Source organism: Mandrillus leucophaeus, unplaced genomic scaffold (genome assembly GCF_000951045.1).
Source record: "Mandrillus leucophaeus isolate KB7577 unplaced genomic scaffold, Mleu.le_1.0 Scaffold114, whole genome shotgun sequence".
Lineage (NCBI taxonomy): Eukaryota > Metazoa > Chordata > Mammalia > Primates > Cercopithecidae > Mandrillus > Mandrillus leucophaeus.
In genome coordinates this window covers 1,443,550-1,515,638 of record NW_012099654.1, presented here as the reverse complement: position 1 = coordinate 1,515,638, position 72,089 = coordinate 1,443,550, and the positions used below count along the sequence as shown (strand labels likewise).

Below are 72,089 nucleotides of genomic sequence, written 5' to 3'. Positions count from 1 at the left end.
CCTATTATGTCTTTAGTCTGAGTTCTTACACCCAAACTTAGAATTATAGCAATAACCTTCTAATTTCTCTCCTTGGAGTAGCTTGTCTCTTTCACTTCAATCTAACCCATGCATTAATTTCATACAGATCATCTTACAGCACTGATATCATTATATCTCTTTCTTGGTCACACTCAAATGCTGTCCAGTCAGTGTGGATGGAATTTAATCCCATCATAGCATTCAAAGCCTTTTATCATCCGCCTTTCTTACCAACTTCCTAATTCTCTCTGTGATATCACTTATAAAAACATTTTGCAAATGGGGTAGTAGGCAGAATAATGTTGTCCCTCCAAAAAAAAGTCCACATGCTAATCCCTGCAATCTTAAATATGATACCTTACATGGCAAAAAGAATGTTTCAGATGTAATTAAAGTTAAGAACCTTGGGATGGGGAGAGTCTCTGGAATTATCCTGGTAAGCCTCATGTAATCACACGAGTCCTTGAAAACAGAGAAGCTCTCTGGGTTGTGGAGAGAGGAGATGGAACTCTGAAGGAAAGGTCAGAGAGATGCAACGTTGCTAGCTTTGAAGATGAAGGAAGAGGCCACAAGCAAAGAAATGGAAAAGGCAAGGAAATAAATTGTGCCCTAGAGTCTTCAGAAAGGAACACAGCCCTATCAACACCTTGACTTTAATCCAGTGAGACCCATGTTAGACTTCTAACCTACACAACTGTAAGAGAACACCTTTGTGTTGTTTTAAGCCATTAAATTTGTGGTAATTAGTTACAGCAACAATAGAAAACTAACATATGTGTAAATCACTACATGTGTACATACACAGTGTTTCTATTTGCCAAACAATCCTCCCACCTCTAAGCCAGGTCCAATAGTGGTTCCAGATATGTTCCCAGGCTGGCCTACCACCTGAAATGCCCTCCTCACTCCCTTTCACTTACTTAAATATTCTCTGTCAGTCAAGTCCAGCTGAAAACCTATTTCTTCCAGATTACTCCCATCCCTTCCTTTCAGGGTATTGTCTGCACTCAATCATTATTTTCCTACTTTGTCAATTGTTTAAAGTCTGTATGTCTTTCTTCCATAATTAGATTTCAGGCTATTGGAGGAACAGAGACCACATTTTACATTTTTTTGTGTACTTCTTAATAACCAGAAAATTGCATACACACATATGATCCACCCTAAATAAGTAGTTTAATGCTAGAACATTTTAAAAGTTAAAAATTTAAAAATCAAATTATTGCCATTAGAAAAAAAACATTGAACTCATTGATGAAATTATAATGAAACTCAGTAAGGAAATAATCCTACTGTGAAATAACCTTCCCCAAGAAAACACCACTGCATAAAGTCATTTCTGTGCATATTTTAGTGGGAAGGTAAGCTGTAATAGAAATGAATGAGCTATCTCCAGTTGCAAAAGAGTCATACTTGACTACAGACGAATAGCAATATAACACTTTCTTACCAGCTCGGGAAAGAGATCAGCCTGCTTGCTAAGCAGTATGGATAGGTTTATTGTGAGGGCTTGAAAAGTGGGATAAACCCTGAGAGGTGCTGCACTCACAATGCTTATCTACTCCTTTGTTCACACCTTCATTACATTTAATTTTATTCCTTGGAACTGGAAAATTCAACCTTTGATAAGTTGCTACAACTGACAGCCTACTCAGTATTACACATCAGAAAATGATTTCAGTTCTTATGTTTTGCTGCAAAATAGGTATATATTTAGCACTGGAAAAATGATAAAAAGCATTCTTGAGCCTCTTAATCAAGGAAAGTAAGATGAACAATAATGTAAGCATGGGGTGAGACAAGGATGAGATTATTTGATGTTCTTATAATATTCTTAAGATGCTGATACATTCATCTGCTAATCCCTGTAGCTGCTTATTTGTAAGAGAACATTCATTATCAAGATCCTTTGGACTTTAATGATTTTGGTAATTATTGATCCATTTGCATCCTCTTTTTAACTATGTGATTGTGCTCCAGGACAGAGGGAAATTTGCAACAGGGTCTGAAATTGAGCAGAAAAGGTTTAATCACTATATGAAACCGATAAGCAGGGGAGAGAATGCAGAGTGTGCTGCTAAGTAACAACTGGTCCACTGCTGGATGTCTGCAGTGTAATTTGGTGATGAGATCCATGCCTTGTCCACAGTAATAGCCACTGTCTTTCACTGTCACTGCCTCTATGTCTGTTGGACACCTAAACAGCTCAGCCCATATGGAGTCCACACAAAGAAAAAGTTTCATTTTCTGCTTTCCCAAAATGGGTGCCCAGGCTCTATTTCTCCTAAATTGTCTTCCACACATCTTTTCAGCTTGTCTGCTGGCCTTGCCTGGCTGCTTGCAATACACTGGGAATTCTCCTGGGTATATTTGTTCCAATGAAGAGAAATGTATTTCATCCATCAAATGACAACATGTACATATACTGCCTAAAGAACACACAATACCAGACATCAGCACGAACTCTTGCTTGTTTCAACTTGTTTACACTGAAGACTGTTCAAGAGTCTCAGCATGTAGTTGGTAATTGATACAAGTAGAAGATGGGACTTAGCTCTGGCATCAGAGACCCTTGGCTTGGTTTGGGTGTGGCACTGAAGGCCACCTCCAAGTGCCTCCTAACTGGTGACTGGGTCACCTTCTCATTCTGGTCCTCTGTTTTGTGATTGTCAACATCTTGTCAGGAGTCACTGACTTCTTCCTCCTTCTTCCCATAGCACCTTGTTTGTGCTTTTCCTGTGTCATTTTGCCTTTGGGTTAATTTTGATTGTTTAGACGTGTGCCTCTATGACAACAAAAATTAAGCTCCTTGACAGTAGAGAATTTGTTGCTCATATTTGAATCTCCCTCAGGACATAGCAAAGATCTGTGCACCTACTAAACAGACAATAAATATTTGCTGAGTATTTTTTGAGTGAATAACAGCAACTGAATTGTTAACTTTCAGGTTCCTATAGTGGCAACTCATGGGATCTTCTTTTTTTACATTCGTATGGTTTGGCTGTGTCCCCACCCAAATCTCATCTTGAAGTGCAACTTCCACAATTCCCATGTGTCGTGGGAGGAACCCAATGATAGGTGACTGAATCATGGGGCAGGTAATTGAATCATGGGCAGACCTTTCTCATGCTGTTCTAGCAATACTGAATAAATCTCATGAGATCTGATGGTTTTAAAAAGAGGAGTTCCCCTGCAAAAGCTCTCTCTCTTTGCTTGCTGCCATCCACATAAGATGTGACTTGCCTGTAATCCCAGCACTTTGGGAGGCTGAGGCAGGCAGATCACGAGGTCAAGAGATCGAGACCATCCTGGCCAACATGGTGAAACCCCGTCTGTACTAAGAATACAAAAATTAGCTGGGCGTGGTGGTGCATGCCTATAATCTCAGCTACTTGGGAGGCTGAGGCAGGAGAATCGCTTGAACCTGGGAGGCGGAGGTTGCAGTAAGCCGAGATCATGCCATTGCACTCCAGCCTGGCAACAAAGCATGACTCCATCTCAAAAAAAAAAAAAAGATGTGACTTGCTTCTCCTTGCCTTCCACCATGATTGTGAGGCCTCCCCAGCTATGCGGAACCATAAGTACATTAGATCTCTTTTTCTTCCCGGTCTCGGGATATCTTTATTAGCAGTGTGAAAGCAGACTAATACACACATGCATGACTTCCCAACATCTGTCTTTACAAAGCCAATTGAGGTCTTGTTTCTTGGTTTCTACTATCTTGTTAGCTTGAGGCCACTCATCAAAGGAACGTACACTATCCTAAGTGGTTATAGCAACCCCTAATTTCATCATGATGTGGAAGAGTTACCTGGTACCTGGTGACATAGAATCTGTACTGTATCTTTTTTTTTTTTTTTTTGAGACAGAGTCTCACTCTGTCACCCAGGCTGGAGTACAGTGGCGCGATCTCGGCTCACTGCAAGCTCTGTTTCCGCGGTTCTCGCCATTCTCCTGCCTCAGCCTCCCGAGTAGCTGGGACTACAGGTGCCTGCCACCACGCCGGGCTGATTTTTTGTATTTTTAGTAGAGACGGGGTTTCACCGTGTTAGCCAGAATGGTCTCGATCTCCTGACCTCGTGATCCGCCCGCCTCGGCCTTCCAAAGTGCTGGGATTACAGGCGTGAGCCACCGCGCCCGGCTACTGTATCCTTAATAAAATTATATGGAATATAATTTTTAAAACTCTACTTATTCATCAAATCTACCTAATTCTCTTAATAAGTAATATATAGTGAGAATATATTAGAAACTTTTAAGTGACCAAGCACATTCTAAGACACCTAGTATTTGAGTAGAATTCATCGTCTATAGAAGTTTCTTGGTACCTTCAAACTCCAGGTCCATTGTAAACAAACACTTATGAACCTGCCATCATCACAGTGAATCAGACCAAAAATGAAGGTAAACTTGTAACATAGAAGTTCGTTCATTAGAATGCTCAAAAGTATTAATGAGTTCAGACTAGCCTTTCTTTCCTTTTTTTCTCTTTGAAAATGCTAATCAGTTAACCTGTGTAGCATTTTATATAGATAAACTAAAAACCAATTCTAGAAGCTATACCTGTGGTTGTTGGTTGATGAAACCAAACTCTGCTGGTTTTCATCACTGCAGGCCAAGGTGAAGCTGCAATGTGCCCTTATCCACACTGGACTACCGTCAGTTACAATCAGTGTGCCCTTACCCACACTGGGCCACCATCTTCCTACCTGTTACAGAAAAACCTGCTCTGTAAAGACAGTTAAGAGTAGGAAATGAGAAATATGGCAACCACATGCTGAGGACGCCTCAGTCTCTTCCTGTCCATTAATCCAGTCAGACCACAGTCGCACTAAAATGTATCCCAGGCCTCCTGGATTATTTATGCCTATGATACCAAATTATCAAAAGTCCTATAAGACCATGTCACACTAAACCAAATAAAAGAAATAACCAAGGGTGAAAGTAACTGAGAACATTTGGAAAATGATACGAAGTGGATAACAAAACTGTACAGATTGTATTTATGAATTTAATTTTATAGGCATATAATATGTTAAAGAAAAAGTACTAGATCTCTGACTACTATGTGTTTCTGACATTTTATAGACCTTGAGATCAGATATGAGTACTCAATCGATTCAGCACTGCATATTGCGACTGTAATTAAGACTAAATGAAGTGAAAACGCTTTTTAACAAGTATGTCATAGAAAGTGCTATGATTCATCTACTTACAATGGAATTAGAATTCTGGAAATATGTTGCCAATTTTTTTGCCATTAGAGAGGATTAAATTGTACAAAATAAGTGCATTGTCTGTTATTTATGACTCAGATCTAAAATTTTTCTTGGTAAATGAATAAACTCTTTATATAACCATTAATCTGATCTCTGGTATTTTCAACAATAAAAAGGAAAAAGTGTTGACATTTTACAATTCATTGCTGAAAGAAACCTATAAAATGGACTGCCATCATCTCATCATTCCTTGATACAGACGAGTCACAATTTCTATACTAACTTTTAAGTATGCTGCAGTTTACCTTTCAAGCACTATGGTATAATTGAATTTATTTACATACTTTTCAGATCATATTGGAACCTGGACATATCCCATGACTAATAGGAGTCACTATTTTATTTAAAGATTATAGTGAATAATATAATTTGTGTTGACGGGAGGTAGGCTCTGGGTTAGAATCACACTGTCACTTACCAGCTGAGTGACCTTAGGCAGGTTACTTAACCTCTCTCCAAGCCTCAGTTTCCTCATGGGCAAAATAGTATTGGTCTCAAAGGGTTTTCTTTTAACTTTTTATTCGGAAATAATTGTAGATTCATAAGAAGTTGCAAGAACAGTATAGTAAGGTACCAGGTATCCACCACCCAACTTACCCCAATGGTGACATCTTCCATAACTACAGGTCACTGTCAAAACCAGGAAATTGATTGGCACAATGCAATTAACTAGACTCAGTTCTTACTCAAATTTCACCAGTTTTTGCACACACTCTTCTTTAGGAGAGCAAGGGTAAGGCTTTGCATAATTCTATGGCATTTTATCCCATGTATAGATTCGTGTAACTACTATTACAATCAAGATACAAATATGTGTCTTAAATACAATTAAGCATTTGAAGTACTTAGCACAGTAGGTTGCACATAGAAGAAACTAGTGAAATGTTACCTACTAGTATTAATTAGATTAAATCAGATGATCTTGCTTACTCAATGCTTCCCAATTATATGAGTTACTTTGTTGGTTGACATAGACAGTACTTTAGAAGTTAGAAATAAGGTTTTTTTGTATTAATCATGTTTTAATTATTTTATTTTATGAAGCTTTGATATCTTGGGTCCTTGCTGACCTGAGGAGGAACTGCCCCTCACAGGAGGCAGCTGATTCCTGTAGAGGGCAAGCAACTTGCCTGTGAGAGCATACCTTTGATATGCAAACCAACCAATCCTAGCCCATACCCCACCTACCTCTTTATATCAGGCTTCTGCAGCCTGGGACACTATGCCCTTCTCCTCAGCCACCCCAGACCCAGGTACTGGCCAACGAGAGATCACTCTGTAGTTTAGAGCCTGCTGAGATTCTTCAATGTATCCAGTGCATGCCCAGCCTGTTCAGCTGCTCACCCTGCCTCACCCATTCCTTCCATGGAAACACAACACTAGTTTTTCCCTCCTTCCTTCTGTCTCCTGATCAACTCTGGTGCTTCCCTGTGTGTCTCGCCCCCTATTCTTGGGAGCTGTGAATTTTATTTATTTATTCATTTTTTTTTTAAAAGACAGGGTCTCCCTCTGTGATTCAGGATGGAGTGCAGTGGCACGATAATATTTCACTGTAGTCTTGAATTCTTGGGCTCAAGTGATCCTCCTGCCTCAGCCTTTCTAGTACCTGTAACTGCAGGCACCACTATGTCCAGCTAAATTATTATTATTATTATTATTATTATTATTATTATTTTATGTAGAGATGGTGTCTCACTAGTTGCCCAGACTGGTCTCAAACTCCTAGGCTCAAGTAATCATCCCATCTCAGCCTCTCAAGGAGCTGGGATTACAGGTGTGAGCCACTGCACCCCACCACAAGCTGTATTTTCAATGGCAATAGTCTTCTGATCTATTTACCTCATCCTAACTAAACCAAAGCAAAATCCTTGGTACATTCAAAAATATCCTTCGAGCCCCAATTAACTCTCTATTTTGGAAGGATATCAACTAGAATATTCAAAGTGAGCCAAATCTGTCTAACATGGATGTGTGCCTTCCCTCAGACTGAGAGGTGCCAGTTTAGAGCAAAAAATCCACCAAAGAAATAGGTGAAAGAATTTGGCACATGGTAAGTACCCAGGAAATGCTCAGTTCCTGACTTACCTTCTCCCTCTTTGACCTTAACTCAGAAAGCAAAATTCCACAGCACCAATGTCTACATGAGTAAAAGAGAATCTAATTCTTTTCAGCAAGTGTCCCTCATGAAACAAAAGAGCTTCATGCATGGCCCACTGATGCCTTTGCTTCTGCAAAGAAGACTTCACAGTCAACCTGTTTTACAGGAAACTCATACTGGACCTCTTCCCGTGGCAGTCCTCTGATGCAACAGACTCAAGGTTCCTGGCCTCTGCTACGGGGCACCCTGCAGTCTGACTCAGCTTGCAGCCTGCACCTTCCTGAGCCTCATTCTCATCCTCCTATTAGACTTCCACTGTCTGCTAACCAGTTTGAGACTTCACTACATGGTGTTGCCAGATCTCACTCCTGCTCTTGAGTGATTCCATCTCAGAGCTTGGATCTGTCCTACCTTATCTCCCTTCTGAATGACCTCTCCATTTCAGCTTTGCTTTCTAAGCTCTTAACCATTCCTATTCTGGGTTCATAGATGGGTTTCAGGGGGTCAGTGAAGCAATGGGAAAGGTTGTTGAGCTTTAGAAAATTCGACTTACTATGCAAATATGTAGAATGATCATTTTATCCTGCTTTTTTGTGTGTCTCCAAATATGTTCTTTACACTGGTTGCCCATTGGAATTGCCTGGGCAGCTTTTGAAATGTACTGGGCCCTATCCCCAAAGTCCTGCTTCAGTAGGTCTAAGGTGAAACTAAACATTGGTCATTTTAAAAGATTCTCAAGTGATTCCTGTAAGCATCTAAGGTGGAGCTTCATTTTCTTGGCCTTTGGCCCTTTGGCCACCCCCCGGGTCCTCAAATTATATGATCAAACCTGAGATATGCCCATTCAAGTGAGAATATTTGACTTCCTATAAATTGGTAGAGGCTTGTGTGCAGATTCAGTTTAGAATTCTGGGGCAGGACAAATTCACAGGTATTGTTATGGGCCTCTATCAAGAGACACATAATATCTGGTTTGCAGATATTGATGACAGATATTTAGGTCCATTAATATATTAGGGGCTATGAAATGCTGATATTCTAATTCCATCATTCCTTCTTTACTTACCACCTAAAATCTTTCTATAAAGAGAAATTTCCCTTCATCTATCATTTGGTGAGCCAATGGCATGGTTCATATAGGAAGGGAGGATAAATTATACAAGCTACTTTTTTTCAGATGAATTGGTTCACTGGTATTATCTGCTGTGATTACTTAAAGCTCCTTCATCTAGTGTTTTGTAATTATTGTCTTTTTGTCTGGATATAATGCTGTAGCTAACATGATTCAATTTGACAAGTGAGCACAAGACACAGACACTGCTTCACATACCACTTTTCTCTACAGCAATATGCGTTTGTTCCTGAATTATCCAATATTACATTCACATCAGTCATCAACTGAAAATGACACCTACAAGGCTGGGCATGATGGCTCACACCTGTAATCCCAGCACTTTTGGAGGCTGTGGTGGGAGGATTGCTTGAGCCCAGGGGTCTGAGGCCAGATTGGGCAACATAGCAAGGCCCCATTTCTAATAAAATAAAAAATAAAAAAATAAAGTTAGCCAGGCATGGTGGCATGCACTTGTGGTCCCAACTACTAGGTAGGCTGAGGTGGGAAGATTGCTTGAGCCCAGAAGGTTGAGGCTGCAGTAAGCCATGATTGCACCACTGCACTCCAGTCTGGGCAACAAAGTAAGACCCCATCTCTAAAAAAAAAAAAGAAAAAAGAGAATGGCACCTGCAAAGTTAATGATACAGAAAGAGTTTGATAAGCATGTGCCTACTTAAACACATAAAAACTTGATACTTAGCACGTCTTTGTTCTGTGTTTTTTTTTTTTTTTAAATAAGGGTCTTCAGAAGGCTATGGATTACTATTTAATTATATTTTAATCTTCCAGCTATTGTATCATCCTAGTTAGGACTGCTAAAGAGCTAAGGCTTAACCTGGTCTCTGAAAGTCAGAGTGTAAGCCAGCCTACACGTCTCCCGTAAACACACTTGGTTCTTCAAGTTCCCAGCAAAAGCGACACAGCCATAACACAGGTGAGGTACATTGCTTATCAACGTATACAGATTAATTGAAGTAAGAATTGTGCTGTTAAAGAGAAGTACCCAAACACATGTTCTTATAAGCTTATGCAAATACATTCTCTAACAATTTTATATTGGAATAAAATACATATGGCAAAATATACAAACATTCGTATTCCAACTGAATCTCTGGCTGTCTAGCCATTTGGCAGAAGATCAAAACTCTGCCAGTTTATGAGGCAGATTCTGCATTAAATTAAGGTACTGTCCTGGGCAACAGGGCAAACACCCATCGCTACTAAAAATACAAAAATTAGCCAGGTGTGGTGGTGCTTCCCTATGATCCCAGCTACTCAGGACGCTGAGGAGGAAGGATTGCTTGAGCCTGGGAGGTCGAGGCTGCAGTGAACCAAATTCACACCACTGCAATACAGTGTAGGTGACAGAGCAAGATCCTGTCTCAAAAAATAATAATAATATTAAAATAAATTAAGGTGTTGATGTTCTCTGTACATTTGAACCCGACAAAGACTCTCTCCTTGACCAAACTTTAGTCAGTCTCTCCTGAGCCCTCTTCTCAACTAGGCCTCAACGTGCCCAGTTTTCACAAGCATCCCTCAAAGTCAGTTTAGAGAGAATCCCACACCCTTGATATTTGATCACTGTTGATTGTTAATCAACAGCCTTTCCTGCCCTCAGCAAGAGCCCTTTTTGGCTACTTTAGCAAGAATCCCCCATCTTTGATTTCCCTTCTTAGAACATTTCCACCCATCATTACTCCCAACCTGCTCCTTCGCTGTAAATCTCCACTTGTTCTTGCCGTATTCAGTGATGAACCCAATCTCTCTCCTCTATTGCAATGGTCTTGACACTTTTACCTATTGCAATAGTTCTGATTAGGATCCTTCTTACCATGTTAACGAGGGTCAGAATGATTTCTTCTTTAACAAACCTGGGCCCAGCCTACTCTATCCAGCACTAATGTGCACCTCCTAGAAGTAAGGGAGTCTTCTTAGGATCCTTTTCTTTGGTTACCTGAGGTAGAAAGTGTGGGGTACCAAATCAAAGAGTACATACACCAGTTTCTCCCGACATTCTTTCCCTTTCCTTAGATGAAGAACAAAGAGAAGACATCACATTGCTAGATGCAGTAAAATGGGTACATAGAAAAACTTCACCAAAGGATTAAAAATAACATAACTACACTATCCCACGAATCATTCCCCTGACACAATAAAGTTAACTCAAGTGGGGATTCTTAGTTTCATGTTAATTTCCTCCCATAATGCCCCAAGATGGGGACATACTCTTCAGATAAATAGCCCTGCTCCTGGTGGTGCACCCTGAGCATTCCTGGAGCTCCCTGCACATTCGTACTGGCATTTATCTCACCACATTCCAGTCACCTCTTGTCTTGGCCTCTCCAGGGTAGGTACACCTGGGGTGACGGTGGGAAGGTGGGGAGTTGCTCCTTACAGTTGAACACAGGCCTCTAATTCCATAATCATCTGAAGGACATCAGGCCCAGAATCTGGACCATTAGAAGCTCCAGGCAACATTTTGACTCTTTAGATAGACAATACCGTGTTAGTCCTTAAACTTTTGCCTGAAACCTTTTGAAAATGTCAATGCTTTATTGCCACCTTCTGGTCAAATTGTGTTTTGTGTTACTTTTTGAAGTCATCATTTGGTCTCAGTAAAAAGGATTTGAGAGAAATTAAGTCCCTGTCAGAGCAGAAATCCCACTTCTCCAGCGGCAGCCAACATGGACAGAATGTTATATATCCCTTGAGAAATTTCCCAAGGATGTGAATGCATGTATATGTCACATAAATGAATACTGTTCTGAATCTTGTAGGGTATAAAAGGTAATTATAGCTTACATTTCTATAGGGCTTTGTTTTTAAAAAAACAGTTTACAAAGTGCTTTCACATTTGGTCATTATACCAACTTGAGAGACAAGTAGGATATATTAATAGAATGATCTTTTAGCCATCCTATAAAAAGACAGGGAATTGTCAATGAACTCTAACTTTCCTTGCAGATTTGTGTTCCTGTTAATCTTTTTAAGCTTTCTATAATGGTTCTATATCTACTTTTTCATTAGCAAGCCCACTTCTGCCCTTAAAATGTAATTTAGCTTACAAGAATAATGTACACATCATATTAAACCATCGATTGTGTAGACAAAACTTTAATAATCAATTAATAACATGTATACATTAATGCCTCATGCTGATGCATAAACCTGAATTTATGGTTCATGATGATGATGATGATGACACTAACGTGAATTTAAGAGCACTGCCTCTGGAAGCAGATTGTCTGAATTTGAATCCTAGCTCTGACTCTTACTGGCTGTGTTATATTAAGCAAGTTACCTAATCTCTGGACTCCATTTTTGTTCTCTGTGAAATAGAGGTGGTGATGATGATGATGATGATACCTATCCCACAAGACTGTTATGAGAATTAAATGTGTTAATATCTATACAGTGCTTAAAACAGTGCCTAGCACGTAAATAATTATTTTTTGAAAAGTAATTAGACTAGCTCCTGGCATGTAGCAAACACTATTCATAAAACAGAACACCAATAATTAATATTCATTGCAAACTTCTTATGTGCTAGGTTCTAAATTTAGAGCTTTGCACACTATTTTTTTTTTTTTTTTAGATGGAGTCTCGCTCTGTCGCCCAGGCTGGAGTGCAGTGGTGCGATCTCGGCTCACTGCAAGCTCCGCCTCCCAGGCCCACGCCACTCTTCTACCTCAGTCTCCGGAGCAGCTGGGACCACAGGCTCCCGCCACCACGCCCAGCTAATTTTTTGTATTTTTAGTAGAGATGGAGTTTCACCGTGTTAGCCAGGATGGTCTCGTGATCCACGCCCCTCGGCCTCCCAAAGTGCTGGGATTACAGGCGTGAGCCACTGCGCACAGCCTCACAAACATTACTTTACCAAATTTCTGGAAAGTTTTAAAGTACTAATTGCTGGAGACTTGTCAATTAATACAACTGTCTTGTGTGGCTTTATAATAGGGATACTGAGACATTCATCAATTTTAGGCGATTTTGTCATTGTGTGAACGTTATAGCGTGTACTTACACAAAGACTTATACAAATCTAGATGGTGTAGCCTAGTACTACACACCTAGGCTACATGGTATCGTCTGTTGCTCCTAAGCTATAAGCCTGTACATTATGACTGTACTGAATACTGTGTAAACATAATAAACATAGAAAAGTTAATGTCTTGTGCTATGACGTTACAGAGGCTACAACATCACTAGATGATAGGAGTTTTTCAGCTCCGTTATAGTCTTAGGGCACCACTCTCATATATATGGTCCATCACCAGCTAAAATGTTATTTGGTGTATGACTGCACTTGACTTTTGGGGAAAAGGTTGGAGGACATAAAACTTTCTGAGCCAACTGATATATTTCTTTTTTTTTTTTTTTTTTTTTGAGATGGAGTCTCGCTCTGTCGCCCAGGCTGGAGTTCAGTGGCCGGATCTCAGCTCACTGCAAGCTCTGCCTCCCGGGTTCACACCATTCTCCTGCCTCAGCCTCCCCAGTAGCTGGGACTACAGGCGCCCGCCACCTCGCCCGGCTAGTTTTTTGTATAGTAGAGACGGGGTTTCACCGTGTTAGCCAGGATCTCCTGACCTCGTGATCCGCCCGTCTTGGCCTCCCAAAGTGCTGGGATTACAGGCTTGAGCCACCGCGCCCAGACCACTGATATATTTCTTAACTGAAAGCTTTCCTAGGTTATTCACACAGAGGAAGAACAAAAGATGGTCGAGAAGAACCCTGCATATTCTCAAATCTTCCATTGCTAATGGAAGCACCAGGAAGCCAGAGGTTCTTTTTTTTTTTTTTTTGAGATGGAGTCTCGCTCTGTCGCCTAGGCTGTGGTGCAGTGGCCGGATCTCGGCTCACTGCAAGCTCTGCCTCCCGGGTTCACACCATTCTCCTGCCTCAGCCTCCCCAGTAGCTGGGACTACAGGCGCCCGCCACCTCGCCCGGCTAGTTTTTCGTATTTTTTAGTAGAGACGGGTTTCACCATATATTAGCCAGGATGGTTTCGATCTCCTGACCTCATGATCCGCCCGTCTCGGCCTCCCACAGGCCAGAGGTTCTTAAACTTACTCTTATCATACTGCCAGCAATTATTCCTTGAGCTGGAATTCTCTTCAAGTGTTCCTAGAGAACTGGACAGTAAATACTTCGCCTAAAAGTTGGGTTAGTAAAAATTACTAAGATGTTTAACAAAGTAGATAAACCACATTTAAAAAGACTATGTCATTTAGGCATTACATTAGGCTGAATGAAATAAAAACCCCACTATGGTGACTTAATTAAGAGGAAGTTCAGAGACAGGTGGTTCTAGTGACATTAACATCCCGGGATCCTCCCATCCTTCTGGTTTGCTTTCCTTAGGGTGTGGTGTTCATCGCACAGTCATGTTGTGGCTTCTCCACCTTGAGCATAAGGTCCATCTTTCAGGTAGGGGGGAGAAGAAGAAAGAGAAAGGCAAAAACAAAAGACCGAAGTGATCTTTTTTAAACTGGTGATATGGTTTGACTCTGCGTCCCCACCCAAATCTTATCTTGTAGTTCCCGTAATTCCCATGTGTTGTGGGAGGGACCCAGTGGGAGATTATTGAATCTGATGGTTTTAAAAATGGGAGTTTTCCTGCACAGTTTCTCTCTTGTGCCTGCTGCCATCCATGTTAAGATGTGACTTGTTACTACTTGCCTTCTGCCATGATTGTGAGGCTTCCCCAGCCACGTGAAACTATAAGTCCAATTAAACCTCTATTGTAAATTGCCCAGTCTCTGGTATGTCTTATCAGCAGTGTGAAAACGGACTAATACAACAGGAAACTATAGCTTTTCCAGAAACCTTGCCTGTAGTCTGCTACTTATACCTCATTGGCCAAAACTTTGACACATGGTCACCTAGCTGCAAACAAGAGTGAGAAATGTACACTTTAGCTAGATGCATCGCTACCCAGAAGAAAATTCAGGTTCTCTCGTCAGAAAGGGGAAAATATGGCTGTTGGGTTGACAACTAGCAGTGCCTGCCACAAAAACACTTTTTAAAGTTGCAGCCAGAAAGGGCTTAACTCCCAGGGACCTTGGAGACAGTGAGAAAATGAATGAATCTAATATTTTGAATAAAAATTATTTACAGGCTCAGGCTCATGTTCAGGTTTAGGCTGAGGAAAAAGATATGACCTATGCAGCAGGCAATTAGACATAGTTGAGCAAGAGCTAGCTTGAGTGATTTGTAAAGAACTAGGTAGGCACCTTCCTGCTTATGCTGTAGGATACCTGAAAGGTGCTAGCAAGCAATGAACATCCTCAGAAGAATTTAACAATGGTTGCTGATTTTTGTATTTTGTATCCAATTTTAACACTAAAAAATTCCTGTTGGAATGGGCCAGTTGCATTCAAAAAAGCACAGTTCAAATAGCCAAAAAATCTTTTTAAAATTAAAAATCCAAACTGATTTGGCATTTCTTGAGAACTATTAAAAGGGCACCATTTCACACTGCCCAGTAACCTTTCTTGCATCCCTTATTCTCTCCTCTCCCATTCACTCATGCATTTTGTTGTGTCTTACAAAAGTATTAATCCATAATGAACTAGAATTTTTAAAAACATTCTCACCACAAAGAGCTTAAGTACTACTCTAGTATGAACCATTGATTTTGCATTCTAAAGACCTCGAATTGGTCCAGTGGGACAGACTGTCCTTTGAGAGTTTGAATTCTTATTATTAAGGGAGAGTAGAAGGGAGGAGGATGTGGGAAGGTTCATAACACAGTAATGTTTTTACTCATTATACTATCATAAAAGGAAGGTACAAAATGTAAGAATTTCAGCTGGGGGTGGAGAAGAGTGTCTTACCTAGCTTCCTCTGGCTTCCTTTACCGTCACTCCAGTGTTTTAATGTTATACCCACCCATTCTTTTCTTGGGCCTCCAGGGGAGGAAACAGATAATGGTCAATTGACCAAAAGTAATATGGGGCAATAAATCATAACTATCAAAATGCTATGGCTCCCCAGATATTCTCCTGTGGCATCAAAAAGTTGAATCAGGTAAGAAAATGTTGGCTACCCACCGTATCCAATATAAATTATGACAGGTGGATATTAATTAAATATAAATTGATGACACTCTAAAAGAAATTGGATATAAATCAGCTTTTATTGAATTGACAATATTCCTCTGTTGTGGAATATTATAATATCTCAGGCATTTGAACTCCAGCCTGATTAAATTCATAGGCTCCTGGAATGGCTCTAGATCAGATTGAGTATGAGTTAGCTATTGCTGCATACTAAACACCCAAACCTCAGTGACTTTAAACAACCATCCTTCGTTATTTCTTACAAGCCTAGGGGTGATGTGTGGGCTGGTTGATCACTACCACCAGGATTGCTAATTTATCTGAGGGTTTCCTGAAGTCTCTGCTGTAAGCTGGTCTTAGCTGGAGCATCTAAGTTAGGAGAGGTCTGCTCCCTGTATTCATCTTTCTCCTGAGACCAACACACATGCCTGGGTATGTTCTTCTCGTGGCAATGGCAGGAATTCCAGAGGGCAAACAGAATCACTAAGGCCTTGGGACTTAGGCTTAGATGTGCCACTCTGCTGGCACATCACCTCATTCTACTCGCCAAAGCAAATCACATGGCCAAACCAGCTCAAAGGTGAAGGGGAGATTCTTCCCTTTTAGTGAGGAAAACCACAAAATCACATGTCAAAGGATGAGGAAGCAAGACAGATAAAGAACTGGGGCCATTCATGCAATTTCCAAAGTGTGATGGTTAATTTTATGTGTCAGCTTGATTGGGCCACCAGATGCTCATTTATCTCCTTCAATATTATTTCTGGGGTGTGTGTGAGGTTATTTCCAGAAGAGATTAGCATCTGAATTGGCAAACTAGGTAAAGCAGATGGCCCTCCCCAATGTGGATGGGAATTCTCCAACCCACTGAAGGTCTGAATAGAAGAAAAAAACAGAGTAAAGTTGAATTCTTGCTCTGCCTGACTGCTTGAGCTGGAACATTGATCTTCTCCTGCCCTTGGCACTCCTGGTTCTCAGACCTTCAGACTTGGACTGAAATCTATACCGTTGGCTCCCTGGCTCTCATGCCTTCAAATGACACCATAGGCTTTCCTGGGTATCCAGCTTGCAGACAACAGATTGTGGCGCTTCTCAGCCTCTATAACCACATGAGTCAATTCCTTATAATAAATCATATGACAGCTGGGCATGGTGGCTCGTGCCTGTAATCCCAGCACTTTGAGAGGCCAAGGCAGGTGGATCACCTGAGGTCAGGAGTTGGAGACCAGCCTGACCAACATGGTGAAATCCTGTTTCTACTAAAAATACAAAATTAATTGGTTGTGGTGATGGGTGCCTGTAGTCCCAGCTACTCGGGAGCCTGAGGTGGGAGAATCGCTTGAACCCGGGAGGCCGAGGTTGCGGTGAGCTGAGATCGCACCACTGCACTCCAGTCTGGAAGACAGAGCAAGACTCCATCTCAAAAAACAAAACAAAATAAAATAAATCATATGACACTGAAGTTACAGAAATTACTTTTCTAATTTGAACCAGTTTTTTAAAACAGAGAGATTTCACATAAAAATCCTGATTGAATTTTTTTTTTTTTTTGAAAAATCAGAAGCTTTGCAACACAGGGTCCACATTCCCACATGTCTCCACAGTTCTCAGGAGCTGAGTAGTAGCTGCCACTGCCTTGTCCATTCATTTGCTTTATCTCCCTAGCCCTTCGAGCCATTTGAGTTTGCTTTACACAGTACTAGTTCTACAGCCAGATCTGTTTCTCAAGCTTCAGATAGGCTTCTGCAGTGCTCACTATTTACTGAACACCTCAAATTCAATATAATCAACAAAATCAAAACTAAAGCATCCCTTCCTCCTCATGCAACATACTCTTCTCCAATAGTCCCTACCTTCCTTGTCCAACCTAGAAACCTATTCATCACTTCGATTTTTCTTTCCCTCTTTAATATACTACAGTATAAAATTTTATTCACAATAAAACTATAGAGTGTCTAGGAAATAACTTAAGAAACAACGCCCAAGACCTTTCCCAAAACAAGTGTTAAAATTGTACTAAAGTCCAAGAAAAATATTAAGCAAAAAAAGTATGTGAATTGACTATCTAAATAAAGTTTTATGTTAATTCCCCTAAATCAATCTATACATTCAGTGTAATCTTAATAAAAATCCCATTGGAACTCAAGAAACTCATTCTAAAATGTTATGGAAAAATAGAGGTTTATGAATAAGCTGATTTTGAAAAAGAAAAACAAAATAAGGCCTTGCCCTACCAGTTAGGGCATACTAAAGAACCTAAGTGATAAAAACAGAATGGCTCCAGCATGGGAGCAGACTAATAGACAAACGGAAAAGAATGGCAAGCTCAGAACTAGACCCACATATAAAGATGGGAACCTGATGGAAGATGATGGTGGTACTACAAAGCAATGCAAAGGGGATGGTCTTGAGAAAACTAGGTCATGTCTGAATACCCCCCCCTGTTGGAATAGAGAACAAATGCGAAAGTTTAAATTATAAGATCAATAGAAGAAAATATGACTTGGGGTAAGGAAAATCTTCATGAAACCCTAAACTGTAAAGCCAAATAAAATTTTAAAAAGTAAAATAAAATAAAGACTGATTCCACTACATACAAATTAAGAATTCCTGGTTAACAAAGAACACTGGACAAAGCTAACAGATATATGACAAACTGGGAGAAGATATCTGTAATATCTAAAACTCATAAAGAAGCAATACCTTGCTTATATAAAGAACTGCAAAATAACAAGAAAGAAATGGGAAAAAAGATATGGATAGGCAATTCACAGAAAGAAAAGGACATGTAGCCATTTCAACATACATATATTTCAACAAATGCATGAGATTCTCTAGTAATCAGAGGAGCATCAATTAAAACAGCAAGGAAATACCTCATTATATTCATAATGGCAAAAAGTACAAAAATGGTTCATATAATTTATTGGAGAGGATGTGGGAAAAAAACATTACAAAACAAAATCAAATCGTGAAAGGTGTCAAGTTGAATGCTTCTTTAGGGCAGCGCCTCTGCCCACTATGCTAAGTACCTCTTAGATCTGAAAACTAGGTGTGGCAAATACTGCTATTTACCTACTCAACATGAATTTTGCCCTTCTTCCTCACTTGTAGAATCCCTATATTGTTAGGAGAATAACATTTCTAGCTTAGAAAAACACACATATACACATAATTTCCAGCCCCACTTGCAGCAAGAGGTGACTATTGATACGTAGACAGGAACCATTGGGTGGGGCTTTGGGAAATTCCTTTCACTCCTTGCCATCTTGCACCATGGATCAACCTGGAGGCTCTGGAAACATGCTCCGAGAATAGCAGAGCAGAAAGACATACCGAGCCTGGGTCCCTGAAAAACTGTGGAGTCACTGGCCGTGGACTGCCCCTCTTTAGGCTCTGTAACAGGATAACACCCTAATTTGTTTAATAAGCCACTATAGACCACCTCTGATACTAGCATCTTAATGCAATTCCTGATATTCAAGACTTTTTCTAAAAAAAAAAAAGCCATTCTTTTCTAATGGTCAAAGGTAAGGTACAGACTGGTATTACAAGGTAAAGATAACTTAGCCTTGAACAGATTAAGACAAATAAGAGGATCACTGCTTGAAGTAGTGGTTAATAAGCTTATTTATTCTCCAGTTAATTACTAAAAACTGAAATACCATCTTAAAGATACCTTTCAAATGGTATTTATGGATTTTCTTATCCCCCAAAGGTGGAGAAAGTAGAAAATGGCATCTTTTAAAAAAGACTTCAATATGTTCATTGGTGGAGTCATAATGCATCAAGGGAAGTCAGAATTATTTTTCAATACATCTTTTTTCTGCATCACAGGGGACATATCATGTCTTCTCACTAAATTTCCTTTGATGGCTTGAGGGTTACTCTTGACATGACAATAAGGTAGAATCTCTATGTTTCCAGATACAATGCCTTGTAAAGAGCTCTTCAGGCCTAAGGAGGAATGTGTACAGGACCTACAGAGGGCAGGTCTCTGCTGGAAAACTCACTGTTTACGAATTATCTAGTGGCAGAGTACAAGACAAAAATACATACAGAGCCATGTTTTAAAATTTAGATTTTATTATTATTTAGTTATAGTGAGGCCAACAGGTCAGGAGATGATCTGCTATTAAAAAGATAGTTGGCCGGGCGCGGTGGCTCAAGCCTGTAATCCCAGCACTTTGGGAGGCTGAGATGGGAGGATCACGAGGTCAGGAAATCGAGACCATCCTGGCTAACACGGTGAAACCCCGTCTCTACTAAAAAATACAAAAAAAAAAAAACAAAAAAACTAGCCGGGCGAGGTGGCGGCGCCTGTAGTCCCAGCTACTCGGGAGGCTGAGGCAGGAGAATGGCGTAAACCCGGGAGGCGGAGCTTGCAGTGAGCTGAGATCCGGCCACTGCACTCTAGCCTGGGCGACAGAGCGAGACTCTGTCTCAAACAAACAAACAAACAAACAAACAAAAGATAGTTTATTATTCACCCAGCCCAAGAGGAGGATGCACACCAAGCCACACAAGGCAATGTGGAGAAGCACCAAGGTCCAAAAGGAGGCAGAAGGAGTGGGAGGAAATATGGCAAAAAACATTACCTGATTTTTGCAGGAAGGAATGGACAAGTCAGGGTAAGCAGGTTTAGTTTGCATAATTTCAGCGGGATCTGAGATGTAGGAGTTGTTCTTAGTTTTTTGGTACTTGGCCCTGGAGTGATGAGGACAGGGGAATATTGGCATGGAGTGTAACAGTCTGATAAAGAAGGTAGATGATCAGTGGGTGGCATGCTGGGTGAGTTGTTTGCTATGTTTAGAAATTAGCTAACCCTTGAAGGGGGTATCTCCCTGGTCATGGAGACCCCAGATGCCAGAGCATCAATAATACAAAAAATAAGAAAATACAGTTAATGGAAGTGGCCGCTGATCTAAGACACCAAACAGGATTATCTAGTTCAGCTGTGTTCAGCACTTATGGATACTGCTCTGTGACAGGCACTGTGCTAAGCCCTGAGAGAGGAGCATCTGCACGACACAGCTGCTGACCTCCATGAATCTCAGGCCCAGGACTCTGAGCTCATGATCTAATTCTAAATGACATTGGCAAAGGAAGGAAGTGTGTTCCAAAGAAGCTCTCATCAGTTTAAATATTGGCGAACCAATGCCAGGGTCACGCAGACAAAAGACCAAATAAATGCACCAAACCAGAGCATTTTTCTCCCCTGTTCCATAGAATATTGTCTCTCTCTTATTTTCCCACCACGGATGCTCCTTTTTGCAGCTCAGACCTAATGTACTCGCTCTATTTTCCCAGGGGGTCTAAACTTAGGAACCAGCAGAATGACTAAATGAGAAATAAAAGTAAAATTCTGAGCCCCTCAACTGACTGAACAGATCCATTGCACACTACATAGAAAGCCAGTCATTGAGACAAGGAGTATTGCCAGGGAAGAAGGCTCTATTTGGGTGCTGCAGCCAAGGAGAGTAGGAAATCAGTCTCAAATTCATCTACTCAACCAACTAAAATTAGGGGTTTATATGGCAAGGGAGCAATGTGACTACATGTGGGAAAATAGGAAGTAGTAAGCAGTAAGGATGAGGACTTGTTCAACAGGCAGCATGTGGCTGGTTAGGGAATTATAATGGGTGAGTGATATGGTGCCTCATTGTCCAGATGCAGTGATCTGGTAAGTTTCAGTTCCTTGATACTATCTGGGAGGCCTCATGGTTGGTTTCCCAAGAAAGGAACTCAGATAAGACAAATGTAACTTTCTGAAGTTTTAAGACTGGGAGGGTAAGTTTCCAGGTTTATTCAAAAGAAACCATAAACATCAGTTCTATAGGACAGTTGGGCTGATTTCACACCAACCAGCATTCCTTCCTGATAAGAGACCACCAACCACAGAGCAGTTCTGGCCAATCTACCAGGGACTCACAGTGAGGGTTTTCATCTCCTCTGCTTTGCCATTTGACGTCAGAGGATGAAAACTTCACACTGGGATCATGCTAACACCACCATTTTTGGAATATGGGTCCCACAGAGAGGCAGGAAGCTTAATTGTGCATGTGCATGTTTCTCCTTTCATAAATATTCATGAATCCTCCTACAGCTCATTGAATATATTTGGCCACCCTGCTCAGCATACATTTCTGTTCCCTTTGCCCTTCCTTCCAAGTGTCTTGTTCTCAGCTTCTGACCAGAGGCTATGCTTCGAAGCCTGTCAGGATGGCCACCCTGCAGGCTGTAACCCTTCATGAGAAATAAAGCCCTTTTCTAAATTTATCAGCCTCCTCATTCTTCAGTTGACATAGGTAAGTAGAGCAGTATAGTCCCCACAAAACATTACTGGGGTACTCTGTTCTTATTTGTAAAACAAGGAGATAGGAAATGCATGCTATACTAAAAGTTTGTTCAAAGAACATCAGCAAGTGCAAATGTCTAAGACCAGAGGCTGCAAGCCTCCCTATCAGTCTAAGGCTTCGGTAGCCACATTGCCAACAGCTCTCCACGCCCTCAGGTACCGCAGGCTAGACGTCCGCACGCACACTATCGGTCCTTACTGCTTTCCGTCGCTTCCTGTTCCGTCTTGGCCCCGCCTACCGCTGGCGCCGTAGTTTCCGGCTCAACTGGGGAGCTGCCGGAGCGCTTCTGGCCCCTGGTTTTTTGGACACTGGTTTTCCGGCTCCGTATCACACGCTCCTCCCTCTGTTTCTATAGCTGGAGAAGGTAGTTTCCAGGCAAGTTTTCCGGTTTCCAGGCCGCGCACATCGGGCAGGGGCCATCCTCAGTCCCCTTGCTCGTCGCCCGCAGCCCCGTTCGGCTACAAGTGAGTTTCAGGGCGTCATGGCCAGGGGCCACCGCGGCCGGCCGGGTGTGAGGCTGCCTTTCGCTGCCCGCGCGCTCCCGTGGCCTCTGGGTCCGCCGGCGTCCGTTTCGGCCTGAACGCAGCCCCTCCGCGGCAACGAGCAGTCTCGCGCCGGACCTCATGGCCTCGGAGGCGCCGTCCCCGCCGCCGCCCACCTCCCCTGAGCCTGAGCTGGCCCAGCTAAGGCGGAAGGTGGAGAAGTTGGAACGTGAACTGCGGAGCTGCAAGCGGCAGGTGCGGGAGATCGAGAAGCTGCTGCATCACACAGAACGGCTGTACCAGAACGCAGAAAGCAACAACCAGGAGCTCCGCACGCAGGTGCGCGGTCCGCCTTAGCCCGGCGCCCCATCCAGCCCGAGGCGAGGCTTTCGAAGCCCCTTATGGCCTCGAAAGGGGTCCTTGGCAGGGGCTCAGAACTACTGTAGAGTACTTGAAATATAAATAAGTAAAAGTTCAGCGCAGTTACAATTCCAAGTACATCAGGAGCAAAGCTGAGTTCAGGTTACTTGATTTAAATCTATGTCTCGCGACTGGCGTGAATTGAACTTAAGTATTGTGGCTACATAGTTTTCATTCTCGCTTGCCCCAGCATCCCATTTCCCATTGGCAGTAGGCCTATTTACTGTAGAGCACATTTGAGTTTATTAAAACGTTGAACTTGAGTCAGAATCCCATCGTTGCCATTCACTGGATGTGTAAACTTACACCGAGCCTCAGTTCCCCATTAAATGGGAATGATAGCTCACAGTTGTGAAGGTGGAGTAAAACACGAGTAAACAATTTTACAAACTTTTGAACGCTATACCTGTGTAAGGTTGCTCTTCTGGGCGTTTACTTGGGCTTTCTTGTGGAAGTAGGGAAGATATATAACTGCTTTTGTTGGAGACGTTAAGCAGCTTATTTCGTTTTCAAGATAGTAGGGGCAAATGTTAATACTTAAACTGTCGCATTAAAAACAAAAAACCTTGTCCGGGCGCGGTAGTTCACGTCCGTAATCCCAGCACCCTGGGAGGCCGAGGCGGGCAGATCACCAGGTCAGGAGTTCGAGACCAGTCTGGCCAACATGGTGAAACCCCGTCTCTACTAAAGTACAAAAATTAGCCAGGCCTGGCGGCGGGCTCCTGGAATCCCAGCTACTCGGAAGGCTGAGGCAGGAGAATTGCTTGAACTGGGAGGTGGAGCTTGCAGTGAGCCGAGATCGTGTCGCTGCACTCCAGCCAGGGCGACAGAGTGCGACTCTATCTCAAAAACCAAGAGCATAATATTTTTTTTTCCACTTTGTTGGCAGGCACTCTCTGCCAACAGATTATTTCCACATAGTAACTGGTTTCAATTTGACGGTTGTCTAGTTCTTCATAATTTATTGGTACGTTTCCTAAAACCAGTATATAGGCCGAACACTAAAACGTCGTCAAACTTCTTTATGTTTTACCAAACGGACTATGAAAATAACTGCTGAGTTGCAATGACTTTGTATGACTGTTACATAGAGTTCTTGACATCATGACATTGGAAAGTTTTTGTTTAGTCAATTTGAACACCTATGGTGTGTAACTGTGTAGGAGCATACAAGTACGATAAAAAAAAATAAGGGGAGAAGGTAGGGCGCGGTGGCTCACGCTTGTAATCCCAGCACTTTGGGAGGCTGAGGCGGGGGATCACGAGGTCAGAAGATAGAGACCATCCTGGCCAACACAGTGAAACCCCGTCTCTTCTAAAACTACAAAAAAAAAAATTAGCTGGGCGTGGTGGCGGGCGCCTGTAGTCCCAGCTACTCAGGAGGCTGAGGCAGGAGAATGGCGTGAACCCGGGAGGCGGAGCTTGCAGTGAGCTGAGATCGTGCCACTGCATTCCAGCCTGGGCGACCTCCGTCTCAAAAAAAAAAAAAAAAAAGGAGAGGGGAGCAAAATATGACAGCCTTTTTTAAATGACAGCCTTTTGAAAAGGGCTTTATAATTCTAAATTGTTGAAGTACTGCTTGCGTTAGAGATTCTAAAACATTTTTTGCTAATCTTCAAAGAGCCAGCATTTTGGTGTTAACTGTTAATTTGATAAATCAGACTAAATAATGGGACTTTGTGAACAGATCCTTTATTTCTTACAGAAAAGAATGTTTTTATGCTAATATTTCGGGAGGTCACCAATTCTCCCTAAAGAATTAGAAAATTTAAAAACTGTTAATTCCCATTCGTATTATCTAATATCATTCAGTGTTCTCCACGTGGATTTAATTATTAAATATGTTCATGCCTCTTATAAGCTTTAATACACTTAAAAAAATAGTAGTTCTCTGACTAAACTGCAGCAGAAGCGAACTTCTGCAGGTAATTGCCTAAGAGGAGCATCTGTCTTCCACATGCCTCCATTTTAGTTCAGTATTAAAAATTTAATCTCATAGAAAGTCTTGACTCTACTTTGAATGGTGATAACTCTTTACTCTCCTGGTCAGCCTCCCTTGGTTGGAGAGAGGGTGGATTTGATTAACTGTCGTTCCAAATTACTGAATATGTCTTATCTGGAGCAGTTAAAAAGTTTTGCTTGAGAATTAATGATAACTGGAGAACCATAGTACATATAGGGTTTGTACAAGACCCCACAATAGCCTTGTGCAAATTACTTTGTCTCGTCTGATATTTTATGTGTAAAATTGGGGTTAGGGCAACGAATATTTCAGGTGGTTTTGTGAATTAATGAGATGTTATCCAAAGCATCAAGTATAGTGCCCAGCAGGTAGTAGATACTAAGTAATCTAATTCATAGTAACAGACAGTAGCCAGAGCCAGGATTTAGGGCAAGGCAATCAGGCTCCTAGGGCAAGGAATTTAATGGGGCACTAATTCCCAGCTATGGAGCCTGTACTTGCATGAATCAGAGGAGGGCGTCAAATTTCTCATGATCAGTGTCTTGCTTTCCTCACTGTACTTCCTGCCCTAGCATTAGCAACAGATTGGATAACTCATGAAGTGCACGGATAATCTGTATATCATCAGTTTTATTGCCTTTCTCTGTTTAAGCTTTTTGTATCATTAAATAAGTATTTAAAAGCTTGTTTTTTACTTGGTTTCATGTATGTAGTAGACATTGTCTCACATTGAGGTCCTCTCAGGCTGACGTAAATTGACTGAGGCAGCATGTTACCTGCTTTTGGGCACTTCCACACACTTTCTCTCTGTCCTATGTAGTAGCATCCTTTTAAGGGTATTTTAGTGTGTGAAATACATAGAGGACAGGTGCCGCTCTCAGGCAGTCACCTTCCCTGTTGTCTTGTGCTACAGTTAATTATAGGACTACTGTTTAATGAAAAAAATGTGTATTAAAGCTTGTAAGTAGCATTAACATATTCAAGTGGATAGTTAATTCCAAATGGAGAATACCAAATGAATATTAGATAATTCAGTAGGGATGAGAATTTGTAATTTTTAAATTTTTGAATTACTTAGAAAGAACTACTGACTTTAAAATATTAACATAAAAACAATCTTATTTGTTAGAAATAAAGGACCCTGTTCACAAAGTGTCATTATTTAGTTCGATTTTTGGAGGAGATATTTGGACATTTAGTAAGAGAGATTAGGAATGAAAACGTCTTTTAAATGTAAAAAGTAAAATAGTAATTTTAGCTTTTCTGAAAGGTAAACTTGCTGCTCTTGACATTTCTCTAAAACTTTTATCAAGAAAAACAATTATTTGTAACAGCAGAAGATTGGTATATATATTATTAGATCATTACATGATTTCTTTTTCCTAAAGCCTTGTTTTCTCTCAGGTGGAAGAACTCAGTAAAATACTCCAACGTGGGAGAAATGAAGATAATAAAAAGTCTGATGTAGAAGTACAAACAGAGAACCATGCTCCTTGGTCAATCTCAGGTATTTAGCTTATAGTGAGGATATGGTAATACTGTTACATTCAAATCATGCTAATGTTGAGTTTTCTTTAAATTTAAAATAAACTAAGATCAAGGTAAATGAGAATTGTTAATGATGTTGACGTCTCTCCATATGATCTGGTATTTTCAGGTAATCAGTTTGTTCTTCTGGAGGAAAAAGTAGAAATGTATTGTCATTCCTGTGATTTCTATAATGTTGCTAATGTTTTCAGTGACACACTCACTGAGTAATTTTTGGCTTGCACTTAGCCATCTGCTTCTGTATCTGCCTTCCTTGTGACCAGGGCCATTTGTTTTCTTGTTGATGTGTTCTAATTAGAATTGTGTATAGTGTCAGTTCTCTCACCCTTGTGGGAATGGTGGGCCTACCACCATGGCCTCATGAGTGTTATGAGGCAAAATAGCTGAGATACTGAGTTTTAATATATATGTGTCACAAGAAGAAATCATCTTTCCTATTAAGTTTTGCCTTACTTCATTCAGGACATAATTTGGCTAAATTGCTAAACACAGCAATAGTGCTAACCTTACTTATCTGTATGATATGTTTTAAAAAGTCTGCATGGGGAGAGAAATTTGACCAAAAAGAAAAAAAAAAAAAGAAAAAAACCCTAATTCCTTGCCTTTATTTCTTTATCAATTGATAAGCAACAATATTAAGGTATTTGGTTAGAAGTTAAATTGATAAGCAACAATATTAAGGTATCCGGTTAGAAGTTAAGAGTTAAGTTTTTAAAATAGAATACAACCTATCTACCTATTTTTATTTTACTCTTGCTATGGAAAATGTAACCAACTTACCTTTTTTTTTTCTTTTTAACTGACAGCTAGGGTCCTGAAGGAGACATTAGAATCAGAGATACACACTTCTGCAGATTTATTTGTACCATCTGTTTTAATCTTTTAAAATCTGTACAGTTGTAAAAATCATGATTTATTTGAAGTATGTGCTTTTTGTGTTTAAATGCCATTGTTTTGTAATTAAGTCCTTTTTATATACATTATTCTAATATGATATGATTTCACTTAATTTTTTTGCTACAGATTATTATTATCAGACATACTACAATGATGTTAGTCTTCCAGGTAAAGTGACTGAACTGTCAGATCAACAAGATCAAGATATCGAAACTTCTACTTTGAATTCTAAAGACCATTTACAAATAGAAAATGATGCTTACCCTGGTACTGATAAAACAGAAAATGTTAAATGTAGACAAGTGGACCATTTTGCCTCAAATTCACAGGTAATAAAATGCTAAACATGAAACTGTTGATGCCCAAGAACCTGTCCTTCTTTGTTGTTATTATGTGGAAAGATAGACTTCTTTAGTCCGTCACAGCATATACAAGCGTTGTAAACATTCTTATGTGTAATTATGCAAAGAATATTATAGTTTTTCAAAAACCAAAAGTAGAACTTGTTCATACGTATAGTGGTTTTCCTGCTACATTGTGTTCCAAAATTGTATGATATACATAATCTAAAACAAAATTTGTCCAAGTATTTTGACTCGACAAAAGAACTGTGGACAACAATACCACATTTACACCTAAAAAAATTTTAATGTTCCTTTATGTCAGATACCCTGCCACTGTTCAAATTTCCCTGAATCTGTAAATTTGTTTTTATAGTTTGTTTGAATCAGGATCCCTATTGTGTTTGACATACCTCATTTAATCTATGGTTTTCTCCTTCATTTGTCTTTTTGAAGTTTTTTTTCCAATTGAACATATAATTATTGAAGAACCTAGATCTTTGTCTTAGTCAATATTTCAGAGTCTGTGTTTTGTGGATGGCTTCTCTGTGGCATCATACATTTATTCTCGAATAATTGTCACTCATTTTTACTGCCTTCAAAACTGGGTCAAAGTTGAAGTTACTGACACACTAGTAAATGTGCTAAAAAGTGGTTTAAATCATAACTGATAGACATCCTTTTCCATTGTAGTAGTTGAAGTCATTACTTAAACATAGTCTCAAGTCTTGAGTTCAGCCAGACTTGAGATATACATATTTTTAATTGATATACAGAAGCTTTTGTCTTATTTGGCGTGACTGTATCTTTTATAGGAACCAGCATCTGCATTAGCAACAGAAGATACATCCTTAGAAGGTTCATCATTAGCTGAAAGTTTGAGAGCTGCAGCAGAAGCGGCTGTGTCACAGACTGGATTTAGTTATGATGAAAATACTGGACTGTATTTTGACCACAGCACTGGTTTCTATTATGATTCTGTAAGTATCTCAGATCTTTTTTTTTTTTTTTTTTTTTGAGGCAGAGTCTTCCTCTGTTACCCTGACTGGAGTGCAGTGGTGTGATCTCAGCTCACTGCAACTTTCACTCCCCAGGTTCAAGTGATTCTTATGCCTCAGCATCCCAAGTAGCTGGGATTACAGGCATGCACCACCACACACAGCTAATTTTTTGTATTTTTAGTAGAGGCAGGGTTTCGCCATGTTGGCCAGGCTGGTCTCAAATTCCATCTCAGACCTTTAATACTGTATGATACATACTTAGTGCCTGATATCAAATATTAAACCCTAAGCCGAAGTAAGAAAGCCAAAAGCTGCTTTTAAAAATTATATTTGACTCAAAACTATTTGACAGAAGAATTCTAAAATAGCTTATGGTGCTATACTTCTAAGTTTTTAAAGTAAGGTTGTTTATTGTGATTATTATAGATAATGTTTTGGAGAAGTCTTTATGTATAAAAATAACATCTAAAGTATTGGAGCTTTTGTTAATAAAAGCAGATAGTTAACTACATTGTAAATATTTTAGAACCTAAACTAATTTTTTTTTCATAGAATTAATAGAGAAGTAAGGTTAATTTTAGGTTTGAGGTAAGAATTTTAAAAATTATTTCAAATACTTTATGAATTCATTTTAGGCCACATAAGGAGACTTCTTTCTTGAATTCTTAGTAGTGTGTTTATTATTAGCCAGTGTTTTATATTCTGTGTCTTTTAACTCTTTCACTTTAAAAAAGTCAATCTGTTGGCTAGGCATGGTGGCTCACTCCTTGTAATCCTAGCACTTCAGGAGGCTGAGGCAGGAGAATTGCTTGAGTCAAGAGTGCAAGACCAGCCTGGGCAACACAGTGAGACTTTCTATAAAAAATTTTAAAAGTCAGCCGGCTGTAGTGGCTCACCTTGTAGTCGTAACTACTCAGGAGGCTGATGTGGGAGCATCGCTTGAGCTGGGAAGATGGAGGCTGCTTTGAGCAATGATTGTACCACTGCCCTCCAGCCTAGGTGACAGAGTGAGACCCTGTCTCAAAAACAAACAAAAATCAATCTGTTAACAGTGAGAACTAGGGAATTAATATGGGATCTAAAATATAATGGACCACTGTCTAGGATAGAACCAGAAAATAAAGTTCTTGATTTACAATACAGTGTTATAGCTGTTGAAGTCTAATACTTAATTGTATTTCATTCCAGATTTGATGACAATGATAGAACTCAGTCACATACCTCAAACTCAAGAATCTAGTAATGTAATCTGGTTCTCTGAGGAATTATAGAATGTGGTGCACAAAAGTGGAGTTGATGTTCATCATTCCTGTTACTGCAACTATTGTTAACTTATCTAGAGAACATAGTATCATACTAAATATCTCAATTAACATAAGAGGTTTCATTAGTTTGTCAATCTGCATATGATAAACTGTAAGTCCTTATACAGAGAGGGTTTTCTTTCATGGAGGATGCTAATTGACAATGCTAATAAATAACCAGAAAATTAATGTTTAAACACTTATCCAAAGGGAGTAGTTATTGTTTAGTTTCTAGGAAAACAACAGTTTCAGGTAGACATTTGTCTTTGTCAATCTTCTGCCTTCCTTTCTGTATCTTTTCTCTTGATATCCGTTGTTCTGTAAATGGTTAGTTACATTCTGCAGGTTATATTTCTGAGTAAGTTAGGAACTTCATTGTGTTGCCATTTTTATTATTTTAGTAAAATTTTTTTTTTATATTTTGAAAATGTCTATATTTGGGACTGACAGATTAAAAAGGTTTGAATTATAAAAGTTCCATTATTACTAGAAATAAAGATTGGAAAGCCTCCATTCAGTTTCTTAGTTAAGAGAAAGATGGTGAGAAATCTAAATATTTTTGTAAGAGATCTGCAAAATGAAGGGATTAAAGACAATAAATTGCAAGTGTCAATAGTTAGAAAAATAAATTATTCTTTTTCAGGAAGTTTTAGTTGCTCAATCTCAGTACATCAAAGATGTTTCCAGGTCTGGTCTGCATGGATTTAGGATGTAAATAAAATATAGACTGTTCAATTAAATATTGGTTTTAGAGTACTGGCCAGTATATCATAAATGCAGGTGATTACCTAATTTTAACTTTCTGGCTTTTAAATCTGTAATTTGCCAAATTCATTTTTGCATGGTTGCTTGTCCTATTTACTATAGAATTAATTAATTAGTGGAGACAGTTGTTTATTGATTGCATTATACAGAATGTTATTTTTTGGTATGCATGAACTTTATTTTCAAAATTTTTTTCACTGATTTTAAGTAATGAACATCAAAAGACAAATCTTTGTTTTATGACATTAAGAGGAGGTTTAGGGGTTTATACTGGCACACCATTATTGTGCAGTCATTAAGAATAAAGAGTCTAGAACTGCTCTCATATGGTCAGCTTTTTCTTATGCATGCTTTAGTTTTCATGCCTTCAAAAGTATTATCAATTTTTGTTAATGTATTAAGTGGAACCATACAAAATTGCTGTTTCTTAGATAAAAATGGTCAAGTATTGACAGTTTTATATGATTCAATTTAATATTTAGATTTCCTTGTTTCTCACACTAGGAAAATTAGATCAGCTATTGAATGGTAAAGTATTTTGGAAGATTAAAGCATTTTTTATTCTGTTATCTTTAATTCATTGTCTTCTGAAAATACTATAGTTGTTCAAAGAAATATTTACTACGTTTGAATATATTTGGCATTTTCGTTAAGTTTATTTTATCTTAGATGAATTTAGAATTTATTTTTTTCTTGACTTTCAAAGGAAAATCAACTGTATTATGATCCTTCCACTGGAATTTATTACTATTGTGATGTGGAAAGTGGTCGTTACCAGTTTCATTCTCGAGTAGATTTGCAACCTTATCAGACTTCTAGCACAAAACAAAGTAAAGATAAAAAATTGAAGAAGAAAAGAAAAGATCCAGATTCTTCTGCAACAAATGAGGAAAAGGTAATGTCTTTATAATTTTAAAACTTTACATAATGGTGATAACATGATAATTAAGACAAAATTTTTTATGAAACTGAAAATCATTCAATAACTCTGTATTTCAAACATGCCCATTAAGATAACATCTAAGGAAAGTTTAGATGGAGCAAACATGGACTTTGTCATAAACTCTGTCACTAGAAATAGAAAGCATTTCTTAAAATTTGAAGGAGATAGATTTAGGGCAGATAAAATATCTCGTGTTGTATAGTTTGGAAGAAGAATTCAGATCTTCAGTTGATAAGTTGATGTCAATGCACAATTCATAATAAAAGATAAACACAGTTTACAGGTAGACATAGATACAGGTTCAACTTTTTTTTTTTTTTGAGATGAAGTTTCATTCTTGTTGCCCAGGCTGGAGTGCAATGGCATGATCTTGGCTTACTGCAACCTCCACCTCCCAGGTTTGAGCGATTCTCCTGCCTTAGTCTCCCAAGTAGCTGGGATTACAGGCATGCACCAACGTGCTCAGCTAATTTTTTTTTGTAATTTTAGTAGACACAGGGCTTCTCCATGTGGTCAGGCTGGTCTTGAACTCCTGACCTCAGGTGATCCACCCACCTCCGCCTCCAGTAGTGCTGGGATTAGAGATGTGAGCCACCGCACCCAGCCAGGAAAACATTACCAAAAAAAAAAAAAAAAATCCATTGTTGACAACTATGGAGTGAGAGTTTAAATGGCCTGAAAGACAATGGTTAAGAAAGTGATAATTACATTTAACTGAAAAAAGTATTATGTAGGCTTTCAGATGGTACTTGTAAAGACTAAGGGAAACCCCAAAAATGCTTACAATGATACAATGTTAAATTGAAAGAAGGAAAATATAAAAAGGTATCAGTGTTCTTTATTTCTACTCTCTAAACAGATAAGTTTGGTGGTTTATAGGTAAGAAAGGAGGCTTGTTTGTTTTATTGACATTTTATCAACTGTGGCAACTATTTGGTATCTTACTCTTGAAATTTTATCTCATGGTTTCCTGTCCTGTCCTTTCCTCCCCTATCCCTTCCTATCCCTGTCCTGTCCTGTCCTGTCCTATCCTATCCTTCTGTCCTGTCCTAACAGGGTCTTGCTCTGTCACCCAGGTTGAGTGCAGTGGTGCCATCATGGCTCACTGCATCCCCGACCTCCTGAGCTCAAGTTATCTGCCTACCTTGGCCTCCCCAAGTGCTGGAATTGTAGACGTGAGCCACTGTGCCAGCCAGTTTTTCTTAACAAAAGAAAAATTACTTGATACTAAATTCTAAAGTTCACGTAAGGAATTAGGATTCTGTTGGATTTTTTTCTGTTCTCTATTTGATTTGTTTTTGTTCTTCTGTTTTTTTGTGGACAATACTTAGGAATAGAAGAGTATGTGACTTAAATACTAGAAATGAGTTTTCTGTTTGCTTTCAAGATCTCTGTTTTAATGGCTAGTGCTTGTTACTAGTGGTTTAACTGTTTGAAAGGCTAGGTTGTAGGCTGGGTGTAGTGGCTCATGCCTGTAATCCCAACAGTTTGGGAGGCCAAGGCAGGCAGATTACCTGAGATCAGGAGTTCAAGACCAGCATGGCCAACATGGTGAAACCCTGTCTCTACTAAAAATACAAAAATTAGCTGAGTGTGGTGGCAGACGCCTATATAATCCGAGCTACTTGGGAGGCTGAGACAGGAGAATCGCTTGAACCTGGGAAGTGGGGGTTGCAGTGAGCCAAGATTGCGCAACCGCACTCCAGCCTGGGCAACAGAGCCAGACTCCGTCTCAAAAAAAAAAAAAAAGAAAAAGCTAGCTTGTGAAAGCACCTCTCACTAACAATAGGAAAAGAGTATATAGGGCTCCTCAAATGGCCTTGCCTGAAAAACTAGAGAATAGAGGTGGAAAGCATTCTGTGATTTGTGGTCCAGCTTCGCTCCCATAACTACTCATCTTAGCCATCCTTCTTTGAAAATATGTGAATTCGAAGATGAGCTTTAAGAAAAATTCTGTTGGAATTTTGAGAATTTCCTGAGGATTCTAAAAGGTACCTGTGAGGCCATGAGAGTATCTTCATCTGTTTTCTTTATTTTTAAAGATATTTTTGAGCCTCACTTTTTGTAGGTGGAGGTTATGTGGAAGGAAGACAGTAGGGGAGATAGGAGTAAATAATTTGAAATACACCTATGTGCCTCAGTGCCCGTAAATGAGCCCTCCTTTCTTTTCACTTAATGACTATCTAACGTTCTGTACTGGCAAATAGCTTTCCCTGCATATGTTGTTCCGCAAGTAATAAATATACAAGTGCTTTTTTAAGAGTATATACAGATAGGCAGCTTTTTTGCTATAATTTTATAATGTAAAAGCGCCTCTTGGTTTTTCAGCTCCTTGCCCTTGTTCTTGTTCTTGATGAATTTGTATTGCTAAAAGTGTATATAATTTATCACACTGTGAATGTTTAGCCAGTCTTCAAGCTGAATTTATGCTGTTATTAAAGATAGGTGTGTGAGGTGGGTGGATCACGAGGTCGAGAGCTCGAGACCATCCTGGCCAACATGATGAAACCCCGTCTCTACTAAAAATACAAAAATTACCTGGACGTGGTGGCTCATGCCTGTAGCCTCAGGTACTCGGGAGATTGAGGCAGGAGAATCTCTTGAACCTGGAAAGTGGAGGTTAGAGCGAGCTGAGATTGTGTCACTGCACTCCAGCCTGAGAGACAGAATGAGACTCCATCTCAAAAAAAAAAAAAAAAAAGCTGTGTGAGATGTTCTCATATTTAATAAAATAACAGAAGAGCATATGAATTTGCCTCGTGTTGCTCTAAGGTAGGAAGAAAAGTGAGAGTGTGTCAGAAACCAAGGGAAAAAAATGGAAAATAATTATTTGCTTTTTCTAAGGCTAAAATAATAGATTTGACCATTGTATAACATGGTGACTATTGTTAATAACAATGTATTGTATTATTGAAAACAGCTGAGAGCAAATTTTAAGTTTCTTACCACAGAAAAATAAGTATTTGAGGTAATGTACATGTTAATTAACTCAATTTAACCACTGTACATTGTGTACATATTTCAGAACTTCATATTGTACATGATAAAAATACATAATTTTTGTTAATTGAAAAATAGATTTGTTCATTTATTATAAGGCATATCAGCTATAAATGTACAATAAATAATAAAAGACTTATACCAGGCAAGGTAAGATTTTGGAATAAGATAGTTACCATTAATTTGTACTTTAAACTTTTATGTATTATCAAGCCAAATCTGAAGTACTCAATTTTAGCAAAACTACAATTTTGCTACATATTGAGTACATTTGGATCTTTAAATTCATGTTGTAAGTAAAGCTAATTCTGTATTTTATTTGTATTGACTTGCTAATTGATTACAAGTTTAAAAAGAAAATTAAGAATAGGTATTCTTTAGGCCTGCACTGTCCAGTAAGGTAGCCACCAGCTCCATGTGGCTGTTGAGCACTTAAAGTGTTACTAGTCCAAACTCAAATGTGCTGTTAAGTGTAAAATACACTCTGGATTTTGCAGACCATGTAAACTATCTCATTAATAATTTTACTTTTTAAATGTGACTGCTAGAAAATGTAAAAGTACAAATACAGCTTGTGTTACATTTTTATTGGACACCATTGGTCTATGCTATCCCATAGTCCAGGCAATATGTGATTAGGGCTTGAACTAGGAATGTTAAGACATTGAGAATAGAGGGACAGATTTGGATATATTTTGAGAAAAGTCTGTAGCACTTGGTAATTTTATATATGGTTAAGGGGATCTCAGACATAACTAGAGGATTTTTAATTTGGATGATAAGAAGATGGTAATATCATTAACCAAGAAAGGAAATGTGAGAAGGAGAGGGGGAACAGATCGTAACCATTGTTATTTTACTGACATATATCTTCACGAATTCATTAAAACTTGATGTAATGTTATCAGATAGTGATGTTTAAGAGTGTTCTCCCCTGTTCCCACCTATCTACCCACCCTTCTCCAGGATTTGAACTCAGAGGATCAAAAAGCCTTCAGTGTTGAACATACAAGCTGCAGTGAGGAAGAAAATATTGCGAATATGAAAAAGAAGGCGAAAATAGGCATTCATCACAAAAATAGTCTCCCCAAATTCACTGTTCCAGCTAGTGGAAATACTACAGAGTCTCCTCTTCATGAAAACATCTCTAATTCAACATCATTTAAAGATGAGAAAATCATGGAGACTGATAGTGAACCAGAGGAAGGTGAAATTACAGACTCTCAGACCGAGGATAGTTATGATGAAGACATTACCAGTGAAGGCAATGTAACTGCAGAAGATAGTGAGGATGAAGGTGAGTAGATAATCATTATTTAAGTAAATACCCCAGTCTGGTAACTATATAAGAGCAAAACCGTTAAAAATGTTAGTGAGTCATCGTATACCTGCCGGAAAGTAAACATTATTTTAATGATGTTATTGAAAATTATGTGGGTTGCTACTTGGTTTTTAGAGAGTAGGATGTGAATACATGACTAATACTTGGACCTTCAGAAAGTTTCATTGTATTGAATGGCGTAGTCAATAGAATACAAAACCAAGTTACCTGCATTCTAATCTTAAAATATAGATTAAGGCTGTTTTAGTGGGTTAGATATTCATAGTCTACTTTTGTAATTAAGAGAGAAAAACAAGTTGTCTTTAAAAAGTATACATTATGAATTCAATTACATGGATATTATGGAAAATCTAATTTTTTTTTACTTGAATATATAAAGACATACTTTTAAAACACAGGATTTCATGTTACAATTGGCCTTCTGTATCCATGGGTTCTGCATTAGTGGATTCAAGCAACCTCAGATCAAACATATTCAGGGAAAAAAATGGATAGCTGCATCTGTACTGAACGTGTACAAACTTTTTTTTCTTGTTATTATCCCCTAAATACAGTGTAACTATTTATATAGCATTTACGTTCTATTAGCTATAAGTAATCTAGAGATGATTTATAGTATACAGAAGGATGCACATAGATTATATGCAAATATGATACCGTTTATATAAGGACTTGAGCATCCATAGCTTTTTGGCATATGAGGAGGGATCTTGGAACTAATCCCCCACAGATACTGAGGGCCAACTGTGTAGTGTATGAGCTTATTTTGTTCTTTGGTTCTCAATGTCATTTCTTTTGCTTTTATTTTTAAATTTATTTTATTTATTTTTTATTTTATTTTATTTTTTGAGACAGAGTCTTGCTCTGTTGCCCAGGCTGGAGTGCAGTGGTGTGATCTCGGCTCACTGTAACCTCCGCCTCCTGGGTTCAAGTGATTCTCTTGCCTCAGCCTCCCGAGTAGCTGGGACTACAGGCACACACTACCATGCCCAGCTAATTTTTGTATTTTTAGCAGAGACAGGGTTTCACCATGTTGGCCAGGCTGATCTCCAACTCCTGACCTCAGGTGATCCGCCCACATCAGCCTCCCAAAGTGCTGGGATTGTAGGTGTGAGCCCCTGTGCCTAGCCTTTTTTTTCCTTTTTTAAATGGACTCAATTTTTGTAACTTAAAATAATATAAAAATATTTGGGATATTTTCAGATTCCAAAACCTTAAAAAAGAGTTGATTATTTGATAACTGTGATAGATGCTACATATCCTGCAACCTTTATGTTGATCACTTTAATAACAGTGTTAAGCCTTACCCATTGCTATGTATTATACAGCAGAATTTAAGAAGTTTGTTTTAGTCAGAATTAAGATTTTTGACCAACACTTTTTTATTTTATGGATGCCGCCTAGTTATCCCTATGAAGTTCTTTTTCATAGTAGTTAAATTAATATTTACTCACTTCTTTCCTTGGCAGACGAAGACAAAATTTGGCCCCCATGTATTAGAGTAATTGTCATTAGATCACCTGTGTTGCAGACAGGATCACTCTTTATCATTACTGCTGTAAACCCTGCTACAATTGGAAGGTAAAACAGTTAATATTATTATATCATTCTTTCAATTATTTCAGAAAGGCTTTATTGAGAGCATGTATTTTTGTTTGTTTGTTTTTTGTTTTTGAGACCGAGTTGTGCTCTTTTGCCCAGGCTGGAGTTCAGTGGCACGGTCTCGGCTCATTGCAACCTCCGTATCCTGGGTTCAATCAATTCTCCTGCCTCAGCCTCCTGATTAGCTGGGATTACAGGCGTGCACCACCACGCCCAGCTGATTTTTGTGTTTTTAGTGGAGTTGGGGGTTTCACCATGTTGGCCAGACTGGTCTCGAACTCCTGGCCTCAAGTGATCCACCCACCTTGGGCTCCCAAAGTGCTAGGATTACAGGCACATAAGCCACCACGCCTCACCATAAGTTAAGCATTATTATATGTGCTGTGGATACAAAGAGGACTAATGCAAATCTCTACCCAAAGGAAGCACAGTCTGGGGGGAGAAAAAGGCATGAGCAAATAATCACTGTGTGAAAGCACAGGAAGTCTAGAGTAGCAGTAAGGAAACTGGATAATCCATAACCAGGAGATTTACTGTTGATAGACATGTATTTTAACATTATCTATTCTTAAAAATCCTTTCCATGTCACTCTATAAGTGCTGCATTTATACAATATGCTTCAAAAATTATTAAAGATGCTTTACTTCATTCTGCAGAGAAAAGGATATGGAGCATACTCTCCGAATCCCTGAAGTTGGTGTCAGTAAGGTAAGCTCTTTGATTTCTCAAATATAGTCCCCTAGATGTAAATTTTTATATTATTATTACAGTAGAAAGCTTAGGGGTTTTTCTCATTTAATAGGAAGGTTAATATACAGTGTAGTAATGGTAATGAAGGCAGTGCAGATTTGTTTATTTCAGTGCTTGAGAAAATAAAATTTTTTATCACAATTTGAATAAACAAAATTATGTTTATTTTTAAGAATCTGGACAAGGGTAGAAAACATATTACGTCTTAAAGTAGTACCCATTTAATGAATATTTATTGAGTGAAATAAATAGGCTGTATTTTATGACAGTTAAAAATTGAATCTTACCTGGCTTCTGGCTACTTTAGGAGGTGGTTACTTTGAGCCAGAGGATTTTACAACCCAAGAATATATCCTATACCGCTCAGAGATCTTGTTTAAAACTTCCCCCAATTGATCATCTAATGGTTTCAGGAAAAAGAACAATTGAGTTTTCAAAACAAATAGAACAGAATTACAACTCAAGTTATAAGTAGAAAATAACTAAAGGTTTAGCTCCTGATGCTCTTTATATATTTTTACTTTTTTTTTTTTTTTTGAGATAGGATTTCACTGTCGCCCGGGCTGGAGTACAGTGATGTGATCACGACTCACTGAAACCTCGACCTCCCAGGTTCAAGCAATCCTCCCGCCTCAGCCCCACAGGTAGCTGGGACTACAGGCGTACTCCACCATGCCCAGCTAATCTTTATGTATTTCATAGAGATGCGGTTTCACCTGGAGGTTCCCTAGGCTGGTCTCGAACCCCTGGGCTCAAGTGATTCACTTGCCTCGGCCTCCCAAAGTGTTGGGATTACAGGTGTGAGCCACCATGTCTGGCAGAGGCTCTTTATATTTCTCTTTCCTGTACTGTTTTCTCTCCTCTCTTATAGTTATCTTTTTTCCGTTTTTGCTTTTCTCTTTTTTTAACCTTCCATCATTCCCATTTTGCTTTTATTTAATGGACCGTAATGTGGACCTAAAATAGATTTTATGTGATTTTTGTCTTTTTGGAATATAATTTCTCATTTTTAATCTGAAAGACCATTTACTTTCACTTTTTGGAGACTCATTCAGCAAGAGGAAAAAGTTCTCATAATTTTAATTCTAACCAGATTATCTTGCTTATTTACTTTTTTACTATGACCTTGGGTCTCCTGCCTCCAAAAAAATAACACCTTATCTGTAACTTAAATAGCAAAGAGTTCCGAGATCCTTCCCCACTTTCCATCTAAACTATAGATAGTTCTATGGTGGCTTTCTTTTTTTTTTTTTTGATATAGAGACAGGTTCTTAACTGTGTTGCCCAGGCTGGGATGCAGTGGCACGCACTACAGCCCCTGACACCTCCTGGGCTTAAGTGATCCTCCTGCCTCAGTTTCCTGAGTAGCTAGCACTATAGGCACACACCACCACACCAGGCTTCTGGTGGCATTTCTGTTTTTTCTTTCTTTCTTTTAAACTAACATCCATTGGTGGGGTGGATAATTAGTTGGTGAAGTCAGTTTGATAGCACATATGACGTGTATCCAAATAGAAACTTCTAAAAAAGAAACTTAATGTTAGGGGAAAAAACAAGTATTTGACCACTAGATAGAAGACTTTCTGAGTTTAAAAAATGGTAAAAATTACAAAGGACAAAATAATTTTGCTCTTTGTATGTTAAGAAACCAGTTTAGAAGGCAGACTCGGACAGGCACAACAAATATGACACAATATACATTATTATTTATTTTTGAAAAGTTCACGCGAATTTTTGTTTTCAAACCCCACTGTGACACCAATAGATAAGTGAGCAAAAGATACATCAGGCAATTCACAGTTAAGGAAATATCATGGTTAATATATGAAAAGCCATTCAGTCTTTCTAGTAATTTGAGAAATACAGATGAAGCCAAGGTGTCAACTTTCATTCATCATTTATTAAATATCACTCCTATTGGAAAAGTAATTTAGAACAGCTTTTTGGAATAGGGTTTTGCAGTACGGAAAGACTTATTCTGAACAATCCAGTTGGAAAAAAGTGTATAAAGGACTTAAAAAGAAAATTTACAGAAGAGGAAACTCAAATGACTAATAAATATTAAAAAGAGTTTTGGGGGTTGGGCATGGTGGCTTACACCTGTAATCCCAGCACTTTGGGAGGCTGAGGCGGGCAGATAACGAGGTCAGGAGATTGAGACCATCCTGGCGTACATGGAGAAACCCCATTTCTACTAAAAATACAAAAAGTTAGCCAAGTGTGGTGGCAGGTGCCTGTAGTCCCAGCTACTCAGGAGGCTGAGGCAGGAGAGTGGTGTGAACCTGGGAGGTGGAGCTTGCAGTGAGTCAAGATGGCGCCACTGCACTCCAGCATGGGTGACAGAATGAGATTCCGTCTCAGAAAAGAGTTTTGGTACTAATCAGGGAAATGCAAGTTAAAATCACAATGATAAAGCAATTTCACACCTCTTAGGCTAGCAAAAATTAAACATTTTGGCAATGTCAAGTTTTGGTTTAGTATACATAGAGCAACGAGGATTTTCACAGACTGCTGGTGGGAGTATGAATTGATACAACCACTTTGGAAAAACAGTTATCTAGTAAAGTTTAAGATTTGCTTATATTATGATTTAGCAATTCCATTCCTAGGTGTGTACTCCAGAGAAACACTTGCATTTTGCACACAAATAGATTGCAGGTACAAGAAGGTTTATAGTAATATTTAAAAAAAATAGTAAAACCTTGGAAAAAACCCCTGAATGTCCATTTTCGGAAGGATAGATGGATCGATTGTGGTATATCCACACAATGGATTACCATTCAGCAAAATGAACGAACGACAGCTCTGTAACTGTATAACAACTGGATGAACCTCATGACTTAACGTTAAAGAAGCAAAATAAGAGGAATAGATAAAGTGCTATGGAAAAAGGAGGGAAAGATTAGTCCTAACTATTGAAGATCCTGGAAACTTCTCTGAGAGGTTGGCCTTGGGTGTTTCAGATCACATTTTGTATTAAAAATTTTTGGCCAGGTGTGGTGGCTCATGCCTGTAATCCCAGCAATTTGGGAGGCCAAGGTGGGAGGATCACTTGAACTCAGGAGTTCAAGACCAACCTGGGCAACATGGTGAAACCCTGTCTCTACAAAAAATACAAAAAATAACCAGGTATGGTGGCACACACCTGTCGTCCCAGCTACTCAGGAAGCTGAGGTGGGAGGATTGCCTAAGCCCAGGAGGTCAAGGCTGCAGGAAGCTGTGATCACACCACTGCACTGTAGCCTGGGTGACAGAGTGAGACTCTGTCTCCAAAAAAAAAAAAAAAAGGAGTTTTTAATGATATGGACAAATACTTACATTAGGTCAAAATTTTTCAAATTATCATCTCTAGTACAAAAAGAGAAAAAGTAGGACATACTCTAAATTTTTCATGGTAGTTAAAGGTAGAATTATAGATGACATTTTCTTCTATAGCCTCTGTTTCTACCAGAAGCATATAATAGTTTGTGTTTCTAAAAAAGTGTTAAGTATAATAAAATGTAAATTATCAAAGACTCAAGTTAACATCATCATATCATACAGAAATTGTCCATAGTTTTGAAAAGTGTAGTAATTACTAATTGCTTGATTTTATTTTCTAAGTTTCATGCAGAAATTTATTTTGACCATGACTTACAAAGTTATGTCCTTGTGGATCAAGGCAGTCAAAATGGCACAGTTGTTAATGGAAAACAGATTCTTCAGGTGAGTGTATATGTATTAATTAGTTACCTGCACATTATTTTAAAACTGAATTTTTTTTTATTTCTGAAGGCCATAATCTTTATCATTTGGTTCAGAGTAAAGCCCAAATGTGTTACTCGGAAAGAAATTTCCAGAAAGGCTGAAAAAAGAATATAATCAGTGGGTCTTCCTTGGCTGTTGAGTTTTGACTTCTAATTGTGTATCTGTGCCTTATTTTCAGTTATGAATCCATTGTAAAGCTATTCAGAGTAAGTGTGTAAATGTCTCAATAACAACTTTGAAGGTCCTCCTTTTTTTTTATTCTCTTAATGGAAATGCTGCTAAATTGAAAACTTCTTAAAGGCAAAAGCTATGTCTATTCAGTTAACACTTACATCCTCAGCATGTAACAAACTATTTGGCATATAATAAGAAAATATAGGGGCTGGACGCGATGGTTCATACCTGTAATCCCAGCACTTTGGGAGCCTGAGGCCAGTGGATCATCTGAGGTTAGGAGTTCAAGACAAGCCTGGCCAACACGGTGAAACTCCATCTCTACTAAAAATATAAAAATTAGCTGGGCTTGGTGGTGTGTGCCTGTTATCCCAGCTACTTGGGATGCTGAGGCAGGAGAATCGTTTGCACCAGGGAGGCGGAGGTTGCAGTGAGCCGAGATCATGCCACTGCACTCCAGCCTGGGCTATGGGGTGAAACTCTGTCTCAAAAAAAAGAAAAAGAAAATATAGGGAAGGAGGGAGGCCTTATTCTTAGTCTGTAAGAGTAAAAATGGAAATAAAACTGAGTTATCAAGAGAGAAGAAAAGGGAGATGTGATGCATTTATCCCATTCTCTTAACACTTCATCTTTTCTTACTATGATGATTATATGTTTTGGTAATAGATTGAAGTCTAGAATTGGATATTTCTGATTGGATAGTGAGATTGGTGGGTTTGACAAATTGCTCAGTTCAGCTGTCTTCATCTCCACTAGTAGAACTTTTTTTTATGCGTCATCAAGTTGGGGAAGTGTGTTTGTGTCTATTTCATTTACAGCTATTTAAAATATATTTTTAAAATTGTAATCAGACATTACTTACAATAGATGTAACCATATGTGATTGTTTTGATTTCTGTTTTGTAAAATGTTTCCCCTCTAGCCCAAAACTAAATGTGACCCTTATGTACTTGAGCATGGAGATGAAGTGAAAATTGGAGAAACTGTCTTATCCTTTCACATTCACCCTGGCAGTGATACCTGTGATGGCTGTGAACCAGGGCAGGTTAGAGCCCACCTTCGCCTTGATAAGAAAGATGAATCTTTTGGTATGTGAAACAGATTAAATATGGCTGTGATAACGTTCTCTTTCATTACCTAAGTGTTCTAAAAAATACCAGGCAGCTACTGGTTACGTGTCTAATTGATATGATACTGCATTGAGAGATATTTATACAAAGCTATTGGTCTTGTATCCAGTTGATGTAATAATAGATTGAGATATATTTCAGTAAATATTACCAAATGAGACTAAGAAATGACATATATTTGGAATTTGAGACCTAGGCTAATAGATTATAATTGTAGTTGATTTTTCTGTGTAATAATTTAGCTTCATGATATGTAGCATTGGTCTGCTTTCTGACCAGGAAAGAGATTGATTAGCTCTGTTTCTGCTAATCCAGTTTAGTAGGCTTTTGAGTCAGACTGTAGTGGTAGTCAAATGTCCTTAGGAGCAGTTGTAATTGAAAAATTGGTAAGAGAGTAAATTTTAAGTGTTCTCATCATACACAAAAAAGTGATTAGTACATGAGGTAGTAATGGATATGTTAATGAGGTTGATTTAGCCAGTTCACAATGTATACATATATCAAAAATCATGTTGTACACCATATATACACTTTTAATTTATCAATTAAAATAATTTAAAAAGTAATGACAATAAAGTATTAATTTAATAAAGATTGGTTTCCTTTTGACATGTATGTATTGATGTAAAAAAGTCATCCACAGTTGAACTCTGTCATGTAATATTAACATAGGAAATAATAGGCCAAGGCATTAAGGGTTGTTGATTCATATGTTTTCTGTCGTGTTGATAGCTCATGCTGTATATTGCCTATGTACCATTATTTTTTATAATGGCACTGTAGGATATTACTGTTGTAGGAGATTACTGTTGTGCTTTCATCCCACCCATCTAAAGCTCTTAAAATTTAAATAGATGCTTTGAACTAGTAAGAGGTCATCTTTTTTGACATAAATTTTCCCCCAAATGCCAAGTATGCGTGTTCATTGTTTATTTTTTGTTTTCTGATACTAATTTGAAAATGAGTATGTTGCATTACACAGTAACATGAATTTTGGTTTCTCTGACTTTTATTTTGCTTATGGCTATGTTCCTTTGCAAAATTTACTTAATATTTCTGCATTTGAGATTGTGTTACAATAATCATATTGAAAAATCAAAATGTTCATTGTTCATTTTGGTATCTATACTGTAAGATTCCTATTATGTGTAGTTTTTGCTTTACTTCTCAAGTAGGTTTAGTTACCAAAATGCTGAAAGGACATCATCACAACCCTTTTATCCTTTATATTAATTTTTATTTCAACTTCTGGTTAATCGGAATGGTTACTAATGGGTTATATTAGTTTTTTATTAATTAAATAACATTAGTTTTAATTTTCTACAAAATCAGATTTAGTGGCTTTTTTTTAACCAAACTTTTTTTCTTTCAGTTGGTCCAACACTAAGTAAGGAGGAAAAAGAGTTGGAAAGAAGAAAAGAATTAAAGAAAATACGAGTAAAATATGGTTTACAGGTGAGGATGTTAAATATTGTTTCATTTGTTAAGCTGTATATCTGGTTTTCAGTAAAAATGTCTTTAAATATGCTGAGTACATTTTATATATAAATAGTTGTGTAGTATGATTTTGTGATTTCTGTTAGTTTAGTGTTCTGGTATTCATAATCTAAAAACTACTGAAGTTGGAGTAGAAAAATGATAATAGCCTACATTTGAATATACATTTCTAGTTTTCAGAAAACTTGCATTAAGATGCCTTGACATAACTAGACATGGTAGTGTCTGTAGTTTGTAGTCCCTGGTACTTGGGAGGCTGAGGCAAGAGGATCACTTGCAGTGAGCTGTGATTGCATTTACGAATAGGCTCTGCACTCCAGCCTGGGCAATATAGCAAGATCTTATCTCTGCAAAAAAGATGACATTGATTGAATAACGTAGTTGGAGAACTAATACGACCTGATTTAAAGACTTATTATAATTAAACTACAGTGATTAAGGTAGTATCATATTGGCATAAAGATAAATAGATGGATGGAACAAAATAGTCCAGGAGTAGATCCATATATATGTGTGGACTGTCAATTTTTGATAAAGGCGTGAAGGCAGTTTGGTGGAGAAAGAGTGGTCTTTTTTTTTTTTTTTGAGACAGAGTCTTATTCTGTCACCCAGGCTGGAAGCGTGCAGTGGCACAATCTCAGCTCACTGCTACCTCTGTCTCCTGGATTCAAGTAATTCTCCTGCCTCAGCCTCCCAAGTAGCTGTGATTGCAGGTGCCTGCCACCATGCCCGGCTAATTTTTGTATTTTTAGTAGAGACGAGGTTCACCACATTGGGCAGACTGGTCTCGAACTCCTGACCTCAGGTGATCCGCCCACCTTCGCCTCCCAAAGTGCTGGGATTAAAGGCATGCACCACTGTGCCCGGCCAAGAGTGGTCTTTTTCAACAAATGGTGGTAGAATAATTGGATGGCCTTACCAAAAAAAACAGCAGACAAAAAGAATATTGATCCATACCTTGAACAATCTATAAAAATGATCCAAAAATGGATCATAGATATAAAAATAAAACCTAAAAACTTTAAAACTTCTAGAAACTTTTTTTTTAAAGGCAAAGATTCTAACACCAAAAGCACAATCCTTAAGAACAACTTGATAATTTGTATTTCTTCAAAATTAAAAATTTATGTTTTTCCAAAGACACTATTAAGAGAGTGAAAAGACAAGCCATAGACTGGAGAAAATATTTGCAAATCATGTATCTGGCCAAAGACTTCTATATCTAGAATATACAAAAAACTTTCAAAACTTAATAATAAGAAGAAGACACCTCAGTTAAAAAATGGGCCAAAGAGTTGAATAGATACTTCACCAGAGAAGGTATGCTGATGGCAAATAAACACCCGAAAAAATGTTCAGTGTCATCAGTCTTTAAGGAAATGAAAATTAAAACCACAATGAGATACCACTACAAATCTGTTAGAATGCCTAAAATTTTCAAAACTGACTGTAACAGGTATTGTAAGGGTTGTGGAGGAACTAGAAATCTCATACACTGCTGGTGGGAATGTAAAATGGTGCAGTTGCTTTGGTAGTTTCTAAAAATTTAACATACACCTATTTTACAATTCAGCCATTCTACTCTAAGACATTTAACCAAGATAAATACAAGCATATGTGCATAAAAAGACCAGTAAGCAAATGTTCATTGCTTTTTTTTTTGAATAACCAAAAACTGAGAAAAACTCAAATGTCCATCATATATGGATAAGCAAACTATGGTGTATCTATATGGTGAAAATACTACTTAGCAATAAAAAAGCAGGAACTAGTAATATAGGCCACAACCTACCTGGATGAATCTCAAAATAGTTATGTTGAGTGAAGCCAAATAAAACACGTATATGTGCTGCCACTTGTGGAACAGTTTCACTATTCACTGATTTCCAGCTTGTCTGAGGTCAGTGAGATAGAACACACTCTCATACAAGTTACATGAAGCAAACTTATGACTTACAAATAGGCAGCAAGGGACGACAGAAGCCTGGGATTTATTGTGAAACCACCCCCCAAAGGTCAGAAAGCTGCCTTGTGGGTGAATGGAGCCTCAACTTTGTATGTCCTACTTGCACAGCAGTTGAGGGACCCTGGAAAGCAGCCCACCTTGGGTTATGTACCTCAGGGTCGTTTGACTCACTGGGCTACAATGTTGAAGGATATCCTGTTTCCAGGTGGGGACTGGAACAGCCTGGACTGTTTCAGCCAATCCCTCCTTACCTCAGGATGTTGCATTCCCAGCACATTCTGGTTGGTGTTGAGAACTACAAACAAGAAAGTGGGAAGAACTGTTCTGCACCATTTATATAAACTTCTAGGAAAGCAAACTAATGTATTGTGACAGAAGGAAGAAGAGTGATTGCTTAGACAAGGTTGATGCTATACAGGGAAGGTCTGGAGAGTTGGATTACAAAGAGAGACAAGGACACTTTTGGGAGAGATGGGTTTGTTTATTATCTTGCTTATGGTGATAGTTTCATAGGTCCATAAATCTCAAAAGCATCTCATTGTACACTGGCTATGTATGATTTATTTATATTAATTATACCTCAATAAAGGTTTTTTTAAAAAAAAGTTACCGCTTAATTCTGTAAATAGACCAGAGAGGCAATTAATTAATGTTTCTAGTTTACTTTTGAGAAACTAAACCTTAGTAGCCCAGCTATTAAATGGCAGAGCTAGATGTAGAATCTAGGTCTTAAGTATATTTGTGCTGAATTTTTACACTTCATGAAGATATGGAAAAAGAAGTTGCTGCCAAAATAACATATTTTTCTGTCAAATTGTGTTTTTTTTGTTGTTGCTGTTTTACTAAGGTAGAGAAATCGTAGAAAAAAGCAAGATAGGCCAATTTTGGGGGAAAATAGAAGACATTTAAGGAGAGAATAAAATTGTTTCCTCAAAAATTTTAGCTCAATTTCTTTATTGTCTTCTGGGGGAAGAACTTACTAAGATAGGTAGTTCTATATTTTTCTTCTCTTTTTAAAAGCAAAATTAATTAAAAGCTTCTGTCGTACCTTCGTTGAGTTGCTCTCCAGTCCCTAGCATCTCTCTGGATGAGTATCATACTTTTTATATAAAGATCAGCAAGTTATAACAAAGGGAAAGGGAAGGCTTCTATGAATGCTGAATTGACTACCCCTTCTTTGTGCCACCACCACACCTTGTGTATACCTTTATCGAACCACTCATACTGTAATAGGCCAAAGGTTATGCACATCTTCCTTCTGGCATTTCATAACCTAGCATGGAGCTTGACATACTCTTTATCCAGTGAATGTTTGTTAAGTGACTAATTAGTCACTTAAATGGAGCTTTATTGAAGTAAAAAACTATTATTGCCAGGTTAAATGGGTTTTTTAAAAGTCTCTACATTTCTCCCTTCCAAGAAACAGTATCAAACTACTGTAGGTCCCTTGGAACTTTCAGTTCCTTAGAGAAAAGGGGAGATAGATTTTTTCCCAAACCCTAGGGATTCTGTATTTTTCTTCAAATACGAGTCGTTCGTATGACAAGATGAGAACGCAGCATTGAGTCAGAATATACTATATTTTCACCGTATCATCTTCTTACGTATATGTATGTTGTGGCATAACTTGAAATAATATAAACATTTTAAAGGGGATAGAATAAAAGTAGCGTATCTAATATGATAATTTCTTCATATCTTTTTTTTATAACTTTAATATAAATCAAGTAGAGATGGGAGTCTTGCTATATTGCTCACACTGGTCTCAAACTCCTGACCTCTAGCTATCCTCTTGCCTTAGCTTCCCAGAGTGCTAGGATTATAGGCATGAGCCACCATACCTGGCAATTTCTTCGTATCATAGCTTGTTTTATTTTATTGTTTATAGAGGCCACATTGACCCATATTCGTTAAGTAAGGCACATGTACAGAAATTGTCTTATTTATCAGCTTTCTCTTCCTCAATGAATATTTTGTGTTTATTAAGAATACAGAATACGAAGATGAAAAGACATTGAAGAATCCAAAATATAAAGATAGAGCTGGAAAACGTAGGGAGCAGATTGGAAGTGAAGGAACTTTCCAAAGAGATGATGCTCCTGCATCTGTTCATTCGTAAGTTTTGAATTACAGTGGCTCGAAACATCCTTTGTTCATAATCACATTCATAGGGTGGTCTGATGTTCAGGGCTATATACCCTGATAGGTGGCCTATTTATTTATTTATTTATTTATGAGATGGAGTCTTGCTCTGTCGCCCAGGCTGGAGTGCAGTGGTGTGATCTCAGCTCACTGCAACCTCCGTCTCCTGGGTTCAAGCAGTTCTCCTGCCTCAGCCTCCTGAGTAGCTGGGATTAGAGTTGCGTGCCATCACGCCCAGCTAATTTTTGTGTTTTTAGCAGAGGCAGGGTTTCACCATGTTGTTGGCCAGGCTGGTCTTGAACTCCTGACCTCATGATCCACCCGCCTTGGCCTCCCAAAGTGTTTAGATTACAGGCGTGAGCTACCACGCCTAGCCGATAAGTGGCCTTAAAATGAATGCTTTAACAACAAAATGGAGACACTAAGTCTATTTATACTTTCCACTAATCTTAGAATTCCATTATCCCCTAAAAAATTGCTGAGCATATACATGAGTACCTGTACTTAAACACACGTATATGTATGTTAACAGTCTAGCCACACAGTTGAGTGTGTATGCTTTTATATGCTAGATATCTAGAAGCCTAGACTGGTAAGAACTTGGTATGGACTAGTATTTTTTAATAATTATTTTAATACTCAAATACTTCTGTTCTTAATGACCGTGAAATATAATTTTTCTTATTTATTTTTCTCTGATTCAAATTTCTCTTGGCAAAGTAGTTTGGATAAAAATGAAAAAAGGTGATTTTTGAGGCCTACAATATGACCATATTTCTGCATTTAATCAAATATTAGCTACATTTTTTTCCTCAGAATATAAATTTTGAGTTTAGTTAAAATTTAAATTTTTCATATAGAACTGATAACTAATTATAAAGTTTTGATTCAGTATCATATTGCATTGACGCTAAGAGTTTTGTGGTTACAAATGGCAACAATTTTCTCTTGATGGTACATAAAATAATGGTGTACCTTAGAGTTGATGGAGTTTGATCCATTACCAACATTTTATTTGATGAAATGCAGGATTACAAAACAGGTACACTAAGCAACATGACACTTTTTTTTTTAAGTTTAATATTTAAAATGTAATCTTGGAGAATATAAAGAGTGCATTCAAATTAAATAAGATAAATTTAAAATAAAACACATTGGTTTGACATTGCTTGGTTATTAATTGAAGGGCTAACAGCATATTTTGTGGAACTGAAAAGATATAATAGAACATAAAATACTCTTGAATTAGCAGAGTATAGAATCATAGGACAAAATGCAAACAGTGATTAAGAAGTTTTATTTCATTTGAACTTCTTAATATATAACATGTACAGAAAAGAACACAGATTATAAGTATATAGCTCAGTGATACATCATAAAATTAACATATTGCAGAATACACATTTCTTGGACAAGAAATAGAAAATTATCAGTAACCCCAGAAGCTTATTCTCCCTGTGCCTTGCCTAATCACTGTCCTGCTCTCCTCCTCAAAGGTAATCACCATCCTGACAGCAATAGATTAATTTCACTTATTTTAAAATTTTAAAGAAATGGAACAATTCGATATTTATTTTGTGTCTATATTCTTTTTGTTCCACATTATTTTGTTATGTATGGTTTATTTTTATTACTGAATAATATTCTACTGTATGACTATACCACAATTTATCCATTTTAATCATTGCCAGACATCTGGATTGTTTCTGATTTGTTGCTATTAGATTTGCTGGAAGAACATTGTTGTATGTGTCTTTTGGTGCACATGCTTTTCTAAGCAGGACATGTGCCAGTGGAATTTGTGTGTCTTCAACTTTGTTAGGTAATGCCAAGCGGTTTTCTAAAGTAGTTGTACCAATTACTTTTAATTCATGAATTTGTTATAAATGTGACCTAAAAGATCTTTTATCAATCAACTATCATTTTACTATTCCTTAAAGTGAAATTACTGATAGCAACAAAGGTCGGAAGATGTTGGAGAAGATGGGTTGGAAGAAAGGAGAGGGCTTGGGGAAGGATGGTGGAGGAATGAAAACTCCGGTAAGACTTGCATTTTCTTGTATTCATTTATTCCTAGAGCAGATATTTACTGTGTACATTAATGTGCCAAACATTGCCTTAAGTGTTAAGAATATAGTAGAAAGCAAAAGCAGACATGATTACTGCCTTTGTGGCATTCACAATTACCAGATATATACATGTGCTTTGTTTTGTGTTTTATATTTTTAGAAAGCCTCTTTTTGAGTGTTTTTTTTTCCTACATTAAAGCTAGGGTAAAAAGTGCTGTTTCCTGAGCCAAAGGTTCTTCTGTGTTTTAGAGTCATTTTTAATAACTGTCATACTGTGCCTGGTGCTGAGCACTCAAGAACAATCACAGTGTTAGTTTACAAACAGGTGGATTCTGTGTGAGCTGAAAAGTCTGTTAGGTTCAAGAATCAGAGCATGTTAACATGGAATATAGAGAATAATGTCTGGAAAACGACATAGTGGTTTAATTAATGGTCCCATTGTTCATAGGAGGTTTGGGTTATCTTTCACACAAACCTTAAGAAGTAACCTGACTGTAGAACTTTCTGGATAATGACTTAGTACCTAAAGAAATAATAGATGGATCAGTGTGAGTATATTCCAGCTTTCTCATTTTTTTTGAGTTACAGTGGAAAGAACTAGGATTTTGTAGTCAGACCTAGGTTAGAATATGTGCTCTGTCATTTACTAGCTATGTGGCTTTGGGCAAGTTTGGACTTTAGTTTTCTTATGAAAAAATGGGGTAAGAACTCTTTTTCAGGGTTATCTTGAAGATAAAGCCCCTAAGCATTGTACCTTACATTAGGCACTCAGTAAATGTTAGCTTTGAATGTTCTTAAAATATTGAGAAGTGTTCCCCTCCTGTTATGAAAATAAACAATCAGATTCTTTTTATGGTTATTAATGTTTAACCTGCTTGTTCCACTTACTTAGGTAAGGATAGGACAGTGGGTTTAAACATATCCATTGCCTTTATTTCTGTTTAGGGTGGAATGACATACTCTGCAGCATCTAAATGAAATTTGGTGATTGCTAGTTAAGGAGCACTCTATTTTCTGTAAAGTAGGCTGTACTTATTGACAGGCAAGACAACATAGAAAAATGAGTGTAAGTTCCATGTATAAAGGTATATATATTCCTGCATGTATTAGATGCATTTGACGGGTTTTTCTTTTGCATCAATCTGTAATAAATCAAAAAATTATAGAGTCCTAAGTTGGACACAGCAGATGTCAATGTGTTTAGACTCTAAAATAAGTCCTCTGCTCAACTTTTGGTAACAGATCCAGCTTCAGCTTCGGCGAACACATGCAGGCTTGGGGACAGGCAAACCATCCTCAATTGAAGATGTTCACCTTCTCCAAAACAAGAACAAAAAAAACTGGGACAAAGCACGAGAGCGGTTTACTGAAAACTTCCCAGAAACTAAGCCTCAAAAAGATGACCCAGGGACCATGCCTTGGGTAAAAGGGACTTTAGAGTGAAGGTTAATCATAGAAGAAAACTCTAGCTTTTTTAAAAATAGAATTTGGAAACTCTTATTTTTTCTCCCCAAAAGAATCAGCAGCACGGGGGAACTGTGTCACAGTTTACCTCTTCCTGATTCAGAAATGTGTATGGTTTGCAGCTTTTGAAAACCATTTTTTAAAAACTAATAAATAGTGACTGAACCAATTTATGCAGTAAATAGACTAAAGTTCACAGGGCACGGATGAGTTTATCCAACTTCGTTATTTTATCTTGTCATTTACAACATCCATATAAGCAACTAGCCATATACGCAAAATTCATATAACTACTGACTTAAATGTACATCTATCTGTTCTTGTCTCCATATATTCATGTAAGATGCACAACAAAAGAAACATCAAAAGTTTATAAAAATAAATCTGACTATATGCATCCTCATTTATGCCCTTTAGAACCTAGATTAAAAATGTTGAGAAGACATGGGTAGTGGCGCATATATTTTGTTATCCTTGAAATAAATAGCCTAAGTCATATTATTGAAGAACTAATGAACAGGTAACATGTTGTAGAAAATTAGCCTTTCATTGTTTTCTTCTGTGAAGAATCTGTTGCTACGTACTATATATTCAGCATTTATATTTGGTTTGTTTCATAGCTAATGAGGTATTTAGATATGAACAACTGAATACATATTGAAATAGTGTGCTGGCATTTGTAGTTTTGATAAAGACCATTGCAGGCAATGGAATTGTGCCAGAGAAATCTGATTTCTAGTACAAAAGGAATACTTAGCCAGGGCCTCAAGCTCAAGATACTTACTGAAAACGTCCTCAATTGCAATAAAAACATTATAACATGAAAAAGAGTGGTTTGTTGAGCCAGTGATTTAAATGTATTGATCTGCTTTGCCAGAATTTTCTAGTTTAAATTGGCAGAATTATAACAAAGGGGAGCCTCAAATATTAGACAATTGCAGTGCGGCTTTCTGGGTGCAGGTGTCACTGCTCTGCCACCTATCACTGTTCTTTTCAGTTTTTCTCTTGGGTGTTTGCTGGGAAGTTAACACTGGAACTGACCCTTTTCTGGCAGTGAATGTAAGCTCTAGCTCCCCCATCTACTATAAAGAAATGTCTTCAAGATGTAGAAATAAGGAATATTCTGAAAATAAAAATTATACAGTAGTAAAGGTAATTCAGAAAGAAAAAGCTACCTGTTAGAATTTCCGGTCTAAATGGCACAGGGTGGTTAGGGAGAAAGGGGGATGGAGAAAAAGAAACTATGACTAAAGATGAGAGGTATGAACGAGTTGTCAAGTTCCTATGGGCTTAAGCTAGGACAATCAGGCCCTAAACTCCAAATTTGGATAAAATATCTCTTTGCATTCCTCTTGGCCACGTGCATAGTCTGACACATATGTATGTACAATTAGACTTGCAGGCTGCAGGAGTGCCCTGCATTGTTTTCTTTTAATTAGAAGTAAAAAGTATTAGTCTAAATGTGGTTCTGGTGCTGGTGCCCTGTTTATACATAACAATATAGGACACCCCCAAATAGGTTTTGCTTCTGGTGAATCTTGGTCATTGGGTTAGTATATGACTGTCTATAATGTTTTCCATTTGTATTATTATATTGGGGAAAACATTTTTTATCATTTTCTATTAAGAAAATGGAAAACTTAAATATGGTGTTGAAAATGGAAATACATGTGATATTTGCATTATTAAACCCTTTTGCAGATCTAAAGTCTCAGGGTTCCACTATTAGTGGTTAAAGTATTGAATAATGTCTGGGTCTATTTCCATCTGTAAAATAAGAATATTTGTCTCACTTGTCTGTCGTGAATAGCAAATGAGAAAATGTATATAAAAGCACTTTGTAAATTGTAAAAGTAGTACAGATGTGAGCTTCTATTTGTTTAGAAGCATAAATGTGAATTATGTACAGTTTGAATTATGCATAAATTTTTTGTCTAATTTTAAATATTTGTTTAATCACACAATACATTTTCTAACTGAGTAGCTTTTAAGTATGTATTTTAAGTGGAGCTGCAAGTTCCTGAATTTTGAGAAATCTAACATCTAATATTTTTGCCAGAACATGAGAAGCTGGCAAAGTTGAAAACAGAGGAAGCCTTCAACATTAAAGTAAAATAGAAATTTTTTCCAGTATTAAATAGAGGAAGCACTCTCATCGTCAAAGAGAAACTTTTTTCTGCTTTTGAAACAAGTATTACTTCTGATGTTTCATTTTTATCCTGAATTTATAGAAAGTAATGGTTTACGCAAATCAAAAACCTTCTGACTTTTCACAGAAAGATTGTTTTTTATTTTTTGTGATTTTTATTTTTATTTATTTATTTTTTTGAGACAGAGTCTTGCTCTGTTGCCCAGACTAGAATGCAGTGGTTCTATCTTGGTTCACTGCAACCTCAACCTCCTGGGTTCAAGCGATTTTCGTGCCTCAGCCTCCCAGGTAGCTGGATTACAGGTGCATGCCAACATGCCTGGCTAATGTTTGTATTTTTAGTAGAGATGGGGTTTCACCATGTTGGCCAGGCTGGACTCCAACTCCTGACCTCAGGTGATCTACCTGCCTCGGCCTCCCAAAGTGCTGGGATTACAGGCGTGTGTGAGCCACCATACCTATCCAAAAGATTATTTCTTAATTTGACATATTTTTAAAGAGCAGGCAAAGAAGATAGAAATCTCAAACAAGGGAAAGCAAGAGACATTGGAGATTGCATACAAAGGCCATTCTGTAAAGTTGCAGGACTGAGGGATGTCCTTGGCAGGGGGCCAGAAAGCACTTGTGGACCCCAAACCCAAAGGCAGTCTCAGGAACAGTTGAAAGTATTTTCCCCACCATCTTGTTGTAAGTGTGCTTCTTTTAGTAGGGTATAACTTATATTTCTGCTCTGAATCTTTGATTCAAACATTTCATTTTACTTTTTCAGCCTTTAAAGTGGAAATGCATTTTGATTCTTTAAAATGAGGCAGTGGTTACTTATGTTTCTGTGTGTTTCAGGGCTCAGGCTGTCTCTTCTGCTTTTCTGTTTTACTAATCTTAGTGTTGGCTTATAGCCTTGTAGTTGCAAAATGGCTTTTGAAACTTTAGACATCATATTTGTACCTAAAGCAAGAAGAAAGAGGAAAGAGCAGAGTGTAGTGTTAGTTCTCTTTTTTTAGGAAAACAATAGCTTACTCAGAAGCTGACTTCTTGGGGTCATTAGCCAGAACCGGATAGCATGGCTACCCATAGAAGAGATGCTATAAAAGTAGCCAACAAGATGGTCACATTTGGCTTAAGCCAGTCATGAACCATCACCTGCAGCTGAGAATGTTGCCATTGGAATGAAATACATTCAGTGAACCAAGCAGAAGGAGGCAGTGGATGTTGAATGGGGCAGGTAGGTAACTGTGCTAGATAACGTACCTGTCCATCAGTGGGGACTAGGGGTTGCTTAAATTGTGATGCATCCCTACTATGTAATACTTTCCAGCCATTCAAATGAATAGGATAGAACTGTGTATACCCTAGTATAGAAGAATATCTCACAAAGCAGATTGTAGCAAAGTATATATGGCATAATCCCATTTTTATTTTTAAATTACAAAGGTACATATTGAGTTGCTGATTACCCAGAGTGAGCAAACTTTCACATTTTATTATTTCTTTATTTGAACTTTAAAAAAGTAAACAGGTGTGTGGTTAATGTGTTTGTATATACACGTTTGTGCTAAGAATTTACCCAGAAGTGGGTAAATTTGTGGTTAAGCCTTCATGGCTCAAACCCAGGCATTTTTCTCACATGTATACCCAGTTTCACTTACCATCTATAAACTCATGACTTCTCTCTGTCTTAGGATATTGATTCTGAGCTTATGACTTACATATCCACCTCAGAGTCACTTTAAATGCAGCTCCAAGACTAACTCCATAATCTTCTCCAAACCTAGTCTCTTCTAGTTTACTCTCTCCAGCTGGTAACACCATCCATCCAGTTGCGTGAGCCAGAAGCCTAAGTCAGCCTCTGTTTCACAACCACCAGCTTTTCTCCCCTTTGTCTGTTTCCAGTATATTAGTTCACCGTCACCACTCACCAAAATTATTCTGAGGGCTTCCTAACTGGTCTTCCTGCAGGCATTCTTTCCTCCATCTTCCACACTGCAGACAACTTCCATCTCATTGTCTCTTGTTTGGCTTCCCATTAATTTGAGGCCATAAAACAAACTCCAGGCCCATAAGACCCTAAAGGATCTGGCCACTGCCAGCTTTCCTAGTCTCATCTTGTGTCACTTTCCTACTTGTTCGTTGGGTCCTAGCATGCTGGCCCTGAAAAGTTTGTCAAACACAGCTGCCTTCTCTCATCACAGAGCCTCTTAACATTGTATTATATGTGGAATGCTCTTCCTCCCCCATTTTACAGAGTTAATTCTTACATAGTCTTTAGGTCTGCTGATTGAATCTTCAGGAATGCATCCTTTGAAGCCCTGGACTAGATTAATTGTCTTTGATACCTGTTTTGAAAAACCATTTCTTTCATTTAGGTCACTTAGCTTGGTTCTCGGTTATATATTAGTGTGGTTAGTGTAATATTTGTCTGTTTCTCTAGATTCTTAAGTGCCATGTGAGCAGGACCTTGGGTATGCTTACTGTTGCATCCCTAGAGCCTAGCACCACATCTGGTTTATACAACCATAGGCACTGAAGCAAACAATGGGTAACTGCAAGAGGCTTGATGGAGTTTTATCAAGCTGTGACTGAAGAAACATGGGAACTGAGGCTACACAGAGGATCTACAACAATGGCTTTCAAACTATTTTGATGATAATCTACAATATGAATACAGTTTGTATTACAATTCATTACACAAGCATGTTCATAGCATATGTAGCATAGATTTTGTATGCCAGTACTTTGCCATAGGCTCATGTAATACACTCTTGTTTTCCACATCATGGATTGCATCCACTAAATTGCTTTCATAACGCACTAATGCGCTGTGTCCTACAATTAGATTTTCAAACCTTTTCAAAGAACCCACTGCGTTGCTTTAGGAGCTGCAGCTGTGTGAGTCTGTGTGTGTGATGAGGTGGGGAGAGTTTCAGATGCCAAACTGGTGACTCCAGTTCTCAGGCTCATTAACTACAATAGGTCTGGTTTGCAGTTCAAGCTTCTAGATAGGTTTGATTGCATAACATAGAAGGGGTGAACAAAACTGAGCCTCTTACCTGTTGCCAAAACTGCATATTGTGTTAAGAAATTTACACAATTAAGAAATGAAGGATTTTATCTCTGAGACAATGAGGAATCCACTGAAGGATTTTAAGCAGGAAAGGAACCTCATTAGATTGCTTTATAGCAGAATAACTGGTTGATTAAAAGGAGGCAGAGTGGCGACTGGAAATCTTGAGAGTAGGTTGACCTCTTTGAGAGTTTGTTCAAATATTTATTGAGCACCCACCAAATGCTGTGCACATCTTGGAAGGCAGGAACCTTCTTTGTCTTAATCACTGCTCTATCTTCAGCACCTAGCATAGGATTGGATGTTTGGGAGGCCTTCAGTAAGCATTTGTTGGTGGAATGGATGGAATGCACGTTTGTGTTGCGTCTGGCACTGTGCTAGGCCCTTAACATACATTCTTTATTCTGAACACCATTTTATGAATTAGAAAACTGAGGCTTAAGAGGTTTTAATTTTGCTCAAAGTCAAAAAGCTGGTGTGACAGAAGTGGCAGGGCTGAGATTTCTATCTTGATTCTTTCCATCCCACAGGGATGATTAAGAGCACAGGCTGAAGAGTCTAACTGACCTGAGTTTAAATTAAAATTCCACCACTTTCAAGCTGAGTGACCTTTAAAAATTTATTTGAACCTCTCTACCCAAGTGTCTTCTATGGAGTTTGTAACCGCTCATTGGGATCACCTTGCCTGCTGCCCAGATAAAGCCAATTTATCAAGACGGGGGAATTGCAATAGAGAAAGAGTTTAATTCATGCAGAGCTGGGTAAGTAGGAGCCAAGTTTTATTACTCAAATTGGTCTCCCTGAAAATGTGGAGACTGGTTTGTTTTTTAAAGGATAATTTGGCAGATAGGTGGCTAGAGTAGTTGGGAGTACTAATGGGTTTGGCCGGAATTGAAATGATAGGGGGTCAAAGTGGGTTCTTGCTGTCTTCTGTTCCTGGGTGAGCCAGGACTGGTTGAGCTAGATTATCAGTCTGGGTGGCTCCAGCTGGTGCATCAGAATGCAGGGTCTGAAAGATATCTCAACCACCAATCTTAGGTTTTACAATAGTGATTTTATCCCTAGGAGCAATGGAGAGGTTCAAATCTTATGGCCTCTGGTTGCATAACTCCTAAACAGTAATTTCTAATCTTGTGGCTATTTGTTAGTCCTACAAAGGCAGTCTGGAATCCAGGCAAGAAGGGAGTTTGTTTCAGGAAAGGGTTATCATCATCTTTGTTTCAGAGTTGAAATATAAACTAAGTTCCTCTAAAAGTTAGTTTTGTCTTTGCCCAAGAATGAACAAGGACAGTGTGGAGGTTAGAAGCAAGATGGAGTCAGTTAGGTCAAATCTGTTTCACTGTCATAATTTTTGCAAAGGTGGTTTCAAGTTTTGGTGAAGATTAAATGGAGATAAGGTTTGTGTGGCACTGAGCACACTCTCTGATGCATAATAAACCTCTACATATCAGTGATTATTAGCATTGTTATTATCCATGCTAGCAATACCAAGGACATGGTTGTAGAAGTAGAATCCCAGAGTAGAGATGGTGGTTATTGAAGTCAGGTAGGATGAGGAATGAGGCTAGCAAGTAGTGGATGGGTCATCCTCATTCCACAAGGCAATAGGAGATAGGTGTGGACAAGAAGACTGAGTCAGGAGGTGGATTTCTAAGTGAATATTGGAAAATGAGGAGGAGATTAGTAGACAATAGTGAGAAAGGATAGAAGTTACTGTAGGTGACTCTCATCATCCTCAAAGGAGGAGGAATGGATTCTACATGACTTTGGAAATGGAGTCATCTGGAGGAATGATAGGGAGATCTAGCCAGACAACCCTGGCTCTCAGTACTCCATGGGCGCACGGGAGCTACAGGGAGAATTCCAAGAAGTAGAAGATTTCAGATCCCCATATGTAAAAGTCTTTCAACAGCATACATTAATTCAGCAAATAGCCATGAAACACGTAGCACAGGCCAGGCACTGTTCTAGGTACTAGGGATACAACAGTGAATAAAATAGTCAAGGCTCCCTGCCTTCATGGAGCTTACATTTATTTTTACATAGGATTTGGCAGAATGTAAGGGCCAAGTAATACATGCAGGCCTTGATAGTTCCAGAAAGTATTAATCCAAAATCGTTTCTGTTCATTCCAAAGTTTTAAAGCCAAAATTTTAAAGCAAAAATTTGGGTGGAGCGTTTGATGCAGGAAGGATTTGGGGCTTTTTTCTTAATGTTTTCAGACTGTTTCTAAACCAGATCTATTTAGGGGAATCTTACAAACTGTGCTTTCAAAATCTTTTTAGTCATGTGTTTGAGAGTTCTGGGTATGTAGACAACAACAGACCTCATTGAGGCTGCAGCCCCTTGTTCAATTATGTATCTCCTCTACCTGAGAAGAATAACTGCTTGCTCAGACATCTGGGTTCTATGGTTCTAAATCTGAGCACTAAGTACAGTCATGTATCACTTAACGATGGGGATATGTTCTGAGAAATGCCTTGGTGGTGATTTCGTCACTGTACAAACATGGTAGAGGTACTCACACAAACCTAGATGGTACAGCCTACTGTACACCTAGGCTATATGGTATACTGATTGCTTCTAGGCTACAAACCTGTACAGAATTCTGTCGTCTAACACAGTAAGTACTCATATATCAAAACATATCTAAACATAGAAAAGGTACAGTAAAAATAACAGTGTGGTAATCTTACAGGACCACTACTGTATGTGTGGTATGTCATAGACTGAAACTTTAGGTGGTGTATGACTCTACCAAAAAAACAAAAATGAAATTGCATTATGCAGTTCATGACTATACAAAAAAAAACATGCAACAGGAATCAGGTCACTGGAACTGGAAGTGATGGAGAACATGTAAATCAAAAAGTCTTTGGAGGGTGAAGAGCAGACACAGATGGGAAAGTTAATGTGAATGGAGGTAAACAATGTCTGCCTGCTATGTAAGAATGTCTTTTTTTTTTTTTTTTTTTTTTGAGACAAAGTCTTCCTCTATTGCCCAGGCCAGAATGCAGTAGCATGGTCATAGCTCACTGCAGTCTCCACCTCCCAGGCTCAAGCAATCCTTCCACCTCAGCTTCCTGAGTAGCTAGGATGACAAGTGTGTACTAGCACACCTGGCTAAAAATTTTAATTTTTTGTGGATATGGGGTCTCCCTGTGTTGCCTAGGCTGGTCTTCAACTCCTAGGCTCAAGCGATCCTCCCGCCTTGGCCCTCCCAGTGTGCTGGGATTACAGGCATGAACTACCATGCCCAGCCAAGAATGACTTTTGGAAATTCTTTCTTTAAAAAAAATCACTCTTCAGCTATGTTAAAATGCTGTGGTATTTCATTGCCCAGCATGCAGAATACAGGGAGAAGCTGGTGGAATATTATCAAATGTATTTACACATGTGACAACGTTTTACTTAGCTTCCAATTACTAGTAGACTTCAGAGGGCAGAAGGTTGCCAGCTCATTCATCTGGTCATTACTTATCTTGACCAAAAGCCCACGAGAATATATACTAAAAGAATAAAGCTTTCATTACCATTTAATGTTTTTCCTTAAAGCCTTATTTTAATACTGTGAAACCAGATTTCAGAGAATGTCATAATTAAGATTTTCATAAAAAGAAATATTTAATACTATTTAAACATATAATGACTCCCAGTGCTACCTGAATTCATTCACATCATAAACCAACTAAAATGGGCTTTAATCTCTACGGTGACCATGCTGCCTTTACTTAACCTTAATATACCACTATCAAGACCAATTTATGAGCCACACTAAAATAATTATCATTGTTTTATTATAATTTCACCTTATTAACCAGAAATGTTAATCTGGTTAATCATCTACCGTATTCACCAGACTCTGAATAATTGGCAGTTCTTTTAAAAAATCAAATGTATCCTGGAAAGAGGGGTATTTGCCAACTCAAGGATGTTTTAAAGAATGTGCTGGGGACTCATGGCCACTCTAAAAGAGGAGTTCCAGAAATGTTGAAGCATTTTCGGAATAACTCTATAGTCTTCCAGGTCTTCTACTTTGAAGAGAAAATGCCTTAGATAGATAGATTTGTATATACCTTTGGGATTCATCAGATTACTTTGTAGTCACAAGTCAGATTGAGTTTTGACTGGCGCAGGTCATTTGGCAACTATTTGATAGAAAAATATTAAATAGTTCTATCGGAAAGAGAATGTCTTGGCAGATCTCTGAGGCTTGTGTGTAGGTGTTCTCAGGAATCCTCCCGGGGAGCCTGCTTTTGTGGGTTCTTTGGGAATGGTTTCAGGTGAGCAGCAGGAGCCCTCAAGGCCAAAGAGGCTGAAATGCGTTAAGTAGGCTGGAGTCAGGTGACGCGCCACAGCCACCATATCCTGACAGTGGACAAGTCACTCTCTGGGACCTATTTTCCTAATCTATCAAATGATGGAGTTGGACTGAACAAGGGCTGCATTTCTTTCTGGGATTTTCTGGAAACGGGGATCACATCCATGCTTTCGTTGGAGATTTTATTTTAACTAAGGAAGCTGAATGCTGAAGGAGAGGAATTTTGTCTACGAACAAAATTTTTTATCATAAAAGTAATTCATACTTTGTGTAAAAAATTACAACAATGCAGAAGTGTATAAACAGAAAGTAAAAACCTCTTCCCTTAACTCAGCACTCAGGTTTATTGTTCTGTATATCCTGAACAGAACATTCAGGCTCGCACTAGCCATCTTTGAGGCAGTAGTTAAGACTCTAAATCTTTTCCTATGTTTTAATGGTTCTTACAGTTGGTGAGATGGAAGAGTAACATTTGTGGAAGTCTTTTTCCTTCTAAAAAGGAAATTCAGATCATCTAGCCCATATAAATCCATATGAAGAAGTTAAGTTCCAATACTTGAAAATAACTTATACTAACTAGAGTAATATAAAAATTGCAAAAGACAAAAGAAAATACATTAAAATGTTAATAGCAGTTTTACAGAGGTGACAGGATTTTGAGGTATTATTTTTTCTGTTCTTCCTTGATTGAGGCAATACATTTTGTGTTACTTGTATAATAAAAAAGATTTACATACCAGAATAGTTGGTTGATTGGCTTCAAACCAAAACAGTCCAATAACTGATGCATTAAATCTTTATTGACTAAACAGCTTAAAAATTATTACTGCTATTTCCTTTATTTGTTGTGAATTTTACTCAGAATTAAAGATAAATGATTATATTAGTAATTACAGGAAAACTAGTAAAAATCTTAAAGACATTGAATGGGTTAATGTACTGAGCAGCTATGGAATGCAAGGCACTGTGGGAGTGGGGTGAGTCTACTCCCCCCAAAGGCTCAGGGTCTGGCAGGGGAGGTGAGATAAAAACCCATAGCCATACACTGGCTGGCCTGTCCTGAGGGTTGTGAGACAGAATGCTAGGAGACCAGAGAAGAAAGAAATGTCTCGACGTGAGGAGAAATCAAGGAAAGCATGGTTTTAGAAAATGGGTGGGATGTTTTTTGTACCGAGAGACTGAAGAGGCTTTTTAAAGTGGAGGGAAGGCAAACTGTGGCATAAAGATGCCAATACCAGGTCTTATCAGGAAGAACAGAGTCCAATTTGGCTGGAGCATAGGGCATATGTAGGGGAAGGGAGAGGACTGGCACGGGGGCAGAAGGGGACTTGAATGTCAGGTGACAGTCAAAGCTTGCACTCTAATAAGTAGGTGATTGATAGGTGATCTTGGGGACTTTTGAGCAGGAAGAGTGGATAATAAATCAATACTGGCTTAGGACAATCCCTTTGGCTTTGGCCAAATTGTGACTCAGGTAAGGGACAGTTGGGGGAGACAAGGATGGGAATATGCATGATAAATGGGCCCTATGCTTGGCAGGAAGGCAATGCAATATTTTGTAGAAACAGACTTAGCAGAGCAGGCGCCCAGCATTCAGTGAGACCGCAGTTCAAACCCCATACAGACTCTTAGCTGCTGTATGACTTGAAGCTGTTAGTAACTCCCCTGAACCTGTCTCATCTACAAAATGGGCATAGTAGCACCTATGTCATAGGGTTGCTTCATGCCAGGTAATTATTCTTGTAAAGCATTTAGCACAGCTCTGACAACACATGGTGAATGCTCAGTAAATATTAATGTCACTAATTCCAGTCAATTCCATTAACTGGAATCAATTAGTTGGAGTTAGGAAGGAAACAGGTGTCAGCTGGGTCGACTGAGGGAAGCAGAGATCTCAGGAAGCAGTACATGGTGGTACGGTGGGAGCATGGCATCTGTGAGGGAGACTGTCTGCAGTGGGATCCCACCTCTACTGCCGGCCAGCTGTGATCTTCTATAGGCTACTTAACCCTTCTAGCTCAGCACAATGTTACCATGGAGCTGGTGTGAGAGTAAAGTGAGATAATTAATGCATGTTAAGTGTGTCGTATGTGCCTGATACATTGTTAGTGCCCAGTAAATGTTAGTCATCAGGTGAGAGGTGTGATGTGGGGTTGAATAGATTCGCCTCTTCCACTCACAGAGGCAGGATGTGCAAGGAGGAGTGGAGACATGCAGCAAGGGATTGGGCATGAAGGATCAGGCCTCGGGAGAACACCCGGCCTGGAGATATTCAGGAGTCCCTGGCCCAGAGGAGATTACAATTCTGCAGGGAGATGAGCCACGAGTGGAGTATTAGATACAGGCCTAAGGAAGCAATCAGACACTTCCAGAATAAAGGACATTTGCTAAGACAGCTGGCCTGGTTGCTTAACAAAGTATCATGGGAAAATATGTCAGGATTGTTCTAGACTAAAAGTGACTAGAGTTGAAACCAAAAGAATGTATGAACTTTGATGGGACCTGGGTTTTTTTTTTTTTTTTTTTAAAGACAAACATTCTGGAGACAATTGTTGAATACTGATTAAGGGCTCTATATTAGAGGTTATAAAGAAGTTACTGTTTATATTTTTAAGCATGATAATCTTATTGTAATCACGTAGAACAATGTCTTTGTTCTCAGGAAATCTATGTGGAAATACTCAGGGGTGAAGTGTCATTTTATGTACACATGCATGGGGTGGGGAGAACAGTAAATCTGGCAAAATGTTAACTATTCAATCCAAGTGGAGAGTACGTATCTGAGTATTCATTGTGCTAGCCTTTCAACTTTTTCTGGATGTGTGGAATTTTTCAATATAAAAAAAGAGGGAAATAAAAGAGGCCTGTGAAAAATCTGGGAACCAGTATACAACAGGAAAAGGAATTCTTTGGAGGAAAAACAGGATCCACCTACCAAGAGAGCAATTTCAAGAAGGGAGAGATTAAGCAAAATGGAGGCTGCAAATAGATCATCATATTTGGTCACTGAGAGATTGTGGCGGCTTGGAAATAGTCCACTGTAGCACAGAAAACTGAACCAGAGTGAAGGAGTAAAAACTGGGGAGGAAGTATAGGCAGCAAGGACTTGTTGGCCCTTCTGGGTTAAGTCTTTCTTTTCAGTAAGAAAGGGAGACCGAGTATTGATGAGGAAGATCCTGGGGGAAAGGGAGGGACTGAGACAGCGAAAGGGGGAATACTACAGGAGGAAAGACCCAGTAAACATGGGAGAGGAATGGGATGGAAAATGACAGGAAGATGTGGCCTTATGCGAAGGGATGCTTTCTCCTTCAGCCCAGAGGTGAGGACTATGACGACACGTGGGGAAGAAACCCTCTTCCTAGTGACAAGGGGATGAGGTGATGTCTTGCTAAGGTGGTAGATGTGAGGCCTGAAAGTGGACATATGTGCCACACTTGTCGTTAGGTCTGAACCAAGGGAAAGATGGCCGAGGGGAGACAGAGTGCACCTGGTATTGGTTGAATAATATGGGGAGTAAAAAAGGGGGCTCTTTGGGACTGCCCCGATGAGGGCTAGAGATGATGCGGGTCTACAGCAGTCACGGAAACTGGAGGGGACATCCCTCCGACCCTTCAGAACTTGGTGTTGGGCAGATTATGCATTAGGAACTCTTTTTTTTTGGGTAAAAAGCTTTCTCATTTCCCCGCACCCTCCACCTTGGGCTGTTGGAGGCACATGGTGTGGTAAGTCTTTGGTATGGAATGAAGCTCTCTATCCTTTCAAAGTCACCAGGTTCGGGTTCCCAGCCCTAAGTGGTCATGGCACCAGGAGGTCTGGGTTCACGGGGCTGCTGCAGCTCTCGGGTGTTCCGTGTGCCACCCCATCCTTTGCGTGCATGCCCACGAAAGGCCGCCCAGGCACCCCAGGTGACCCCATGGAAGTGAGTTTTGGTTCTGCTCTGGCTTCGAAGTGCTTCTCAAGGTGAAGCCTTCGGGCGCGGAAGGCCCTACAGTTAGCTGGAGCTTCCAAGTGAGTAGCGGCTGCTTCGGGCCTGGCTTCGGTGCCAGCGGGGGCTGAAGGCGTTGGTCGGAGAAGCGCTGGCCTGGGGTGGGGAAGTGGCCACACCCCTACAGGAGGACCTTTGTGATGACGCAGCTGTCCCTGTCCCCCTCGGGGTCGTCCTTGAGCGGCAGCGCAGTGGGAGCCCAGCCCAAGGCGCCCTCACGGCGGCTCACTTCCCGCAGCCGCGCCTGCAGCGCCTCCCGCTCGGCCTGCAGCTCCCGGCGCGCCAGGGCCGCGGCGCGCTCCTCCTCCTGCAGCGCCCTCCGCCTCCGCTCCAGGGCGCGCTCACCCTGCTCCACGGCCGCCTCACGCCGCTCCAGCTCCCGCTCCCGCCGGCTGCCGCGCACGGCCAGTGCGCCCATCTGTTCCAGCAGGCGCGCCCAGTCGCCCTCGGGGGCCGCAGCAGGGACGGGCGGCGGCGGGCAGGGCGCGGCAGGTGGTGAGCGCCGGGCGCCGCTGCTCTCCAGCTCCCGCCGGTGCGCGCTCTTCAGGTGCCTCCACAGCGCCGAGGTCCCTGCGTGGAAGCCCGGGCCGCGGCCCACCTGCTCCCCGCACAGACGGCAGGTGGCCCAGTGGCCCGACGGATGCCCGGGGCGCCCTGGGGCCAGGTGGAAGTAGCCCCAGGCCTCGGAGTACGGTGCCCCCAGGCGGCCGGGAGGCATCGGCGCCGGCCCCAGTCCCGGACACTGACCGCCCCGTGCCGCCGCGTCGTCTAGCCCGCGGGCCTCGTTCATGGTGCAGGCCGGCTCGCCACTCCTCATTCTGCGGCGCCCGCACGCTGGGGAGCAGGGGAAGAATAATAATGAGTGTTAGGATCACGCACACAGCTCCTAGACTACAGTTAGTCTGAGAAAGCATGCCGCCCTCCATTTTCTTACCGATAAAAATCCTATAGTGTGGATAGGTGTCTAGGTTTCTAGTTAATCTTCAGTATTAAGTGTTGATTCCTCAGGAAAAAAACTGTTAAAAATGTCTAGCCCTTCCTATACTAGGAATCCTCTTTGAAATCAAGTGGATCCCTAGTCAACAAGTATTTCTACTAATAGCGGGAGGCTAAGCTGCTTGAACGGAAATAACTAGCTAACTCCGTGCAGTGTCTGTGTTAGCTTTAACTAGTCTCTCCTTTCTTAATAACAACAACAATAAAAAAGGTACTGTCTTCAGAATAACAGCGAGGCTTCCTTATGCAGTCTTCTCTGGGTGCTGCACAGCACACTTCAGCAATGACCAGAAAAAAAGCTTTGGGAATGAAAATTTTGTTGCTTAAACTTCAGGAGTGGAAGAGCCAGTGGTGAACAGCCTTTTAAAAAGCTTTCAACGACTGTATGCTTTTCAAGATAAAAATATGTTTTTGTGATTATAAAAACAATCTACCATGAGAAAATCGGCAGTACTGAAAGCAATGCTTTTAAGATATGCACATTTAGGAAATGGCAATGTCCAAAGCAGCACTCTAAAGTTTTACCTTTAAATTAGACAGTGGGTCATTTCCCAAGGACTCTGGGGTCCCTGTCATTGCCTCAGGGTTTCCAACCATCTCAGGTTCCACGGGTAGAAACAATGCATGCAACACGATTCCTGAGTTCCGAAGAACCATCAGCAGTGCTAGGAGTAAATTCAGAGGACAGGCAGGCCAGTGAAAGAAATGCATTCAAACCACCTTAAAGATAGATACTAGAAATAATGAGCAGCGCCATGCCTTCGTTCACTTTTTCTAACCCTTTCATAGATACCCAAGGAATAAAACAAATAAAATTAGTTTTCTTTATTGTTTGTGCTAACTAAAAGATCCCCTCTACATATTTGCAAGATACAAAGTTTGCTCAATACTTTTAATTAAGGAAGAAAAAGAAATAGAAGTAATAATGTCTTGCTTTGTTCAACACAAAATCTGTTAAAAGGATCCAAACATAATGCAATGACTGTCACCGCAGTCTTTTTTATTAGGAAAATAATTCACCACTGCAATAACCTATTAAAGAAAAGGGAATACAAAAAAAGGCAAAGTTTATTCCTTAGGAAGTAAGTTCACAAAGGACCAAATGTGTGATTCTAGATAAATTTGCTTTGAAAGTTGAAAAACAATGAGAAGAAAACACATGACAGACTTCTTGAGCTCTTCTGAGAACTTATTTCAGGGAGAAAAGGGCAAGGTGAGACCCAGGCACAGTGAGATCAATGCTGCTCATGCTGTCAGATTTTGAACCAGCAGCCATGGACATGACAAAGTTCCAGAATCCTTCTTGTTAAACACAACTGGAAAAAACTGAAGACAAAGATGAGAATAGGAAAAATAAGCTGCTATAGTAACAGAAGCATTTAGTGTAAACTATGAATTCAGTTGCTAATAGTCTTGTTAGAGATGCACAGTACTTTTCTAAACCTAAGTATTATTTTTCCCACCAAGCAAGTCCACTCTGGATCAGGTATGACATTTAACATATCTCATTTTTTAAAAAAGATAACAGATCTGCCAGAATCATCAAAAAAGACAAGTACCATGCATCTTCTAACAAGGAAATGGCTATTTACATGTCTTCTGATATACAGGCATTGATTTAAATATGGTCACTCACGATAAAGACCAATTAGCATAAAAAATCTTTAGAAATTAAAGGCTACATTTTCCCCCAAGAGATTTATTACATTGCTAAAGTCTCAAAAGTGGGGGAAAGTAGGATGAGGAGTTACAGACCACCTTCAAGAATGGTATTTTTGTGGCCAGTAAATATTATGATTATGTAACATTATGGTTGCTAAACAGAGTAAGATGTAAGGGTTATAAACATTTTTTTAATTATCTAACTTGACTTAGAATTTTTTCTATACTTTTTTCTTTTTTAAAATTTCTATTTCCTTCTATATTGAATCTGATCTTTCCCGAGGTCCTTTTTTATTACTGGACAAACACAAAAGTGGACAGAGTATTAAAAGGGATGTAAACGTTTCTTATAACATCAAGAGTATTGCTTTGCATTCTGATATGCTTGAGCTAAAGCTTGGAAACTGCACATAAACCCGCAGATTGTCTTACTTATGCCAAAGTCTGAGAGTCATCCTTACTGATGTGGCCCTAATAGAGCCAGAGGTGACCGATTATTGTCATGCTTTTTACCTCTCCGGGTTTCTTTAAAAACTGGAATGCCCAGAGGGAGTGTTGCACAGGTGAATGCCATCTGTTAGGAGTTAAAGTGGGCACAAGGTGAGAAGCACTGACTTTGACGTCTTAATCCTTTTGACCTAGTAGAAGCCTCACAAATGTCGGCCAGCACAGCGCTGCCCCTCCGAGGGTGGCAGGGGGACATCCTCTGCCTGGGCAGCCCTTCGATTTTGGAGGTCGTAACCGGTGGAAGGCAGCATGGGGCAGAACTGCCTCACCTTCTCAGTCCTCCACACCATGCGGCTATATTCTAGCTCAATACAATCCTCAGTCTCAGTATCTACCGTAACAGCCTGGTTAGCTCTGCTAAACAACCCGAGTGCATTTCAGCTGCCCCTGCAATGTGGAGGGGGAGAAAGCTCTTCAGACACTTCAGCCACAACCATAACACACAAAGGGCTCTTCAAACTGACAATAAAAAGACAAAGAGCCCGATAGAAAAACAGACGAGAAATATGAGTAGGCAAATGACCTAACAGCAAACTCAAATAGCCAGGAAATTTGTGAAAAGGTGCACAACATCACTTATATTCATGGAAATGCTATTAAAGTAGCAGGAAGGTATTATTTTACATCCATCACACCAAGAAACATTAAGAGGTCTAACAGCCAAAGTTACAAGGGAGATAGAGAAAAAACACACTCTCCTCAATTACTAGTGAAGATGGGATGGATTTTAGGAAAGCATTCTGGCCATTCCTTCCCTCCCTCTCTCCCTCCCTCCCTCCCTTCCTTCCCTCCTTCCCAGGGTCTTGCTCTGTCACCTAGGCTGGAGTGCAGTGGCACAATCATGGCTCACTGCAAACCTCTGCTTCCCGGGCTCAAGAAGCGATCCTCCCACCTCAGCATCCAAAGTAGCTGGGACTACAGGTGCATGCCACCATGCTTGGCTAATTTTTGTATTTTTTGGTAGAGACGGGGTCTATGTTACCCAGGCTGGTCTTTCTTGAACTCCTGGCTCAAGTGATCCACCTGCCTCAGCCTCCCAAAGTGCTGGGATTACAGTCATGAGCATATCCAATGAGAATGCATATCATTAATTCTGTGGTTAGCTAATAAGAAGAAAATGAAAAGTAAGAGCTCCCTCAATTTTTCCTTGAACATTTTTTTAAAAAACTAACACAAAGGTGCCAATGAATTTGAGTATTTTGCTTACATCCATCCACTCCATCCAACTCTCATTCAAATGCTGATTGTGCACCTGCTAAGGTCAGGTGTGTGCTTTCTGCTAAGCATTCCAAGAGGAATGTCACGAAGTCTCTGCTCGCAGGAAGCGTACCGTCTGGTGGGGAAAGAGATGCTTCCAACAATAATTCTGATACCTGTGTGATAGGGCCGGCTGCAGTTTCTATATTAATTAAAAACAGAGGCTGGGCTCGGTGGCTCACGCCTATAATCCCAACACTTTGGAAGGCCCAAGCAGGTGGATCACCTGAGGTCAGGAGTTCAAGAGCAGCTTGGCCAACATGGTGAAACCTTTTCTCTACTAAAAATACAAAAATTAGCTGGGCGTGGTGGCGGGTGCCTATATTCCCAGCTACTCGAGAGGCTAAGGTAGGAGAATTGCTTGAACCCGGGAGGTGGAGGTTGCAATGAGCCGAGATAGCACCATTGCATTCCAGTCTGGGTGACAAGAGCGAAACTCTGTCTCGGGAAAAAAAAAAAAAAAAGATATAACCTGAGATTCTACTCCTGGAGATCTCTTCTATAGAACTAACAGCACCAATAAACACAGTCTTGTGTCAGGATGTTCATTACAGAATCATGTAGGGTGACAAGAAACTGGAAGCAAGGGAATGCCTGCCACCAGGAAAATGGCAGATATATAAATGGCACATATATCAGGGAATATTATATAGCAATTAAAGAGGAATAGCATGAAGTTCTGTTCAATGTCTTAGAAGGATATCTGGAGGAACTGTTCAGGGAGAAAAGAGATGCAGAAGAGTGTATAATATGATCCCACTATTATTAAGTAATACACATATCTGTATAGGCAATATACAGATACAGATGAAGAAAAATAAAGGAGATACTATGGGTTGAGGCAATGGTAACTGATGTGAAAGAAGGGAGAAGGGGAAGAGGTAAACACAAAAGCAAAAGCAATAAGATGCTAAGAAAGCATGCATGTGATCACGTGTATACATTTAGGGAAAGTGTGTATATCACAGGATCTCTACAAAAATAAAAAATAATTTTACAAAACAACCCCTGGGGCAGAGTGCGGTGGCTCACACCTGTAATCCCAGCCCTTTGGGAGGCCGAGGCAGGTGGATCACTTGAGGTCAGGAGTTCAGAAGACCAGCCTGGCCAACATGGTGAAACCCCATCTCTACGAAAAATAGAAAAAATTAGCTGGGCGTGGTGGCGCATGCCTGTAATCCCAGCTACTCTGGAGGCTGAGGCAGGAGAATCGCTTGAACCTGGGAGGCGGAGGTTGCAGTGAGCTGAGATTGCACCATTGCACTCCAGCCTGGGCAACAAGAGCGAAACCCTATCTCAGAAAAACGAAAAACAAAAACCAAAAAAACAAAACAACCCTTGGCTCCTCAGGCGTGTGAGCTCAGGCAGGGCCAGCCCAGCCTTAACTGTGGAGGCTGGTGGGACAGTCCCATGGGGAAGCCCACTGCTGTGCCGCCTGGAGGAGGAAACCCAGCGTGTGGGGCAGCTCATTGTCACGTGGTTTGCTGTGCTCTGCAGAAGGAGATTCTGTAGGCACACCCAGGACGTCACGGAAGAAGAGCTCATCCCATTCATCTCCCTGGCACAGAGTAGACACTTGGGGGATGCTGCATTAAATGAAATGAACCTGACTCTGTTTCTTTAGCCCCAGCTCACCCGAGTCTCACTCTTCCCAGCTGTCAAGAGAAATAA

The 72,089-nt window shown here is 39.3% G+C and overlaps 2 protein-coding genes across 3 annotated transcripts in view; one reads left to right on the top strand and one right to left on the bottom strand.

Annotated features, from left to right (window-relative positions):
- Positions 1-22,147: 22,147 nt before the first annotated feature.
- AGGF1 (angiogenic factor with G patch and FHA domains 1) lies at positions 22,148-54,406 on the top strand. Its single transcript, XM_011996326.1, has 14 exons — positions 22,148-22,753; positions 26,202-26,304; positions 27,369-27,571; positions 28,399-28,563; positions 31,360-31,548; positions 35,563-35,893; positions 37,408-37,519; positions 38,198-38,249; positions 41,895-41,996; positions 43,135-43,300; positions 44,715-44,797; positions 48,793-48,920; positions 50,888-50,987; positions 52,259-54,406. The coding sequence occupies exons 1-14, from the start codon at positions 22,556-22,558 to the stop codon at positions 52,457-52,459; spliced, it is 2,133 nt and encodes a 710-aa protein (XP_011851716.1). The 5' UTR covers positions 22,148-22,555; the 3' UTR covers positions 52,460-54,406.
- Positions 54,407-65,647: 11,241 nt separating this feature from the next.
- ZBED3 (zinc finger, BED-type containing 3) overlaps positions 65,648-72,089 on the bottom strand; it is a 10,235-nt gene continuing 3,793 nt past the window's right edge. The window contains exons 2-3 of one of the 2 annotated variants that reach the window (XM_011996302.1): positions 67,518-67,657; positions 65,648-66,830 (exon numbers count right to left, since the gene is read on the bottom strand). In XM_011996302.1, coding sequence (XP_011851692.1) covers positions 66,118-66,813 — 696 coding nt within the window. In that variant the 5' untranslated portion in view covers positions 66,814-66,830; positions 67,518-67,657 and the 3' untranslated portion in view covers positions 65,648-66,117. The remainder of the gene's footprint in view (positions 66,831-67,517; positions 67,658-72,089) is intronic. The other variant, XM_011996310.1, reaches the window with a different exon arrangement.

What these genes read in the sequence shown, in the direction of transcription:
- AGGF1 (XM_011996326.1), top strand. Translation starts at nt 22,556, where the DNA reads ATGGCCTCGGAGGCGCCGTCCCCGCCGCCGCCCACCTCCCCTGAGCCT. An exon ending in TAAGAAAGATGAATCTTTTG is followed by an intron (nt 43,301 to 44,714) that starts GTATGTGAAACA and finishes TTTTTCTTTCAG; the next exon opens with TTGGTCCAACACTAAGTAAG. An exon ending in GAGTAAAATATGGTTTACAG is followed by an intron (nt 44,798 to 48,792) that starts GTGAGGATGTTA and finishes GTGTTTATTAAG; the next exon opens with AATACAGAATACGAAGATGA.